The sequence below is a fragment of the Petromyzon marinus genome, chromosome 61 (assembly GCF_048934315.1).
Source record: "Petromyzon marinus isolate PM22_M1 ecotype Great Lakes invasive population chromosome 61, UKy_Petmar_22M1.pri1.0, whole genome shotgun sequence".
In the NCBI taxonomy this organism is placed as follows: Eukaryota; Metazoa; Chordata; class Hyperoartia; order Petromyzontiformes; family Petromyzontidae; genus Petromyzon; species Petromyzon marinus.
Genome location: NC_133727.1, coordinates 8,438,814 through 8,510,902, shown reverse-complemented (window position 1 = coordinate 8,510,902; position 72,089 = coordinate 8,438,814). Strand labels below are relative to the sequence as shown.

Here is a 72,089-nt window from a genome sequence, read left to right as displayed (position 1 = left end):
CATGCGCATATGAAGGCACGCATGCACACATACGTGCACACAAACACACATGCACGCACATGTTTAAACACATACAATTCCATGGCGTTGGATTTGAGACTCCCAGAAGTGGAATCATGACTCCTGAGTGTGCGATATAGCTCAGTGGGCCTTTCTTGGTAAAATTGAAATAATTAATTTAGTTTCAGGATGTAGGGTTCTGAAGATATTTCATCTTTCAGTCCTTTCTGACCGTTTGAGTGTGGGTGAGTGAGTGACAACTACTTATGCATTTTTTGTTATTACAAATACAAGTATTTCCAGCTTTTGACATGAAATGTATTAACTCTGGAAGATGATGGTGATACAGGTGGTGGATAGCGGTAGTGTAGCGTTTGGCACGCTGCGCTACGAACCCGGCGACCCGAGTCAAATTCTCGCTCATGCCCAACGCTGGTAACGACTCTCTGAACCGGTCATGGGCCTCCCCTAGGTCGACTCAGCCTCAAATGAGTACTTAGTGTGGTGTAAACATCACTACTGGGGAGACAAAGGCGGCCGGGCGTGGTATTGGCCACCCACCCCTCGTGTGCCATGCTGGCCTTCACAGGTACTCGCTAACAGCACTTGCCCCAACAGTCTATTCGGGCTATACGGGGAGTCTTTGCTTTGGTGGTGATGATACAGATGGTGATTGATTATACAGATGGTTAGGATGATGATAATGATACATTTGGTGATGATGGTGGTGATGATGGGACTGTAAGAGTGGTCCTTGAGGATAATTACTGTGTAATATTAAGACACTAATATAAAATGTAATCATTAAAGCACAATATATAACATTTGTAATTTCTGTTGAAAGCATGTGCTTATATTGTCACGTGTATTTGTATGTGGTTGTGCATGAATGCACGTGTTTTTTATTTTCTGTGTTAGGTGCTTGACGACAGCATTTGGCCCAACAGTCTGTATTGGTTGTACAGGAAATCTTTGTGTTTTGATTTATGAATGTTCCATTCACGAAATTTAGTGAAAACGAAATTGACAAATTAAGGATACTTTTCGACTTACGAAATAGGATTTCAGCGGAAACAATATATCACATGGCACGCACCATGAGATCATCAAGCAAGAAGCTGTCATCCATCCATGACAGTGTCACGGTATCCCCATAGTGCAAAAGTAACGCCTCGTCACCTCTCCAGTCATTCCAACATGCAGATCTTTTGGTGAGTTCCTTGAAGATGTTAATTATTTTTGTTTTAAATTGATTATTATTCAACCGTTGTAATATTTGTTCTTTATTAATTTTTTGCATTGTGAAATATTGGTGTTTATTTTGGGTTTATAGTAGAAATGACTGTCTGAAACACATCGCTAGTTTTTCGTATTCAATTAATGGGAAAAGCCATTCCGATTTACGATATTTTGTTTTACGTGCGTTTTTCGAAGAACGCATCCCTTTCGTAAGTAGAGGCATACATGTACAGGAATCCATTGCCAACCGCGAATTTACCAATCACGAGATTTTAGTAAACACGGATAGACTACTGGACACCTGTTTACTAACCGCGAGCATCTCGCTTTGAGTATTCGCGAGTCGCGCCGAGTCGTGAAATCAAAACAACACGATGTACCTTATGGGGGGGGGGGGGTTCTTGTATTTTTTCTTGTATTTGTACGAGCTGTTGTTTGTTTATGTTACCGATGTTTACGGGGAGCGTTAGTGCAGCGGGTTAGCGAGCTGTACTATAAAGCCATAAATCCTGGTATAATTTCTGCTCATGGCCAACACCAGTGGCAATTATCTAAACCATTCCTGGACCTACCCTCGGCCTCAAATGAGTACTTGGTGCATTGTGAAAACATCAGCACTGGCAGAGACAAACCCCATATGCTGTGCTGGCCTGCATAAGTGCTCATAACGGCACTTACCCAACAGTCTGTTACATGGGGGGATCTTAGTCTTGGGGTGTAAGTGAGAGTTTGTGAACTTTGCATGTTCTTCCCCTGTTGTGCACGCGTTTTCTCAGGGTTCTCAGCTTTCAAAAAAGAACAACCAATTCTAACTGTAAGATATTACCTGCAAATTACTTAAACAAGGATTACACACCGTGGCAACATCGCCCCCTTCTGTGAAAGCTGGACAGGACCCTCCTGCAAAAGAGTGAGACTTCTCTGAATAAACAAATGTAGCACGGCAATCTTTGAGATAATAAAAAAAAAACTATTCACCCCTAGAGTGGACAAGGTAGCGAGGGCGATCCTAGCAAGCGAGGGAGCTGTACTCAGACGGAACGGACGACGGCTCCCAGCCGACCTCTTCGCCTTTGTCGATCTTGTCATCGTTGGAGGCCGGTCTCAGCTCTGCGAGACCGGCCTCCAACGAGGATCGCCTCAAACTTGGGGCGCTCTAACGGCGCGTGGCTCCAGCAGCGGTGCATCACCTTGCGGCTGTGGGGCGAGGGGAGGGTGCAGTGAGGGTGCGAGGAAGGCGAATCGCGCACAAGCTCGGACTGCGCTTTCACCTCTTCCAGTGTGCGTTCGTTCTCAGAATGGTTGAATGAGTGCCGATGATGTTAATGACGTCACAGAGGGGGATGAAGGGGGTCAGGTGGCGAGGGGGGTGAGGGGGGGGTGAGTAGGTAGAGGGTCATGAAGGCATAAAATATCTACAGAATGGATTCACACAGCGGCGTCTAAATGCCACTGCATCTCCATACGTAGTGCAGAAACACTGATCATGTTTATCTTGTAGAGAGAGAAGCAGTCTCTGGGTCTCTACAGTGAGGGAAAAAAGTATTTCATCCCCTGCTGATTTTGTACGTTTGCCCACTGACAAAGAAATGATCAGTCTGTCATTTTAATTGTAGGTTTATTTGAACAGTGAGAGACAGAATAACAACAAAAAAATCCAGAAAAACGCATGTCAAAAATGTTATGAATTTATTTGCATTTTAATGAGGGAAATAAGTATTTGACCCCTCTGCAAAACATGACTTAGTACTTGGTGGCTAAACCCTTGTTGGAAATCACAGAGGTCAGACGTTTCTTGTAGTTGGCCACCAGGTTTGCACACATCTCAGGAGGGATTTTGTCCCACTCCTCTTTGCAGATCTTCTCCAAGTCATTAAGGTTTCAGGGCTGACGTTTGGCAACGCGAACCTTCAGCTCCCTCGACAGATTTTCTATGGGATTAAGGTCTGGAGACTGGCTAGGCCACTCCAGGACCTTAATGTGTTTCTTCTTGAGCCACTCCTTTGTTGCCTTGGCCGTGTGTTTTTGGTTATTGTCATGCTGGAATACCCATCCACGACCCATTTTCAATGCCCTGGCTGAGGGAAGGAGGTTCTCACCCAAGATTTGATGGTACATGGCCCCGTCCATCGTCCCTTTGATGTGGTGAAGTTGTCCTGTCCCCTTAGCAGAAAAACACCCCCAAAGCATAATGTTTCCACCTCCATGCTTGACGGTGGGGATTGTGTTCTTGGGGTCATAGGCAGCATTCCTCCTCCTCCAAACACGGCGAGTTGAGTTGATGCCAAAGAGCTCCATTTTGGTCTCATCTGACCACAACACTTTCACCCAGTTGTCCTCTGAATCATTCAGATGTTCATTGGCAGGGAAAAAAGTATTTGATCCCCTGCTGATTTTGTACGTTTGCCCACTGACAAAGAAATGATGAGTCTACATTTTTAATGGTAGGTTTATTTGAACAGTGAGAGACAGAATAACAACAAAAAAATCCAGAAAAATGCATGTCAAAAATGTTATAAATTAATTTGCATTTTAATGAGGGAAATAAGTATTTGACCCCCTCTCAATCAGAAAGATTTCTGACTCCCAGGTGTCTTTTATACAGGTAACGAGCCGAGGTTAGGAGCACACTCTTAAAGGGAGTGCTCCTAATCTCAGCTTGTTACCTGTATAAAAGACACCTGTTCACAGAAGCAATCAATCAATCAGATTCCAAACTCTCCACCATGGCCAAGACCAAAGAGCTCTTCAAGGATGTCGGACAAGATTGTAGACCTACACAAGGCTGGAATGGGCTACAAGACCATTGCCAAGCAGCTTGGTGAGAGGTGAGAAGAGTTAAAGCGATTATTCGCAAATGGAAGAAACACAAAAGAACGGTCAATCTCCCTTGGTCTGGGGCTCCATGCAAGATCTCACCTCGTGGAGTTGCAATGATCATGAGAACGGTGAGGTCGTGGATGGGTATTCCAGCATGACAATGACCCAAAACACACGGCCAAGGCAACAAAGGAGGGGCTCAAGAAGAAGCACATTAAGGTCCTGGAGTAGCCTAGCCAGTCTCCAGACCTTAATCCCATGGAAAATCTGTGGAGGGAGCTGAAGGTTCGAGTTGCCAAACGTCAGCCTCGAAACCTTAATGACTTGGAGAAGATCTGCAAAGAGGAGTGGGACAAAATCCCTCCTGAGATGTGTGCAAACCTGGTGGCCAACTACAAGAAACGTCTGACCTCTGTGATTGCCAACAAGGGTTTTGCCAACAAGTGCAGAGGGGTCAAATACTTATTTCCCTCATTATAATGCAAATCAATTCATAACATTTTTGACATGCATTTTTCTGGATTTTGTTGTTATTCTGTCTCTCACTGTTCAAATAAACCTACCATTAAAAATATAGACTGATCATTTCTTTGTCAGTGAGCAAACGTACAAAATCAGCAGGGGATCAAATACTTTTTTCCCTCAATGTATATGTGCTTTCTTGAGCAGGGGGACCTTGCGTGCGCTGCAGGATTTCAGTCCTTCACGGCGTAGTGTGTTACCAATTGTTTTCTTGGTGACTATGGTCCCAGCTGCCTTGAGATCATTGACAAGATCCTCCCGTGTAGTTCTGGGCTGATTCCTCACCGTTCTCATGATCATTGCAATTCCACGAGGTGAGATCTTGCATGGAGCCCCAGGCCGAGGGAGATTGACAGTTCTTTTGTGTTTCTTCCATGATGCGCACCAACTGTTGTCACCTTCTCACCAAGCTGCTTGGCAATGGTCTTGTAGCCCATTCCAGCCTTGTGTAGGTCTATAATCTTGTCCCTGACATCCTTGGAGAGCTCTTTGGTCTTGGCCATGGTGGAGAGTTTGGAATCTGATTGATTGATTGCTTCTGTGGACAGGTGTCTTTTGTACAGGTAATAAGCTGAGATTAGGAGCACTCCCTTTAAGAGTGTGCTCCTAATCTCAGCTCGTTACCTGTATAAAAGACACCTGGGAGCCGCTTTCTGATTGAGAGGGGGTCAAATACTTATTTCCCTCATTAAAATGCAAATCAATTTATAACATTTTTGACATGCGTTTTTCCGGATTTTTTTGTTGTTTTTCTGTCTCTCACTGTTCAAATAAACCTACCATTAAAATTATAGACTGATAATTTCTTTGTCAGTGGGCAAACGTACAAAATCAGCAGGGGATCGAATACTTTTTTTCCCTCATTGTATGTGAGGAGTCTGTGGGTCGCAACAGCACGTACGTCTGGAAGTAGGACATTCCAGACTAAGAGGGTTCATAATGGCCGTATCAACGAGACTGAACCAGCCAGCACAACTCACTGCTAATAACACATCACATAATTCACCCTTAAGCAATTGTTCAATCAATTAATTAAATCACTACAATTAAAATCAAAGAATATCCCAGAACAAACACTTCGCACTCTCCTCCGTCAGCCACCTGCATCGACAATAGAAACGCATCAGTCCAGCAGTGGATAAAACCTGGTGTGGGAGGTATGGGGGGGCGGCTTACACTTGCGGTGGACAGCAGGGGGTGGCTGCATGCAGTAGCCATCGCAGATCAAGCGGTAGAACTTGTCATCGACTGCCATGCACCAGGGTAAGGGGCCTCTCCTACACCCACACATATCACACACCGAGCGGCACGCACGTCACACCGAGGAGCACGCACGTCACACACCGAGCAGGTTGCACAGGTCTCCTTTATCAAGACAAACGTGGAGCAGATTACTACTACAACTCTTCTACGCCTGTCACAATGCCCCCCTCTCCCCCCCCCCCCAGTTTATGGGGGGGCGCGGGCCTCACTCCCCCCTTCGCGTCAGCCCCCCCTAATAAATGGTCCGGTTGTATTGTGAATGCACCACTCGAATGACGTGCAGTCCCGTGGCGCACTGTAACGGGCTCGTGATTTACTCAATAAAATTCAACGTAAAAAAATAAAAACGATCGCAAGACATTATTTAAAATAAAGTATGGCCATCATGTGTCAGCATCACAGGCGAAAATTGGCATGTAAAAAAAAACTTCACTGCGACTCACTCAATTGGGATTGCTCGCAGCAAACAGCACTTGACCTGCTTACAGGTTAGGTGCTGAATAACCGTGTGTCACACAGAGAACAGTTGCCACTGAGGGTGCCCTTTTCAAATGCTTGAGATGAGATGTGATTATCGCGTGTAAATGTACACACTAAAATAACGAAAAAATTATAAGCGAACTATTATCGTTTCAGGTGGCAGGGTGGTGCAGCGGTGATCTTCGACCCTCGCAACAAGAAGGGCCTTGGTTAATGATCCGACTGGCACTTTGCGGAGTTTTCTACGTTCTCACCTTTGTTCTGTATGGGTTATCCAGTTTGCTCACATAGCTAGAAAACACACAATCACAATGTAACTGGGTATTGGCCAAGCATCCCAATGCTAAAGTTACCTGCAAATTACTTCATTGGGATGACACTCGGCAGCAGAGCCGGATGATGGCATTGCTGGGGCCCTATGCCATTGTCAAGTTTAAGAGGCCCCTTCTATGAATGCCTGTATATTTTTGTCAGCAGAATGAAAATAACTGCTTTGGAGAGTCTTTTTTTCTCACCGATCTTTATTTATTAAGCAATTATGTTAAAACTCGAAACCTCATGTCCATTTCTTGTTTCGTATTTAGAGATCCCCCCCCTCTCTTAATGCGAGGCCCTAAGCTGCAAGTGTGGCCGGTCTGAGCTCGCCTGTGATGAATCACACGTATAATTGTGCACTCTAATTTTCTATGGGTGGCCAGGAGAATTTATTATTATTTAAGTGAATGCAATGGTGATCAGGGGATTGGATCCAGAGCCCCACGTACACAGTAGAGTACAAGGGAACGCCCACAATACAGATTTGAGCTGACCTGCGGATTGAGAAATTGATCTGTTTTGTGACGTGGAGGGTGTTTCTGACCGCTATTATGACCGACCCGTCCCGACGGGAGGAGAGAGGACAGGGTGGACCGGCTGCATGAGCTTACTCTCCGGCACTGCACAGCACAACATCGCCTCCCTACTGCAAAAATACTCGGCAGGACCCTCCTGAAAATGAAAGTCTTCGGAATCAGTGAGGCCTGTCCTTGGGAGGACAGGCGTAGTCTTGGTCGTCACAAGCGAACATTTGTTTCTCCACATTAATTTGCATCCCCGGGTTACCATCAGGGCTGGGCGCTGCAAGCTTAGCTTCTGAGATCTGATGAGACTGGTAGCCGTTTTTTAAAAGGTAATTTCGGCATCTGGAGCCCAAGCATGCAACAACTTTAAGCAACTTCTTGGTTATTTTGATAAAGTCACGTAGAATGGAAATAAAATAATAAAAATAAAACATAATAAAAAATAAAATTCTCACGACGTTTCTGCCAAAACACAAGTAGCCTTCTTCAGGTGAAGGAACAGAACTGTCGGGACGACAGCGCTTCAATAACTGCTGCTAAGATTTGCAGCGTCTTTTAAGCTAGGTGGGAGAGGTAAAGCGCCTTGACAAAGGAGTTTACATATCAAACAGGATAATTTAGCATTGAAATCGCTGTGTTAAAGTGTTGGATCAGCAGGGTGTTAAAGTCAGAAATTAGCATGTAACTGGGAGATTAGCATGATGTTAATGTGAGGGATTAGCATGCGACTGGTCACGGAAATAGCTATGTTAAAGTCAAAGTTTCCATCTCAACAGAGGCATTTAGTATATGGATGCTAAAGGACTGCAACTACCCAACTATTATACAATTAACTGATGTGAAAAAAAATAAGTATTAACTACATCAATATAATAAATGTACTCAATATGTTCTTCAATATGTTGAGCTATAAACATAAAGTAACTGTGTATACACTACACTATATAATGAATACCATATAGTAAACGAATTAATAAAACTAAAATATAAACTACATCAATGTTATTAATAAACTCTATATACTCTCCAATCAGCTGAGCTACTAACAATATGTCATTATACATTACAATGCCATATGGCGAAAAAATGGGTGGCGGTTTTTTCCTTCTTTCCAACGTTAGCACCACGGAGAGCGACGAGCCTCGTTCAGACGGACGAGTCCATCCATGCTCGGAACGGAGGAGGGGGGAGAAACAGCCACGATGTGCTGCTCTGTCCTGTGTTGCGTTACAACCATGCCATAAACTAGACTACTATACATTATAACGTTATACTTTCCAATCTAAACTACATTGTATAATATCGTATACACAGCCCAATGTAAGCTCGAACATTATGCAGTATATTTATATGTCTTCAACTAAACTTTTTCCTACATTACACGACTATACACCGTAATATACACTACCATAGACAAACCCACCCTTGAATTACACAATGCGTTACTTTACACTACCCTATACTTTAGACTGTAAAATGTTAGACTTGTAATATTACACTATGTATTATTCTACCAACCCTACTGTATACCACACTGCTGTATATTCACAATACAATTACGATACTATATATTGCCTTATGAATTATGTTAAACATAACAATGTTATACTATTTATTATTATATAACATGCTATAAACCATACCATTGACCATCGTGTGAAGAGGCAGTGCCAGCGAATGGACTGCAGTCTGAATGTCACCATAAAATACAATCAGTTAAGAACTGAAATTGTTTATAACGTCTTTCCAATGAAATTTTGATTTAAAGCTTTCGTGATTGCAGTAATTCATATTCTTAGTTCTTTCGGTAAAGTCACGTTGAAGGGAAACAACAAAATAATAAAATATATATAAAACAATAAAAATTCTCACGACGTTTCGACCATAACACAAACCAATTCCTCGACCACATCAATTCCATACACCCAGCCATCAGATTCACCATGGAGGTCGAAAAAGATGGCAAGCTACCCTTTTTGGATGTCCTAATTAAAAGGAGACCTGATGGTTCAATGAGCCACTCTGTCGACAGGAAAGCTACGCATACGAATGCTTACTTAAAACCGGATTCCCACCACCATCCATTCCAGAAGAACTCCCTCATCAAGACTCTATACCATAGAGCCCAATGCATTTCCGACCAGGAACACATTGCCAGTGAACTTAAGCACGTACACCAAGCTCTCAAGGCTAATGGTTACTCCGACTACACAATCCGCAAAGCCATCACTCCAGCCATGAAGAAGGATCCTCTTGAGGAGCCTTTCTAAACCATCACCTTACCCTACATTGCGGGGGTCACAAAAAAGATCTCCAAAATCCTGAATAAACACAAGATCCAGGTCCGATTCAACACAGTACATAAAATCCTTAATCTGGTTCCGTCTGTAAAAGATGTGGTTCCAGACATACAGTACCCGGGCGTCCACAAACTAAGTTGCCTCTGTGGTAGCAGTTACATTGGAGAAACCAAACGACATATCTGGGACCGCATCCGTGAACATAAAGCAGACTTGAAACACGGTAGGACGAGCACCTCAGCCGTGGCAGATCACTGTTCTAATTCAGTGGGCTCACATGACATTGACTTTTCCAAGACGGACGTTCTCTGCAAGCCATCCGGCTACCATGAGAGATTCGTTCATGAGGCCATCCACATATACAAACACAGAAACAATTTCAACCGAGAAGATGGATTCTGGCTTAGTAACCATTGGAAAGACGTTATAAACCATTTTGGTACTTAATTGATTGTATTTTATGGTGACTTTCAGATCGCAGTCCATTCGCTGCCACTGCCTCTTAATACCTTTCACACGACGGTCAATGGTATGGTTTATAGTAGGGGTGTCCAAACTTTTTTTCCCGAGGGCCACATACAGAAAAATATACGAAGGATTGGGCCACTCACTAGACGTGAGGTATCCTGCCTCACTTCCCATGCACTAATATTGTCAAAATCAATCAAATGCAGGTAAATTACGTTTGATTATTGAACATGTTTGAAGAAAAAAAGCCTCCATCATAGCTCTTCATTAGTAGATTTTAATTTTACTTTTTACAAAAAGGTTGGCAGGTAATTCTCTCAGTGACAGCCTCAGATTGGTTCTTAGGGTGCTGATCCCCCTTCATTATCCATATGAAGGGAGAGACAAGAAGACAAATAGGGGATGTGGATATTTCAAGCTTATTACACAAATAAATTATTGGGCTTGTTAACACATCAACTAACGTTTGTTAAAAAAATTGTCATCAACTTTAATTGACTGAATTTATGAAGTAATTGGGCTTATTAACAAATGAAAACGGTGTGTATATTTTTCACTCACCTGTAATGGGAATAATGTTACGCTCAGTGGGAGCAGTGATGCTGCGCTTTGGTCTGAAGGATAGCTGGCAGGTCAGGAGTAAGTTTGGTGGTTGAGATGCGAAGGACGTCACGGAGATGGCTGTCGGTCGTTCTGGTTCTCAGCCTGCTTTTGTTCAGCGTTAACAGAGAGAATGTCTGCTCACATATGTATGTTGAGCCGAACAGACTCATCATTCGTTTTGCATGGCGTCTCGTCAGAGGAAACTTGGCCTTTTCCAAACTCCGGTAGAAGTCAGGTAGGGAGAGAAGCTGATGCTGATTCTTCAGAGAATCATCACACTGAATTTCGATCAGTTCTAATTGCAGACTCTCCTCCACTTCTTTTGCATCCATTGAAAACGGAGCCGCAAACAGTGTGATTTCCTTCTCAATGACAGAAAAATCTTGGAAGCGCTGACTGAATTCTGTCATGAGAGATGTGATCACAGACACATATTCTCCCATTTTTGCAGAGAGCTTGGCATTTGGAAATGCGCATTGATTTCGGTCAGCGTGGGGAAGTGCGCTACATTGAAGTTGCGCAGTTGTGACTCGAAGAGACGGAGCTTCGCACGGAATGCTTTCATGTGCACATACAGCTGTGGTACCAGCTACTCTTTGCCTTGTAGTCTCTTGTTCGGGGTGTTGAGATGATCAGTGAGATCAACTAAAAAAGCCAGGCCTGCCAACCATAAAGGGTCACTGATCTCATGGAGAGGTCTGCCCTTCTCTTTCAAAAACTTGTCGATATTTTATCTCAGGGAATAAAACCACTGCAGCACGGAGCCGCGACTGAGCCAGCGCACTTGAGAATGGTAGAGTAGGTCCCTGTATTCAGCATCGACATCAGAGAGGAACGCTTGCAATTCTCTGTGGTAAAGCCCTCGGGCAATAATTTTTTTTGACATTTTTCACAACTGTGTTCATCACATCGCCAAGCTGGATTATCTTGGCACAGAGGGCTTCTTGGTAGATGATACAGTGCATTTTAACAGTCTCACCTCCGCTCTCCTGCACCTTGGCACTCACCATAGAAGCCATTCCTTTGCGCTCGCCTGTCATTGCTGGAGCCCCATCCGTTGTAATTCCACACAGCTTGTCCCATTTAAGTCCAGCCTGGTTAATTGAATCTGACACAGCTTCAAAACATATCCTTCCCAGTTGTTGTCCCCTTTAGACTCCGAAGATCAAGCAGTTCCTCCGTAATGCAAAAATTCTCATCAACTCCCCGCAAAAAAATTAACAGCCGTGCAGCGTCCGTGGCATCTGTGCTCTCATCACATGCAATCGAGTAAAAATCGAAAGCACAAGCTTTATCTGACACTTGCTGTTTTAAGTTAGCCGACAAGTCTTCAATTTGCCGCACAACCTTATTTCTGGACATACTAACATCGTTAAAATCCTGCATTTTGTCCAGGCACATTCCCACGACTTTAGTGAGGCACTGTTTGATGAAGTCACCGTCTGAGAAAGGTTTCCCGTGTAGGGCAATGAGTTGAGCTACTTCATTGCTGGCTATTGTTGCATTTTCTTGAGCTTTGTTAGCACAGAAAAAAACCCTGCTGCTGCGTTAGCAGGCTAGCTTGCCATTTGCTTTACCTTCTCTCTCCGCTCGGCGCCAGTGTAGGACGTGAAGGTCTGATGTTTCGTTTCATAATGCCGTCGTACATTGTACTCTTTCATCACGGCAACACTCTCATTACAAATCAAACAAACACACTTCCCCTTGGTGTCTATGAAAAAAAAATCATTTTTCCACCGAGTCTGAAATTTTCTGCACTCGCTTGCAATCTTGCGTCTCTTCGGTTCCGGCATTTCTGGTGACCCTGAGCAAATGTTTTCTTCGATTGCTTGCTTTGTGGAGACGCTGCCTTGTTCAAGACAATAGCGCCATCTAGTGTTTAAATTAAGAAATGCAATACAATGGGCCATAGTCCATTATATTTTAAAATTTTGATAGGGCCAATTAAAAATGGATGGCGGGCCGCAGTTGGCCCGCGGGCCGTAGTTTGGACACCCCTGGTTTATAGCATGTTATATAATAATACATAGTATAGCATTGTAATGTTTAACATAATTCATAAGGCAATATATAGTATTGTAATTTTATAGTGAATATACAGCTGTGTGGTATACAGTAGGGTTGGTAGAATAATACATAGTGTAATATTACAAGTATAATATTTTACAGTCTAAAGTATAGGGTAGAGTAAAGTAACGCATTGTATAATTCAAGGGTGGGTTTGTCTATGGTAGTGTATATTACGGTGTATAGTTGTGTAATGTAGGAAAAAGTTTATTTGGAGACATATCAATATAATGCATAATGTTAGAGCTTACATCAGGCTGTTTATACGATATTATACAATGTAGTTTAGATTGGAAGGTATAACATTACAATGTATAGTAGTCTAGTTTATGGCATGGTTGTAATGCAACACAGGACAGAGCAGCACATCGTGGCAGTTTCTCCCCCCTCCTCCGTTCCGAGCATGGATGGACTCGTCCGTCTGAACGAGGCTCGTCGCTCTCCGTGGTGCTAACGTTGGAAAGAAGGAAAAAACCGCCACCCATTTTTTTTCGCCATATGGCATTGTAATGTATAACGACTTATTGTTAGTAGCTCAGCTGATGGAGAGTATATAGAGTTTATTGTTAACATTGATGTAGTTTGTATTTTAGTTTTTTATTAGTTTACTATATGGTATTCATTAGATAGTGTAGTGTATACCCAGTTACTTTATGTTTATAGCTCAATTTATTGAAGAATATATTGAGTACATTTATTATATTGATGAAGTTTCTACTTAGTTTTTTTCCACATCGGTTTATTGTATGATAGTTGGGTAGTTGCAGTCCTTTAGCGTCCATATACTAAATGCCTCTGTTGAGATGGAAACTTTGACTTTAACATAGCTATTTCCGTGACCAGTCACATGCTAATCCCTCACATTAACATCATGCTAATCTCCCAGTTACATGCTAATTTCTGACTTTAACACCCTGCTGATCCAACACTTTAATGCAGCTATTTCAATGCTAAATTATCCTGTTTGATATGTAAACTCCTTTGTCAAGGCACTTTACCTCTCCCACCTAGTTTAAACGACACTGCGAATCTTAGCAGCAGTCATTGAAGTGCTGTCGTCCCGACAGTTTTGTTCCTTCACCTGAAGAAGGCTACTTGTGTTGTGGCCGAAACGTCGTGAAAATTTTATTTTTTATTACGTTTTATTTTTTTTTATTTTATTTCCATTCTACGTTACTTTACCGAAAGAACCAAGAAGATGAATCCCTGCAGTCACGAAAGCTTTAAATCTGAACTTTACGCAATTAAAAATCATAGTGTAAGATAAGACTACAATCGTTGTCTGCTGTGAGGATCTTCTGTACTCAGGGCCCCGAATGTTTGTGGCAAGTGAAAGTTTGTCTCAGCAAAATATAAGATTTCTCACAGTAGCATACCGTATGACCACACGTCGCTCTGCAACTTGTAGAGCCCATGGAACATGCTTTCTGAAAACATCCACTTTACAGGCAGAGGCACCTAATGGACATGACCGCATGGCCACAAGCACAACAACAATACGTTCAGTAAATTCAGTTCAGGCCGATGCATCGCGATTCGTCATACGTTTTTTGCGTCAGGCCACATTCATCTGGCCAAATTAGCGTCATCTAGCCCTCCGCTACCCTGAAGGGTTAAATGTGTAGTGACATCACGGGATGTCACTGTGTAGTGCCGGCCCTAGAGAGGCACGGCGTGCGGTGTATTGACATCGCGGATACCACTCTGGTGTGGGTGTAGTACCGGCCCTAGAGGGGCACGGTCAGCGCTGATTGATCCCGCTGGATGGCATCACGCTTGGCGTGCAGTGCCAGCCCGACAGGATAGGGTGTGGGAGTGCCGACCGTAGGAAACGGGTTACTAAATGCCATGGCACTCTGGTTGACCCGAGAGGACACGTGACCGGTTAAGTCTACAAAGGGGCCCCAAGTGGGGGCTAGGATTGGTCACGTGTCAGGGCAGATCCTGCTGGAGGATTCTAGAAGGTGGTCGTAGCTAAGGGCGGGGCCAGCCACGCCGCAGAGGATATAAGCCGGGTCCCCCAGAGGGACCGGCGTGGTTATTCATCTTGAAGAAACCTTTGTCTACGTCTACGTTCTACCGAGTCTCCAACACGTGGACTGGGACCCGAGCTGTGGTCCCGGTCTGTCGTAGCTAGTCATGTTGTAATTAGTGTAGTTAGCCTGGTGGTCACCACCACAGGTTGTTATTCTGGGCCAGTTACCTCGTGTACCACATGGTGGACTGGGGGGGGAGAAAGGCGATTTGTGAAATTGCTCCATATTTTAAACTGTCGGCAGAGCAGAGAGATTGAATCCAATTACCGACCTCTGGATTGCAAGTCCAGGGTGGGGGAGCCATTGCACCACCGTGTGTGGCAGCACCCCTCACTCTTTTTTCTTAGAGGCTGTGCAAAATAAAATAAAAACATTGAGTACAATTAAAGTGATGGGCCTTCTATCCCGATGATGGTGATGACATTGGCGATACGGATAATGATGCTGATGATGCTAAGTAAGGTTAAGGACTCACATTGCCCTTCACCATGTAGTTAGGGTCAGTCTGGACGTCCCGTGCCAGCCCAAAGTCGCAAATCTTGGCGATGTGTCCATGCGTTTCCAGCAAATTCCTCGCAGCCAGGTCGCGGTGGATGCACTAAAAAAAGAAAAAAATCCCTGTGTGGCCTTCAACAAACTTGGGGCAACTTCTGTGAAGGTCGGCCACGGTACACGACGGGGTGGGTGCCCAGCACCACGCTCGGCCGCCTTTGTCTCCCCAGTGTAGATGTTTACACACCGCACCAGGTACTCATTTGAGACTGAGTCCACCTGGGGAGGCCCAAGACCGGTTCAGATAATTGTCACTGGTGTTGGCCGTGAGCGGGAATCAAACTCTGGCCGTTGGGTTCGTAGCACAGTGAACTAACCACTGAGCGACCACTCGCCACCCAGACAGCCATATTAAGGGCAACAAAGATGTGCACCACAGACACAGTCACATACAAAGACACAGTTAAACACGCACAGTCACAGAAACACAGTTAAACATACTCTTTGGTTCTTTCGGTAAAGTAACATAGGTATAAAATAAAACAAATCACGACGTTTCGGGCGCTAAACCCTGTTTGTTTGGTATGCTTCTCTCGCTGTGTCCCCTGTTGTATCTGTGTTAGTTCCCCCCTACTTGTGTGTCTGTATATACATCTGGGGTTATGTGTTTCCTCTCTCTCGTAAATTTAGCTCTTCTGTACCTAATGATGGCTGCTTGTGTTGCAACCGAAACGTCGTACGCTATTATGTTATTTTATTATTTCTTATTTATACGTGACTTTACCAAAAAAACCAAAGAGTAATTCCTGCAGTCACGAAAGCTTCTAATCAAGTCTGAACCACTCTAGGGGGAGGTATGAGGCTTGTGTCTTTGTGTTGTCTCTGCTTGTGTATCTGCCTTTGTGTCTTGGCTTGGATTTGTGTCTCTGTGCTGTCTCTGCCTGTGTGTGGGCCTTGGTGTTTCCGAGTGTGTGCTGCTGCGCCCCCTTTGCTCCATGCATACATCATGTTAAATTGTCCCATTGTCTCTCAGCCTTACCTTCTCTGCCTATTTAAGGCGACTTCACTGTGTGCGTGTCTGTGCTGGTTCGCTCTACTTGGATGTCTATGTGTGTGTGCGCGGTCTGTATTTTAAATTTCATACTTAACTTGCAATTTGGCAATCTTTGAAATAGCGTAATCAACCAGACTATGCGTTAATTGTGTTTTGACCGACCGTCTGTGTTGCTTTATATGGTTTCCAAATTTTGGTAAACCCTGTTTGTTTGGTATGCTTCTCTCTCTGTGTCCCCTGTTGTATCTGTGTTAGTTCCCCCCTACTTGTGTGTATGTATATACATTTGGGGTTATGTGTTTCCTCTCTCTCGGAAATTTAGCTCTTCTGTACCTGATGATGGCTGCTTGTGTTGCAACCGAAACGTCGTACGCTATTATGTTATTTGATTATTTCTTATTTATACGTGACTTTACCGAAAAAAAACAGAATAATTCCTGCAGTCACGAAAGCTTTGAATCAAGTCTGTAGTGCCTCTTGTTAAACAGTGCTTCAGTTAAACAGGAACATTAATAAATCCAGCAGGCATGACTTGAAAAGTAACACATTTACATTTTGGGTGGCACTCTAAATCGTCCGGTAAATCGTGTCGCCAATTATAATTTCTGCGTTTATCTGCGCGTGTCTGTGTACCCCCAGTGGAGGAATACGTGCGCAGCTTGCTGGACAACCCTGAGTTGATTGACCGTCTGGCACTGGCCTCGGAGCAGGTGAGACTCCGTATGCGTGCATCAGCTCTGCCCCCCCCTCATATTTATGGTGCGGGCCTGTACCCTTGTCCGACCCCTCACTTCCGCGTTGCATCCAGCTGCCTCACTGAAGAAAGGGACACTTGCCTTGCGCTGAGTACGACGTTTCACTGGTTGTAATCGCCAGGGAAAAGATATACTCGATTTGTAAGTGTTGTGGGTTTACTCTCCAATACACTGGTGTGCTGCAGTAGTAACTAATTGACACGTTTTGTTTTACGTAGCAAACCTTATTAATTGGCTGTACCGGGTTAACTACACACATTTACGCGCTCTTACCCAAAAAACCTTTATTACGGATAATATTGGTTGCGAAAGAATACGTGTTAAACAGCTCCCTTTTAGAACGTCTCATCCTCACCAGCAATGGTCAATCAATCAAATAAATCCTAGATTTATAACGTGGCATATTTAGCAAAAAGCAGAGACGGAAGGGTGAAACTCTAGAGGTAGCTCTATGATATCCGCTTTTGTGGAACGTTCTCTAACACGGATGGCCGTACTGCTCTGAGATAAATCAGACTGGATCCTTCGTCTCGTTACGTGATGGCGGTTGCAAAATTGTTGTTGACGCGTGCATGTGCCGTGCGTGTGCTGTGTACGTGTGCAGGATGTGGTGGAGTCCCGGGTAATCTTCCCCGAACATCTCCCGCTGTCCCAGCTGCAGCAAGGTGTGTGCTCCGGCCGGTTTGTCCAGGGAACCTTCCTTGCGAGTCGTGAGAATTACCTGGAGGGGATTCTGAGGGTGCGAGGGGACGGTGACAGTGATAAAGAGGTACACGTTTCACAAGCCTGCGTCTGGAAGGAACAATGCTGTTCGATCATATCTGTGTGAGTTTTAAAAACAAATTTATAATGAAGCAGTGGCATAGCGTTCTTGGCATGAGCAGTAGCTCTTAACCTTTACTGCAAGGCTGCAGTAAAGGTTAAGAGCTACTGGGCTAAAATATTTGTATTTTGAACGTCTTTTGCACCCTACGTAGGTGTCGTAGCCTGGCTCCTGCCCCCCCGGCCTGTGGGTCCTGGTGCAGTTGCACTGCCTGCACACTCGATAGCTACGCCACCACAACCACAGTATATACGTTAATTGTGACTACTTTAATAATAGGGTTTTTCCCTTTTTTTCTGGCAACAAAACTGAAACCTTTTACAGGGAATCATGTGTGCATTAACCACAATACTTGTGGTCAAAATGCAAACACAAAACACACTATGATAATATATGCATTGTCCTTGAGACTGATTGGTCCACACCAGGGACGGCTTTCTTTTGAGCCTCGACCCAATTGGTGCGAGACCAGAGGACACCAAAAGGCGTACGCATATATTGCAAATATTATCAGTGTTTTTGTTTGCATTTTGACCACAAGTATTGTGGTTAATGCACACATGATTCCTTGTAAAAGGTTTCAGTTTTGTTGCCAGAAAAAAGGGGAAAAACCCTATTGTATTTTGGTACTGGCAAAGGAGGTCTAATGATGGTTGTGACTACTTTGTTAACAAAATGAATGGTCTATTTCCACCTCCAAAATGTAACGTTAAATAACAATTAGGTACATTGGCCCTTTGTTGGAAAAAAAACCCAGTCCAGAAATTGCCCTGCTTGAACATATGTTACTGAAAAACATCGGTTTCAGAAGATTAATGGGCTAATAGTCCTACATTTTAAATTGTTTATTCGTGGTATTAAAACTCTTGTACAGTAAAACCTTGGATTGCGAGCATAATTCGTTCCGGAAACGTGTTTGTAATTCAAAGCACTCGTATATCAGTTGTGATCACGTGACGCTCGGCAGTACAAAGCTGCTCGTATTGCAAGACCCTCGCTCGTTTATAAAATTAATATTTATTACAAATTTTGCTCGTCATGTAAAACACTCGCAGACCAAGCTACTCGCAATCCAAGGTTTTACTGTATATGCTGCTCTCTAACAGCACTTGGCCCAGCGGTCTGTTAAGGCTATACGGGGGATCTTTTTTGTCTGCGTGCAGGTGTTGATCCAGGGGCTGCAGCATTTAAACCGCGCGATGCACGACGACATCGTGTGCGTGGAGATGTTCCCCGAGGATCGCTGGGTTGCCCCCTCCTCGCTGGTCCTGCACGATGAGGGCGTCGCAGGGGACGTTGCAGAAGAGAATGAGGAGGATGTGGTGAGTGGAGCGTCAACACTGCCGAACCAAAATCAAACCCAGACACCTGCAGTGTGCGTGTCTCTCTCCCCGTGGTCGCATGGATTTTTCTCCAGGTCCTCCGGCTTTTCCCTCCACAGTTACAATCTGACATGCACTTAGAGTATTTGGCTGCCATCAATTTCAAATGTGATAAGATACTTCATTGAACGATCATTTGTGGCCAGGTCACTTAAAAAGAGCTATATGGCTCTCAGGGTCCTTACCTGGTAAAGTTATTTAGTTTATAGTTTTTAAATAGTTTTAATATAGTTTAAACAAAGAATAACAACAAAGACTCAACCACTTCAAGAGAGACCTTAAACATAATCAACACCGTGTGACCAGACAACAATCCACATTAGAGATGCTGTTAGCTTGATTTTGCGTTTATTAAATGACTTTACATTACATTACTTCAAAATCAAGTCAGGAGTGCTAATCATTTCGTACTATTTTTGTATGTACGTAGGGGTTATTTGACCATACTTCGGTGCGGGTTGGTGAGGGGGGGGGCATAGATCAGGAGCATAGAAGGACAGGACAACAGTTCATTTTGCTGTACTGCGCTCTGCTGCCAGCCATTTTGGTGCAGAGCCTATACCACCTGTTATGCATATCCAGGCTCAACAAGGCGTCGCTTCCACGGTCTGAGCTGGGTCACAGGGTGGCCTCTATATTGAAAACTAATTTCTTTAGAACTGCTTTTTGTATTTAGATTGTTGTCCTTTCCGCGCACCTCCAATTAGCATGGTTGGCTGTGTACGGTGCGAAATAAGTTCTACATGCATACATACCACAGTGACAAAATGCAAAACATAATAAAGTGCAGCAATGAAGTTAATTGAAATTGGCACGAAAACAGCCGTGGTTTATGAAAAGTCGACAATATTGCACAAACATAAACAAGTGTTAGATATTAAATCGCATGTAGTGCAAGTTGGCTTGGGCAGATTATTTATAGACTGATCATTGCACAGTTATACTTATAAAAACGTTACATAAACATTAAACACATATAGGGTGACTGATGTGCTAAGCAGGTAAGAGAAAATGTCAATCAGTGAAATCATAAAGAATCGAGAGATTAAGCATCAAATTGTGAATTAGATGGGAGGGTAACCTTTGTTGTAGATAATATTGGTCGCAAAAGCCTACGCGTTTTTTTTTTACGTGTGGTATCTGATGGGCGTGTTCCGGTTGATTCTATCAATCGCCAGAACTGTTTTAACTTATCAATATTTACGGAGGACTCCTCACTGTGATCTTTTGTCATTTTAACAAAGCGTCAGTCTCATTATTGACATTGATGAGACAGCATGAAACCACATCCGCAGGTTAAGCGCTATTGTTTTGGATTGCTCCTTCCCCTTCAAGCCAAATTGTATTGTGTTACGCAGTGAGCTGGTAAAAAATATAGTTATTTCATTATTTTAGTGTGTGAGAGAGACGCTACTGTGGTGAGTGCTCATTTGAGTTTGCGTTGTCATCTCCCGGTGCTATCCCAGCTGCTGCTGCTGCTGTCATCGCTCTTGCTTAGATTACGCAACACGATGTTTGTCATTATGAGACCTCCTTTGCCAGAGACAAGATATAACAATAGGTTTTACCCTTTTAACTGGCACAAAAACTGACACCTTTATTTGATTCTATCAATCGCCAGAACTGTTTTAACTTATCAATATTTACGGAGGACTCCTCACTGTGATCTTTTGTCATTTTAACAAAGCGTCAGTCTCATTATTGACATTGATGAGACAGCATGAAACCACATCCGCAGGTTAAGCGCTATTGTTTTGGATTGCTCCTTCCCCTTCAAGCCAAATTGTATTGTGTTACGCAGTGAGCTGGTAAAAAATATAGTTATTTCATTATTTTAGTGTGTGAGAGAGACGCTACTGTGGTGAGTGCTCATTTGAGTTTGCGTTGTCATCTCCCGGTGCTATCCCAGCTGCTGCTGCTGCTGCTGTCATCGCTCTTGCTTAGATTACGCAACACGATGTTTGTCATTATGAGACCTCCTTTGCCAGAAACAAGATATAAGAATAGGTTTTACCCTTTTAACTGGCACAAAAACTGACACCTTTATTCAAGGCATCATGTTTGCAATAACCACAACACAAGCAGTCAAAATGCAAACAAAAAAGACAACTCTGATAATATTATGCACTGTCCTTGAATTTGATTGGTCCACACCCGAGACAGCTTTTCTTAGAGCCTAGTCTCCATTGGTGTTGGACCAGAAGACGGCAAAAGGCATACAACTCAAAAACAGCGCACTATCAGAGTATTGAGGGCTCGGGGTGAGCATTAACATTATGAGACCTCCTTTGCCAGAAACAAGATATAAGAATAGGTTTTACCCTTTTAACTGGCACAAAAACTGACACCTTTATTCAAGGCATCATGTTTGCAATAACCACAACACAAGCAGTCAAAATGCAAACAAAAAAGACAACTCTGATAATATTATGCACTGTCCTTGAATTTGATTGGTCCACACCCGAGACAGCTTTTCTTAGAGCCTAGTCTCCATTGGTGTTGGACCAGAAGACGCCAAAAGGCGTACAACTCAAAAACAGCGCACTATCAGAGTATTGAGGGCTCGGGGTGAGCATTAACATTAGGAGACCTCCTTTGCCAGAAACAAGATATAAGAATAGGTTTTACCCTTTTAACTGGCACAAAAACTGACACCTTTATTCAAGGCATCATGTTTGCAATAACCACAACACAAGCAGTCAAAATGCAAACAAAAAAGACAACTCTGATAATATTATGCACTGTCCTTGAATTTGATTGGTCCACACCCGAGACAGCTTTTCTTAGAGCCTAGTCTCCATTGGTGTTGGACCAGAAGACGCCAAAAGGCGTACAACTCAAAAACAGCGCACTATCAGAGTATTGAGGGCTCGGGGTGAGCATTAACATTATGAGACCTCCTTTGCCAGAAACAAGATATAAGAATAGGTTTTACCCTTTTAACTGGCACAAAAACTGACACCTTTATTCAAGGCATCATGTTTGCAATAACCACAACACAAGCAGTCAAAATGCAAACAAAAAAGACAACTCTGATAATATTATGCACTGTCCTTGAATTTGATTGGTCCACACCCGAGACAGCTTTTCTTAGAGCCTAGTCTCCATTGGTGTTGGACCAGAAGACGCCAAAAGGCGTACAACTCAAAAACAACGCACTATCAGAGTATTGAGGGCTCGGGGTGAGCAAAGGAGGTCTCATAATGTTAATGCTCACCCCGAGCCCTCAATACTCTGATAGTGCGCTGTTTTTGAGTTGTACGCCTTTTGGCGTCTTCTGGTCCAACACCAATGGAGACTAGGCTCTAAGAAAATCTGTCTCGGGTGTGGACCAATCAAATTCAAGGACAGTGCATAATATTATCAGAGTTGTCTTTTTTGTTTGCATTTTGACTGCTTGTGTTGTGGTTATTGCAAACATGATGCCTTGAATAAAGGTGTCAGTTTTTGTGCCAGTTAAAAGGGTAAAACCTATTCTTATATCTTGTTTCTGGCAAAGGAGGTCTCATAATGTTAATGCTCACCCCGAGCCCTAAATACTCTTATAGTGCGCTGTTTTTGAGTTGTACGCCTTTTGGCGTCTTCTGGTCCAACACCAATGGAGACTAGGCTCTAAGAAAAGCTGTCTCGGGTGTGGACCAATCAAATTCAAGGACAGTGCATAATATTATCAGAGTTGTCTTTTTTGTTTGCATTTTGACTGCTTGTGTTGTGGTTATTGCAAACATGATGCCTTGAATAAAGGTGTCAGTTTTTGTGCCAGTTAAAAGGGTAAAACCTATTCTTATATCTTGTTTCTGGCAAAGGAGGTCTCATAATGTTAATGCTCACCCCGAGCCCTCAATACTCTGATACTGCGCTGTTTTTGAGTTGTACGCCTTTTGGCGTCTTCTGGTCCAACACCAATGGAGACTAGGCTCTAAGAAAAGCTGTCTCGGGTGTGGACCAATCAAATTCAAGGACAGTGCATAATATTATCAGAGTTGTCTTTTTTGTTTGCATTTTGACTGCTTGTGTTGTGGTTATTGCAAACATGATGCCTTGAATAAAGGTGTCAGTTTTTGTGCCAGTTAAAAGGGTAAAACCTATTCTTATATCTTGTTTCTGGCAAAGGAGGTCTCATAATGTTAATGCTCACCCCGAGCCCTCAATACTCTGATAGTGCGCTGTTTTTGAGTTGTACGCCTTTTGGCGTCTTCTGGTCCAACACCAATGGAGACTAGGCTCTAAGAAAAGCTGTCTCGGGTGTGGACCAATCAAATTCAAGGACAGTTCATAATATTATCAGAGTTGTCTTTTTTGTTTGCATTTTGACTGCTTGTGTTGTGGTTATTGCAAACATGATGCCTTGAATAAAGGTGTCAGTTTTTGTGCCAGTTAAAAGGGTAAAACCTATTCTTATATCTTGTTTCTGACAAAGGAGGCCTCATAATGTTAATGCTCACCCCGAGCCCTCAATACTCTGATAGTGCGCTGTTTTTGAGTTGTACGCCTTTTGGCGTCTTCTGGTCCAACACCAATGGAGACTAGGCTCTAAGAAAAGCTGTCTCGGGTGTGGACCAATCAAATTCAAGGACAGTGCATAATATTATCAGAGTTGTCTTTTTTGTTTGCATTTTGACTGCTTGTGTTGTGGTTATTGCAAACATGATGCCTTGAATAAAGGTGTCAGTTTTTGTGCCAGTTAAAAGGGTAAAACCTATTCTTATACGATGTTTGTCCTTTGTTTTGGTCTCCAGCTGAAAGCCGAAAGTGGGAAGATGCGTCGGCCCACTGGCAAAGTGGTCGGCATCATCAAGCGGAACTCGAGGCCGCTGTGCGGCATGCTCATGCCCAGCCGAATCAAGGAGGTGGGCTGATCTGCATGTGTGTGTGTACGTGTGGGGAGCGGTGATGTAGCGGTTAGCGCGCTGCGCTACGAATCGTGGGACCCGAGTTGGATTATATTTATCGCTCATAACCAATAAACAGCGGCAAATGTCTGAACCTGTCTTGGGCCCTTCCCTAGGTCGACTCGGCCATAAATGAGTATCTGATGTGGCATGTAAACATCAGCGCTGTGGAGACAAAGGCGGTCGGGCATGGTGCTGGCCGTACCCACCCCGTCATTTGCCATACCAGCTTGAATAGGTGTGTGCTGACGGCACTCGCCCAAACAGTTTGTTGAATGCCTTACTGGGGGCTCGTTGTGCGTGTTGCAGGCCACCCGCCACCTGTTCACGCCCGCGGACCGCCGCATGCCACGAGTGCGGGTGGAGACAAGACAAGCAGCGTCCCTGCAGGCCCACCGCATCGTGGTGGCCATCGATGGCTGGCTGCGACACTCCCGCTACCCGAACGTACGACTGCACCGTGACGCCCCGCACGCCGTGACACCTCACCCGTCCGTCCCGTGGTCGGCATCATCGGGCTCATCCTTCTGTCACTTGACGCGCGGCCACGCGGCTCTGTATGCAATACAGCCGTCGAACCCAAAGCACGAACGGTGACACGGTGAATTGGAAGTCAGGGTGGATGAAGTGGCACCACTGTGATTCTTTTGTTTGAATGCATGGCAAACTCACCTGTGATTCAACCTAGGTTATTAAGGTGTTGTAAGTTGATAGTCTCAGCCCAGTCACCAATAACTGCACCAAAAACGATATTAAATTTGGTCTTGCACTTCGATTGTTTAATTTCCATCTCTGAGAAAACTACTGCCTTTGACTACCATGTGATGAACATTACTTTGATTGGCAGAGTGGTTGGAAAAGCACTGCCCCCCTACAATTTGGACTGCATTTCACTTCAATGGATCTTAGAAGTAGCTCTGTTATGTCTGCTCCTGTGGGTCGTCCTTGACCACGAAGGGTGGTATAGATTGGTTGTCTTGTGTGATACCATTAACACAATGAGAAAAAAAATTGGTGAAAAGCTAATTATATTGTTAAGATGTATTATTTGGGTTGTATCTTTGTTTAAACAGATGCCGGTTAATATTCTACATCATGAACGTTAGGTACAAGGTTGGCATTGTGGTTGTCCTTTTCATACCTATTTGCCACTGCACAACCGAGCGGCACCATGGCTGGCACGGTTTAGTAGGCTGCAGGTTGTTTATCCACAGCAAAAGCCGATCCATGCCATGTCAAATGCTTTGAAAAAGTCTAGGCACGTGCAGATGACGCTGTGTTGCCACGTCCCCGTGGTGTACCGACTGCCGTCACACAAATAACGTGTCGCTAGCCCCGCCCCTGGCCCTGCTCGGCCCCCGGATAGATTTGGATGCCTTGTGGGGCCAGCATATCACGGTTTGGTTCCGGTTCGACACGTCAAAAAGCCAGTGGGTGACCACAGACACCTCGAGAGATCTGCGCTGTCTGGGTTCCAATGTACCAGTGGAAAAGGGATACCGGTGACGATTGGCCACGTATGTGCATATGCATGTTGAACTTCTTCCGTACCATACGTAGACAACCGTGCACATCGTCGGTGTGCTTGTGCAGGGCCATTTTGTGCGCTCTCTGGGCGAATGTGGGGATAAGGAGACGGAGACAGAGGTGCTGCTGCTGGAGCACGACGTGCCACACCAGCCCTTCAGCCAGGCCGTACTTGCATGCCTGCCCCCTCCCACGTTCAGCATCACAGCAGAGGTACGCATGAGACGTGTGACGATATGTCAATTCATCGATTGAGTTCAATTCTTACGCCTGCGGTGTGTTGGTGTGTTTGGTCTTGCATGTGAGAATCCTTTACTTCAATGTTCTTATTCTTAGTTTTTTCGGTAAAGTCACGTTGAAGAGAAACAACAAAATAATAAAATATATATTAAACAATAAAAAATTCTCACGACGTTTCGACCATAACTCAAACGGTCGTCTTCAGGTGTGTTGGTTCGCATAAATTTATTTTTTAACGGTGCATTTATTTATTTATAAAAAAGCGCAACGATTTGGCAGTTTACCCAGGACTAGTCCATCTATATTCTGAAAAAAGGAGGGGGGAGAAAAAAAAATGTTCGTCTCCCCCCTCCTCTTTTCAGAATATAGATGGACTAGTCCTGGGTAAACTGCCAAATCGTTGCGCGTGGCGCTAACGTTTTTTATAAATAAATAAATGCGCCGTTTAAAAATAAATTTATGCGAACCAACACACCTGAAGACGACCGTTTGAGTTATGGTCGAAACGTCGTGAGAATTTTTTATTGTTTTATATATATTTTATTATTTTGTTGTTTCTCTTCAACGTGACTTTACCGAAAAAACTAAGAATATGAATTACTGCAGTCACGAAAGCTTTAAATCAAAATTCAATGTTCTTTATTACAAGACCCACGGGCCACTGGTGGCCCCTGGGTGGCCTTTGGTGTGGCCCATGACGCGTGGCCCCCGACGTATATGCCCCCGACAATAGACAAATGCGAAAACACCCCCCATCATCATCATCATCGTGCTGTCAAACCTCAATAGTTTCAAGATGTTTGGCCTGCGTAGAATACCTTCTAGAGGGCCTCTCTGGAGCTCTCCCTCCAGTCGAGGTCCTTCCGCTGCACTGGCATGAACGAGAAGCCACGGGGCTCTACACCTTTACCGCAGACCGTATATAGAAAAGCCGTCGACCTGAAAGAAAGTCGATGGCTCGGACACATCATCGTAAGAAGAGAGGAAATTCACATCGGAGGAAGGAAGGCGACGGACTTATGGAAGCACCAGGGCGGAGACCCGAGAGGCAGGCCTCGAGAGATGCGGATCAAAGTGGTGAGCCAGGATGTGGAGGACTCTGCAGTGGCCGTGGAGATGGTCCAGTACAGAAATGAATGGAGCAAGGGGACTACAGACTTTTCTCCTATAACGCTGTACTTGCGTTCCTGAAGAACACCGAATTGTGGAAAAATCGCATAATTAATAATATAGGGTAAAGCACAGTCCGCAAGGACACGTGAGATGCGTACACAGGCTTAACAAAGACTTTGGGTACGTGAGTAGCATCTAGAAGCATCCAGCAGCATCCCGCCTTGTGTGATGCTACACCGAGGCAACCGTACAACCGCTTATTCTGCCTCGCACAACGCAGTTCTGTTCACTCGATCGCCTTTTATCCAATTCACATCCATGTTATGAAAAAAATGTGTTCCCTAATGCATTCATCGCATTATATCTAATTCACGATATGAAAACACGCAGAGTTATAGGAGAAGGGGCTGTACTTTCAAAATATTCAGTCGCCTATTGAGAAGATAGGACGCCATTAGAATGAAGTTGGTTTACCCATGTATGGCTCACCCTGTGTTTTGTTTGTTGTAAGGCAGCGTTTTGTTGAACCTGGTACTGTGTGTGTCCCGTACAAGGACCAGGCTGGCAGGGAGGACCTCCGTGCGTTGTCCATCTGCAGTGTGGATCCTCCAGGCTGCACAGACATCGACGATGCCCTACACTGCAAACCGCTCGACAATGGGAACACCGAGGTATTCATTTGGTGGTGGTAATCGTGGTCACGGTCGCGGTAATTCGTGCCTATTCCTTTCATGGTTTTGTCAATGCTAGCGGAGGTGACAAGGGGAGTTTAGTGGCACAATGATAAGTGCACTGCACATTCATCCTGTCAAGCTGGTTTATCCAGTCATGGCTAACACCGGTACAGAGTGATATCTAAAAAAACTGCCCAAGTTCTCCCCTTCACCACCTGCATTGACCATCGTAATAAATCAAGGTCAAATGACAATCGCGACCCATTACGGCATGGAGAAGCCCTCATCCTGCAGTGGATTGACAAAGGGGTGGACAATATTCCTGTTATTAAGTTTCCAAACATTGTTGCCTTAGTGCCCGTATTCTTGGTCTCTGCTCGGCTCAGGACTGACTTCAACATGGCTCGGTTCTGGCTTGATCTGCTCCGTTGCCTCCAAAGATGTATGAGTGGCTCAGCTGTGCCTTGGCTCAGGCTCAGCTCACGGAAATTCTGAGCGTGGCTGGGAGCATGCAGAGATATACGAGGAGGCACAAGGGACACAGAGGCTCAGGGCTGGAACCATGCTTAGAGGCAGCTCGGGTTTTAAGCGTTGCTTTGATGTGGCTTATTGAAAATTAGAATCAGAATATTTTTACTGGAGGAATCCGATGAGCTATAAAGCTATTTTTCACATGTCCAGTAGAGGCGGGTAAGAACATTACAACAACAAACAGTACAAAAACATCATAGTAGTGCAAAGTACAAGAAAGATAAACAAATAACCCAAACACAAACAAATACAACGAAACCATCCCCATCCTACCAGGTAAAGCCCACTGAATTATTGATTTATTTTGTATTAGTGACCTGGCCACAAATGAATAGCTCAACAAAGTGGCCCATCATTTGGACATTTATAGCAGCCAAAATAATAGAAATAATCTCAATGCATGTTGCGTGAGAGCCAAGCCTGAGCCAAGCCATGGCTAAGACCCCACTGGCCTAAGTGTCCACGTCACTGGCCGAATGCCTGGTTCACAATGAATGCACCAGGTAGTAATGGGTGTGCATTTCATTTCACATTATTGTGCTTTGGTTGGAGTGGCTATGGTGGAGGTTATGCATGCATGTGGAGTGAGCGACTTCCGACAGACGTCTAGTAGAAGGCGTCTTATTTATTCAAAGCACACAGGGCGATACACTTCGTAACGCGGCTACACCTAGGCTGTACAAACACGCAGCCCATCTCCGTCCTGCGTAGGTACGTTGGCTGGTTGACGAGCGTAGCGGCGGAGACAGAGCTGCTCTTGCAGAAGAACCAGCCACGTGGTCGAAGACGAAGAGATGACGACGGTAGCGACGCAACCAGGACCCAGACCCCACGCTAACAGCCCCGAAGCTCTGATTCGGTGCTTTTTATATCTGCCTGGAGTGGCCAAGCTCCACCTCTGGCCACGCCCCCTTTCTAGAACCTTCTAGGCCCTTCGGGATGGTTCCCGGGGCTTCTCGACTGACTCCGCCGTTCACCTTTACCCCAGATATGCCCCTTCATAATAAGGCATTATGTAATGCAGCTATAACCTTAATTACCCTTACAGGCCGGCAGGTATCACCCTGTCTTTACACATCCATGCATGTGAGGGTGGTGACGGTGTATTAATGTGTTCTAGGTTGGGGTACACATCGCCGATGTGAGCTACTTTATCCGGCCGGGGAATGCCTTGGATGAGGAGGCATCTCTGCGTGGTACCACAGTTTACCTGTGTGAGAAGGTGAGATGTGGATTTCTTCTTGCCACAATATGAAGTGTTTTACGACCCGCCGATTTCATCCTTTCATTCTTAACTTTACGACATGATGTAAAATATTATGATGTAACGATCATCGCGGTACCAGTTTCCCCACAACTTTGTAATTGTATTTGACATTTTCACCACATTTTTTGTGTGCTTTTCAGTACTTCCCGTATGAATAACGATAACTTAAAAATTAATTAGAATAAAAAAATGTGCAACAACAATGCTAAATATCTCTCATGATGTTTTAAACGAGGTGATTTTTGTGGATTTCTTATCATAGATGTACCGTGACATCATGAGCGGCAGGCTATCGGCGCAGTGGTAACACTTGTGCCTTGCAGCAAGGAGACGCTGGGTTTGATTACTCAACTCTTGTGCCTTTTTGCTTGCAGTTTTGTTTGTTCTCCCCCCTGTTAGTGAATGGGTTTCCTCTGGATTCATCAGATTTCCTCTAAATAAAACCCATACAATCTTAACTGGCATTCGCGAAAACATCTCCTTGCTGAACAGTTACCTGCAGGTGACTTAATCATGTGTGGGTTTGCTTGCAAAACACTCGTTGAGTTGGTGCATATGTATTTGCCAGATTGTGTTTATTGACAGAGAAGTGGTTGCGTTTATGTGTTTGTGCGCCTGCAGAGGATTGATATGGTGCCAGAGTTATTGAGCTCAAACCTGTGTTCCTTGAGATCCAACGTCGACCGGTGAGATGCACCAACAACTGTTAACTCGCGAGTGCGCACATTGCAACCCATACTCAGCAGCTAACGTGCGTTGTTGCCAGGTGCACATGTAATCCCATGATGCGTGGCACTGTTAAAGTGTCATTGTACAGATCCACACAAGCATGTGTACATACATAAGCAGCCAAACCAGGATGGCACAATGGTAACACGTGTCTCACAGCAAGAATGGCCTAGGATTGATGCCCGACTTGGTTGCCTTTCCATGTATATTTTGTATGTTCTCCCCCTATTTAGCATGGGTTGACTCCAGGTTATCAGGTTTCCTCTCATCGCTAACATAAACGTGTTATTACTACTATGATCCTTAACCAAGGAAAGCCTCACTGAATCTCATAACTTCGGTAGGGTACTGCAAAGCTTTTGCAGTCGAACAATGGTTGCTACATATATATTCCAGTTGAGTAATTTGTAACAACCCAAACCAGTATTTGGGCAAACATCCCGCTGCTGAAAGAATGACTCGACTACCAAAAACTTGGCAAGACCCTCCTGAAAAAGAGTCTCGACACTTTGCGAGGCTTTCCTGAGTGAACACCCTGCACCACTCCAATGTCGACGACTCCGCCACTCGACGGTGAATGGCGACGGTGCATGTGCTGTGCGCGTGCAGGCTGGCGTTTTCGTGCATATGGGAGATGACTCCAAAGGCTGAGATCGTGAGCACACGTTTTACCAAGAGCATCATCAATTCCAAGGTGATTTCCCCCCCCCCCCCCACAGACGTTCAGTTTTTGTAAAACTCTCGTTTGCTTTCACGTGTATTGTATCGGTGCCTTGCTATGTTAGTGCAGTTGAGGTTTCCGGATGGCTGAGAGGTCAGAGCGTTGAGCTTGCACCTCTGGGTTCACAAGTGTAGCGAGATGAACCGGGTTCACAAGTGGTAGTCTGTATGTTGAACTTCTTTTGCACCGTACGTACCCAACTGTGCTAATCGGAGGTGCGAGGTAGGACATGAAAGTAGTGAGTTGATGGTCTCTGCCATTCAACAATCACTGCACAAAACCCAGGTTTTTTTTTAGGTTAGATCGTGTAAATATGTAAATGTGTCATTAAACCCACCCCCACCCGACACAGCCAACTAATAAGGGTTGTCACGTAAACAGAACATGCCAATTCGTCACGAGTACAGCACACCGGTGTGTTGTACCAGTGACGAATTGGCCACGTTCTGTTTATGTGACAACCCTTACTAGTCGGCTGTGTCGGGTGGTGGCGGGTTTAACGACACATTTATGTATTTACACAATCTAACCCAAAAAACCTGTATTATGGATGATATTGGTCACGAAAGCCTACGTGTTAAACTCACTGCACAAAAGACCACCAAATTACATTGCACTAAATTTGGTTAAATTCTAGCTTTGAGAATTCAAAAAATATAAATGTTGCTGTCTTTGGGTGAGCGTAACCCTCAGTGGTCATCGGGAGCCACGTAGACATCTGTTGAGTTCTGGCTTGGGCTTGGATCAGGCGTGGGAATTGTGTAATTGCGAGGACCCCATGGTTCACCCGTGGTGTGTTCATCGTATCCCCGCAGGCGTCTCTGACGTACACAGAGGCTCAGCTAATGATGGACGACGCCGGGCGGAAGGACCCGGTCACCAGCAGCTTGCGTGGCCTCAACTCCCTGGCCAAGATCCTCAAGCAGAGGCGCATTCAAAACGGGTAACTCATTGTCAAGATCCTCATCCCCTCCACCGCCTCTGGAGCGCTGAGCAGTATTAATGGGTGCACCACATTTAGTCGATTGGCAGGTCGCCTGTGGCGCGGTAAAGTGTGGTTACTCCCGTGTCTTCTAAGACATCCGGCCAGCGTGGAAGAGTAGGCTAAAATACATTGAGAGGGACTGTAAAAGGGTGTATCTCTAGAGGGGCCCCCTCTTATGGGAGCCCCCTTCTTCCAGCAGTGGCTTGAGCAAGCAATTGCAAGGCTGCACCTGTAGCTTTTTTTGACCCCATGATGCATGAGGCTTGGGTGAATATCATGCACAAACAAGTGTTACAGGATTCATACTCTTTGTTTTGTTTTCAATAAAGTCACGTAGGTAAAACTATAAAATAAAATAGCAACTAAATTAAATCACGACGTTTCGGGCGCAACACAAGCGTCCTTCTTCAGGTGGGACAACCACAGCCAGAAACAATTGCTGAAGTGGGCAAAAAAGGGCTGTTGTAACAAGCGGCTATATAGGTAAGAGAGTGGGGGGGAGCAAGGGGGGAGAGATAGAGAGGGGGGGTGTGGGATAGGGGAAGTGGGGTGCTGCTAGAGGGATTAAAGGGGCGATGCCGGGGGGGGGGAAGTGAGCAGGGCTAGGAGTGGGAGGCTGAAGAAGCTGGAGATGCGGAAATGAAGGCAACAATAAAGAAGTTAAGGTTTTACCTGGTTAATAACATCCTTCTAGAATGGAGTGTTACAGGCTGCTGCGGGGCTACATTGTGGGCAATAGAGGACAATGCAGTGACATAAATTGTTTTACTCTACTTAATGCTCCCATGTCTGTGCTCCCCCACCTTTGCCAACGCGTACTGACCACCATGGTTAAGTACGGTAAAACCACCCCACGACCCGCATGACATGGGGCGGCCCTCATCCAGCAGTGGATTGACTTAACAAGCTGTGCATGTTCAACTCAAATATCTGAGTTTGTGAAGTGTCTTATATTAAGATTCTGTGTTGTTTTGGCTGGACATGATAATCGCTCATGTCCCTTCTCCACCCGTAGGGCATTGACTCTGGCATCCCCTGAGGTCCGATTCCACATGGACAGCGAAACCCACGACCCGATCGACCTGCAGACCAAGGAACTCAAGTGAGTCTCGTCAACAAGACACCTCCCATGACTGCAATCCGACTGTTGTGCAGATCCCTCTATCAGAATCAAAATACATATTTCTACTGGAAGAATCCGATGAGCTATAAAGCTCTTTTTTCACAGATGTCCAGTTGGGGCAGGTCACAACGTTACAACAACAAACAATACAAGCACACGTTAGGATTGCAAAGTATTGGAAAGGTAAACAAATAACTTAAACAAATATACAAATAAAACTAAACTATTTTTATCTTACCAAGTAAAACCCTGACCACAAATGATAGCTGAACAAAGTGGCTTATCACGTGGGAAATTTATTATCAGCAAAATAATCTAAGATAAAGATTCTTGACCCTTGTGGTTGATGTGTTGTGGTGGCGGAAACTGGTGCGTGTACACAGGGAGACCAACTCGATGGTGGAGGAGTTCATGTTGCTCGCCAACATCTCCGTGGCGGAGCGCATCGTAGGCGAATTCCCCGAGTGTGCACTGCTCCGACGCCATCCGGCGCCTCCGCCTTCCAACTACGACATCTTGGTGAAGGCGGCGAAATCAAAGGTAGAGTTAGAACCCCTTTTAACGACCACCCTTGTTAACTAATCGCTTAACAACGGGCCTCCATAGAGCTCAATGTGTAGGCTTAACTGACCATTTCCCTGTTAACGACGGGCTGTTGTAGGTACAGTAAATATGAATTAATGCCATGTAGAAGGGAAACAATAAAATAATAAAAATATAAAACAATAAAATTCTCACGACGTTTCAACTGCAACACAAGCAATCATCATCAGGTGTGAAAACCACAAGAAAATTTGAAAAAAGTGGCAGTTATTTTTAACGTTAGCACCACGGAGAGAGATTTGACAGTTTGTTCAGATGGACGAGTCCATCTATGTACGGAAAAGAGGAGGGGGGAGACGAAAAATAATGGATGCGGTCTGAAAGCCACCTTAAGCGTGATCAATCAATTAAGACCCGAAATGGTTTATCAAATCTCTCTCCGTGGTGCTAACGTTAAAATAACCTCCGCTTTCTTCAAATTTACTTGTCGTGGTTTTCACACCTGATGATGATTGCTTGTGTTGCAGTCGAAACGTCGTGAGAATTTTATTGTTTTATATTTTTATTATTTTATTGTTTCCCTTATACGTGAATTTACCGAAAGAACCAAGAATATGAATCCCTGCAGTCACGAAAGCTTTAAATCAAAATGAATTGATGCATTTATTAACAGTGTTTATTTTAATATGATGTGTTTATAATGTTAGTATCTTTATGTATTAATATCCATTGTTTAAATATTATAAAGTACGTTTTTTGGGTGAACAAGGGAAACTTTCGATGCTATCGGAACGAATTAAGCTTTTAAAACGTATTTTCTATACTCGCTTAATGACCAAATCCTTTAATAATCGTGTTCGTGGAACCAATTACCGTCTTTAAGAGGGGTTCTACTCTCTCTAGATTGCTGTTAACCTTCCTTCAATATCATCCTCCTCGCAAGGAATTCAGAGGTCGCCGGGTGGCTCAAATTTTTGTTTGAGGTCTTTTGGTTTAACTGGGTGAGAACTCAAGAGACCATAATAATCTCATTTTCAAGGGTCACCTGGGTCACCCTATGACCCAGAGATTACAGCTGGGACCATGGCTTCAAAATCCAGCAGCCGCATTGAACATACTGTGTAATGAACATTATGCTCAAAATGGGTGGGAATGTGCTACCCCCTACTGTGAAGCAGAGGTGTCTTGAAACGATGTCAGTATTGGCCTGAGCGAGCAATTGCAGGGCTGCACCTTTTACCTTTATCTTGAGATGTAGCCGTATAGTTTCCACTCGCCCTTAGAGGCAGAACAACTCAAAAGGTGTGACGAACCACAGACAACGCTGGAAGGCAGCCAGGCACTGTGCCAGATGTAGATTAATCCACTTGCTGTACTGCCTTCTCCTGGCAAGCCAGGTTATGGAAACCTGAATGCCCACAGGAAGTGCGCTGAATGACGTTTTCTTTCCAATACACCACAACCCTTGCTGCTTCCCCAGCACTGAACTACAAGCCACGTGCGGGAGAGTCACCTCACAAACGCCGGTGTGCCCGATTTTTTTGCGCAGAACATCGAGATCCAGGTGGACTCGGCTAAGGCGTTGGCCGAGTCCCTGGACCGGGTGGCGGTGCCGGGAGCGCCACCATACCTCAACACTCTGCTGCGCATCCTGGCCACGCGCTGCATGATGCAGGCCATCTACTTCTGCTCCGGCATGGAGCCCGACACCCACCACTACGGGCTCTCCACCGCCATCTACACCCACTTCACGTTGCCCATTCGACGGTGAAGTGCTCTGGCGTCAGGCACACGCGTGAAATCGACCTTCGCAATTACTGAGGGGACTATGTTGTTGTCTTGGTGTGGTCTGGGACTGTGCTGCCTTTCCCAAGTTTTGGTGTGGTCTGGGACTGTGCTGCCTTTCCCAAATTTAGGAATTTATTTATTAATTGATGTACTTATGCAATGTTAACATGTCATTATGGCACACCTCCGATTAGCACGATTGGCTACGTACGGTGCAAATGAAGTTCAACATACAACTTGTATATTTTTTTTCCATTATTTACTTTTAGTTATTTGTTTACCTTTCCTATTCTTAGCACTCCTATCATCTACCTACTGGACGTCTGTCAAAAAGAGCTTTTATCGCGAATCGGATTTCTCCAGGATAAAGATTCAGATTTTGACTTATTTTTCTAAAAGGTCCTATAAACGGGAAGTTTGGCCAATTCCTTAAATGGTTGTTTGGCTTGTGTTGGAGAAAAACTAGAGGATCCGGAGAACACCAACGCCTACAAGGAGGGTGACAGTGTTCCACGTGCAGAATCAAGAATCCATTGCCGTGTTGCAGCGGCGGCCAAAAGTGAATTGCAATTCTGCCATGGATCGCTAACGATTTTGTTGTGGATCTTAAATAAGAACACAGATATGAGCAGGCAGCAATTTGCGTTAAATCTGATGACAAATAAAACATCCTCAACAAAGAATTAAATTCATACATTAACAAAGATAATTTCCACCAGCAGATGGTGCTAGAACGTGGTTTGTCCAGAGTACAGTATTCTATCAGCGTTAAATCCATCTGAGTCATTGTTTGCGTAGCTTTCTGGTGGATCGTGAAACCCGCTGAGATCCACCAGAATGAATCGAGGTGCTTGGTGGATTAATATCGCTGCTCCGTTGGCATCTCGTGGCCATACCGCAGCCTGTATCTACTGTAAATTTAATCTTCATATTAAATAGAGGCTACAACAAATGTGAATATTGTTGTTGTTGTCTCCCTGTACCGTTACAGATACTCGGATGTGATTGTGCACCGGCTGCTGGCCGTGTGCGTGGGCGCCGACCCCACGTACCCGGCGCTCACCGACAAGCAGAAGCAGCAGCAGCTCTGCAACAACCTCAACTACCGCCACAAGATGGCGCAGTACGCCCAACGCTCGTCTGTAGCTTTCCACACGCAGGTGGGAGGCGGAAGTCTGGGCCACGTGGAGCTTGCACGGCGTGTGCTTAGGCACCTGATAATGCGTCCATTCGTCTCTTGAAAACCATTTTTAAGGTCATGAAAGCAGGCATCGTATTGTGCGTGTAGTAAGAATCAATTGTTTTCTATTCACATGCTTACGTGTGGTGGTGCTGTGGCTGTACTGGTTGGCTACACTTGACATTGCTTTTCAGCATTCTTCTGTGTTTGCTGAAAAACCTAGTCACTTGGCACATTTGCCCATGATGTGACAACTTTATTTGATTGGCTCTGTCATGTGATGGAGGATTATAGTCAATACAATTGACATTGTACCTTCACGATTGAACTCAAAATAATCCCCATGACATGATGCCAATAGCACAACTGGAATAAATTAGCGGGGGGATGCGGAAAAATACCTTAAGTTTTGTTAAATAATTATGGGCTTGGTAAGTGATGCGCGTGTGTCTGCTCTTTGCCACGTAGCGGTGATTAACGACTGTTGTTGTTGTGGTCTCAGTTGTTCTTCAAGAGCAAGGGAGTGGTGAGCGAAGAGGGCTTCGTGCTGTTTGCGCGCAAGAACGCCGTGGTGGTGCTCATTCCCAAGTACGGCTTGGAGGGGACGGTTTTCTTTGACTCCAAAGATCTCAAGCTCAACGTTACCTTCGACGAGGAGGTAGGGCATGTGTTCACTTAACCGGGAGGCATTGGCATTTCCCGAACGGCTGAATTCTGCATTTAAACCCAGGACTGGCTTAATGCACTGGGACCCAAGCCCCCTGACCATCTCTCTACGATTAGGTTTCTATCAGACACACAGACACTTGGTTTAAGGTGGAAGAACGCAGTGAGATACGAAGCTCTGTTTTTTTTGCCATTTGGCAGTGTGGACTATTACAGAGGAAGTTACACCGGTGGATACATTAGAGTCGGATGGCTCACAGGGCTATACCAAAATAAACTGAAACTGAATTAAATTATGTAAATGCGTTTCAAATATAAAACGGTCACAATTAAATATGCTTTGGAAATGACTGCCATGACGGAGCCCGTATTGTCACGGAGAGGACATCACATTAAAAATACAGTAAAATCCCTCAGATCCGGAAGAATTATAGAGAAACTCTAATGCTTTCTGTAAACAATGAGAAACTCGAAGGGCAGAAAAGTACTTGTAGAATAAAAACAAATGAGGGAAATAGTAGTTGATGTAAAAAGTGATCTCTAGATGGCAAAAAGCACATTTGTGACCAGTGGATCTGGTCCTTTCCAGCATGCCTTGTATGCCGCATTACATTGTCACTCTGCGTGGATAATGCACACAGCCTAATTTGGACCAGAAGCTCAAAAGGGTCAACATTTGCAGCCATATTTTAGGTATGTTCTTAACTGCAATTGTGCACTCCATATAACCTAAGGGGGGTTGCATCTACTCCTTAATGATGGCCAAATAAGGCTTTAAAATTCCTTGGCTGGCCCGCACATCACGATCCCTCGGTTGGTTTGGTCATTGCAGCCATCGGCTTCTCATGCCTGGTTTTCAGCTCGCGGTGAGGTGGCCCAAGCGGTATTGCATTCGCTGTGTGTTGTGGAGGTTTGCGTTTCAAACTCGGTGGCCACTCCGGTTAATACTGTGGTGTGTATTAAGCGTAAAATATTTACAGGCCATCCGCTTTAACAGTGGACGTTAAAAGATCCTGTAACGTTATTCGTGTGCCAGCATCATGGTCCAAGGTTGGCAAATTACATGCAAATTACTTATTTGGGGAGCACATATCAATCGTTCCCCTCCTTTTACAAAAACGTAGCAGTGACCTTGAATGCAAACGTTTTGAGAATCAGTGAGGCTTTTCTGAGTGACCCATGTAATTGTATGAATAATAACGTTGGGTTTACGTCAATCCGTGCTTGTATGCAGGGCACTTGGCAGAGAGCAGTCAGCGGTAGTGTAGCGGTTAGCGTTCTGTGCTACGATCCTGGCGACTTGGGTTCGATTCCTTCGCACGGTCAACACCAGTGATGATTATCTGAACTGGTCCTGGGCCTCCCCTAGGTTGACTCGGAACTCAATTGAATGCCTGGTGCGGTGTGTAAACATCGCCACTGGGGAGACAAAGGCGGCCGGGCATGGCGCTGGCAACCCACCACCTTGTGTGCCATGCCGGCCTTCATCTGTGCTCCTCGCCAACAGCACTTGCCCCAGCAGTCTGTTAAGGCTACATTGGAGATATGTCTTTGTGTTTTGTGTAGGGCCCCACGCTGTGCGTGGAGGGCATCGCGCTGAACATGTTCGACCGCGTGTGCGTGCGCGTGTCGCTGGATTCGTCCAACCTGCAGCACCAGCGGATCCGCATGCACCTCGTCCGCCCGGAGGTACTCACCGTGCGGCGCGACGCGCAACCTCGAAATACCACCGATTTGTATTGTGACCATGCTGCTGTTGCTGCTTGCTGCGCCAGCAGTAGTGCACAAAAAACAAACGCTCGCCGCATCGGAACGTCAGCGGGCCGAAAATTAATGACACAAGCCACAGCATAGCGCTTGTTGCCATGCAACCCAAACTGTGGGACCGTATCGTAAACCCATAGAGACACAGAGATACATAGGAGATACAGAGATACCCATTATGATTCCTAGAGATTCATAGAGACTCATACAGATACATAGCAGTGCATTAAAACAAGCTACTGTACGATTGTGGCCATGCAACCCAAACTATCGACCACATTTTACACCACTGTAGTCTGCGCTCCTTCAATGGAGGGGGCGGCAAGATGACACAAACTCTCTCCTGAGGCTCTCCCGTGGCTATCAGACCCATCCATTGGCATTTAGCCCCTGAACGTAATACCCTTATAACACAGGAATAAAATATAAACTCCGGTCTTGGATGGAAAAAAAGATATGTATAGCTAGCATTTTGAGCAGCAGTCTGTTGTCCTATACCTCCTGTAACTGGCAAATTGGATATAACGCGATGATGAATGTATGAAGGAACGCATTTTTTGTGTTACGCAGATCCGAACTGGATATAACTCGGTTGAATGAATGGAACTACGTCGCGCGAGTAGGAATAAGCGGTCGTAACGGCTGCCTCGGCGTAGCATCACGCAAGGCGGGATGCTGCTGGATGCTTCTAGATGCTACCCACGTTCCTTAGTCTTTGTTCAGCCTGTGTTACGCATCTCACGCGTTATTGCGGACTGCGCTTTACCCCATATAATATATATTATTTATTATATCACGATTTTTCCAAAACGCGGTGTTCTTGAGGTACGCAACTACCGTATTATAGAACAGACTGTATATCCAAAGACTATGGGACACTATCCCTACCTATATCAGTTGTGACTGTCCGTGTGTTTAAATCCAGCTTGAAAACGTCGTTATTAATTGGCTTTTCCTGGATTCTGATTGGTTATTACTGTGAGGGGAATCATTATGATTAGCTTTTATTGCATTTTGCATGCTGTGTAAAGTGTCAGTATCACTGTCATTATTGTTATTATTGGCTTTTACTTTATTTCTATTGGCTTGTATCTATACTTGAGTAGTTTTGAGATATTTCGATATGCAAGGTGCTGTATAAAATAGATTTTTATTATGGCCCTAGTTCATTGCACAAGAAGGGCCATTATCTGAAACGTGGCCTATTTAAATGATCGTTTGGGGCTGTTGTTGATGAATGCGAGTTCTCAAGATACCAAGCTAAGTCAGGGTGTGGGAGCCTTGGTAGATATCAGATTTCTTAACAAAACTCCATGAGTCTGTTCTGCATGGGTTTCCTCCGGGTTCTCTGATTTCCTCCCATATCTAAAAATAAGCATGCGTTGAAACTGGTATTAAGGTAGTTTACGTATCGCCATGGGCGGCAGGGTGGCACATTGGTAAACGCTTGCGTCTTGCAGCAAGAAAACTGGGTTTGATTCCCAACTAGAGTGTTACTGTGTGGAGTTGTCAACTTCTCTCCCCCTGTTCCTCAAAAGTCTTCAGACTTGGCGAAGTTTTTCAGTGTTAATAAGTGTAATAATAACGTATCACTTGTGTTGCAAATACTCGCATGTGTGTGTGTGAGAGCATTGGTGTAGTGGTTAGCACGCTGCGCTATGAACCCGGCAACCCAATTCCCACTCACCGCCAACACCAGTGAGGATTATCTGAACTGCTGTTTGGCCTACCCAAGGTCAACTCTTACTTAAATGAGTACCAGGTGGAGTGTGTAAACATCAGCACTGGGGAGAGGTGTTGGCCACTTACCCCCTCGTGGGCCAGGCCGCCTGACAGCAGCACAGTCTGTTAAAGGCTTATTTGGGTGACTATCTTCGTTGTACGTTTGTGCCATTTGTGTGTCCGCCGTCACAGATTCCAGGCTACAACCCTGCGGAGTCCACCCCATGGGGCTCGCCTTCTCCCCGGCCTAAGAAACCCAGACAGCACTAGTGTATCGTGGATGCGGTGTCAACAAGATGTCAGAGGAGGTGCATGAGTGGGCACACACTCTGGGTTTTACATCTGCAGAGTTAATTAAGTGTACATTGTGCTCGCAAGCAGAGGTGAACAATTGAAAAAAAAGCAGTGGCGGTTATGAGAAATGCTACCCTGAAGTAACAGACGGTTTGCACTCTGAACTTGCAATCCAGAGGTCACCGGTTCTTCGTTCTGCTGTCGCAGCGGTTCAAATGGTAGCGCAATTTTTTTTTTAATTTAGAATTTTTACCTTGCCAACCAGTACAATCAGCCAATTAAGGTGTATACGCGTCAAGATGTATGAAAGGTTTAGGATATCTTATGCCCCACTTCTTTGCCAGCCAAGACACTGACCCCCTTGTGATGAAGGTGATTTCACAAAAATATTGGTTACTGAATCGGTGGTGTTTATTGACTAACGCAGCAGCGTCCAACCCACAAAGCACTGTGATCCATTCTGGTATATCTCAACATGTTCCGTGATCTACCAGCAATATATGACCAACAGTTACCCGGATGGAATTAACCGACTAATAGAACACTGTAGACATGCCAAGTGCTAGTGCAATCTATTGGTTTAAAATATATATTATTAATCCATTAATTCTTAGTAGGGGATTTTGTTTTGCCATCTGCTATAACAAGAATTGCTTTATATTAGAGGTGTTTATTCCTATTTGTCCCGAGATCCACAATCAAAATCTTTTGCGATCACCCATGGATCGCGATTCACATATCGGCTACCACTGATCTAACAGTTGAAAACCAGTATCCAATATCCATAACACAGGTTTTTTGGGTTAGATCGCGTAATAAATATTTAAATGTGTCGGTAAACCCGCCACCACCCGACACAGCCAATTCGAAAGGTTTGTCACATTAACAGAACGTGCCAATTCGTTACTAGTAACATCACACCGGTGTCTTGGAGAGAAAAGCCACAACATTTACAATCTGAGTACAATGTTTCACCAGTAATTACAACCAGCTTCATCAGGCGACTGCCAGATTCGTGGAGAATCCTCGTTCCTTAATGCGCGTGCATAATGTGTGTTGATTAACATATAAATAACCCAATCGGCAATGAATACCCATAGTCATATGCATTCATTGATTCCCCTCCCAATTCGCGAAAGAAGTGCTCACAAGTGATGGCTGTCGCCTGATGAAGCTAGTTAGTGCTGGCGAAATGTTGTACTTAGATTGTAAATGGTGTGGCTTTGCTCTCCAACACACTGGTGGACTGTACTAGTAACGAATTGACATGTTCTGTTTACGTGACAAACCTTACTAATTGGCTGTCGGGTGGTGGTGGGTTTAACAACACATTTATATATTTAAACGATCTAACCCATAAAACGTGTATTATAGTTGAAAACCTACAATTGTGCCAGGTTTGGCCTGTCGGAGTGGGCCATTAGGGTGGCCACTCGGAGGGCAAAGCTCTGGGGAATCCGAGCAAGAGCTTCAAAGTATGATTGTGCACGGTGACACCCGCAGGGGTCTCGTTATGGATGGCAAATGGAAGATTTTTTATCGCGAGAGGATTCCCTGCAAGGGATGTTAGGTTACTTATTCTTGTGAGGATGCCATTTACTGTATGAAGGGGCAGCGGTCAGCTGCATAGAACAGAGTATAAAATTCCCCGAGCTGTTGCTGTTTAAATCGTCGGTTTAACGGAGAATTTCACCTCAGGTTTTTTTACACAGCTGCCCCACCCCTCATCGGACTCTGTGCAATCACACAAGGAATGTTTTTGGAAAAAATGTCGGTGTCAGAAAATTTTAAGGTTTAATCGTTTACAAATGCGCATTTCGTTACAGCTTCTCTTGTCCTTTAGACGTGCAAAGATAATTTCTGACAATATTGACACGTTTTCAAATTTTTTCGTAAATGGTCGTAACTTTGCTCACGTATATACAGTCCTTGGGCAATAATTCTGAGCTCCTGGAGTAGTGGTAAAGATTTAAGCGAGTTGATGTCTTTGCGACTTTGTGTAAATGTGTTTAACATTTTTTAGCTGAATCGTATATTTACAAGCATGTACACATGAGTTATACGCGTTTATATACAAAATTAAACCGATTTATTTTCCATGCATCTTGTTATTTTGGTTACTTTAAGTTACGTTTTCCACTGCTGGATGAACATCTCGCCACGTGATGTTGGATGTCAGGTTTAGTTTGACAATACTTCACCATGCTGGTCACTGTTGGATGATAATAATGTCCACTTGCAATGCACCACCGCGCAGTATTCACTCGCCTTCGAATCGAGTCCTGCACCGCCGTTTCACATGCAAATTTGATTCTCAATCCCTGGGCCAACTTGCTCCTGATTAGCATGCGATTTGCCACATTTCGATCTCGGAGGTGATTAAATGCGCCGGCTTCCAGGCTTGTTGAGCCGCTCGGAGCCCAATTAACGAAAATTGTTGCCAAAGCAAAAGCGTGAGCTCGAATGTTTGTCCGTGTTCTTTTCAAACCACCAGTCGAACGCCGGCCTCTGCCCACTCTGACCGTGCGGAGGCCCTGGCCGTCGGGGAGGCCCTCATGGTGCCTCACGGCAAACGTGGGGCCCGGGTGCGCGCGTCGACGGTTGATCGCGTACAGGCGGTGCAACTCCCACAAATGAAACATCACACCTTGCTGATCTCGTGTCCAGGAGCATAAACGATCATCACGCAAACTCCGGTCATCCTCGCAGCAGCAGCTCTTGGCCATCGAACAAAGACGATCACCGCTTCCTTCCGATATTAGAAGCCACGAGCTATGAACGACTCGGAGGTTCGAGCAACCACAGCCGAGTGGGAAGGCAGCAGCAGCCCAGGCGGTGAGCCAGCTCCAAAATCCCCCAAGCACTGAAGTTCTCGATTTAGTACATTGAAAAACACGACGGTAAGTGAAACAACGTAAATCGAAACCAATTTTGCCATTCACTTGAGGGGCCGTCCATAAATGACGTCACGCAATTTTTGACCTCTCGTCACTTGGCGTCACAAAAAGTCAGACCCCCCCCCCTCAAATATGACGTCACAAAGCTCTGCCACCCCCCCCCCAACCATATTTCCATTTTGAAAATAAAACATGCTTCAACTATTGTCATTGTAGTGCGTGGCGCTGCACTGATGTAGGCGTGTTATAACAGTTAGTGTTATAACAATTCTATACTTTAAAAAGTTGCGCATTTTGATGTGACGTCACATTTCTCAAACCCCCCCTCCCCCTCGTCACACATCGTCACAAATGTCTGACCCCCCCCCCCCGAGGTGCATGACTGCGTTACCGTGTTCATTCTGTGGTGAAGGTATGAGGAAAAGGAAGAGGGAAAAGCATCCAGCGTCGCCGCACGCAGGCAACGTGTTTATCACACTGGTCAAAATATAAAAATACATATATAGTGGGTTCCACGGAGACTGGAGACGTCTTTAGAGGCAACACGGTTTATTTGTAACTATGAACAGAACTCCCCTTAACTCCCACTATCTAGGGAGGTACAGCCTCCGGGCTAGCGTGCCCTCACACTGATCAAACCTGGCTCTCAGCCCTCTGGATATCTGTGCCCTAGGGGAGGCTAACTGACCCGACCCAGCCAAGGTACGGGTCCTGACCACTGGTCCGAGCTCGGCCCCGACCCTTAAAGGATGTCGGGTCCCAGGGTCCTAGCTAGGCTGGTCTTCTGTTCTTCGTCTTCGGAGCACTGCCCCGAGCTGTCCCAGAGGTGCCCCTTTAATACACCTCTCGGGGGCTCTCCGCCCCCCGTACCGCCCCCTCTCTAGAACCTTCCAGGGGGCTCTGGAAGAACCCCCCAACCCCTCACCTGGGGCCTGGCTCTCTGTCCTTCCCCAGCTTAGGGTGGCACCCCCTATGGGCTTGTGCCCGCAACTGCAGGTAAGTATACCGATGGTATAGGATGTGCATTTATTACGCTACATCTATGCGAGAGAGGTTGTGGACAAGAGTCTGCTCTGCGGAAAGCAAGCATTGCCATACGAATGAGATGAGCTCGCGTTCGATGCGGGCAGTCTTGAGGACGACCGTCGACAGGCACGCGTGGAGGCACGCCGTGGTCACAGCGCAGCGCTGACTCGTGTAGGTGGTGATGGCCCAGTTGTAGAGAGGAATGCCAGAGCTTCGAGCAGATGTAGCCGAATGTAGGATAGAGCATCTTGAGGATCAAAGGGACGATGGACGGGGCCATGTATAGTCAAATCTTGGGTGATAACCTCCTTCCCTCAGCCAGGGCATTGAAAATGGGTCATGGATGGGTATTCCAGCATGACAATGACCCAAAACACACGGCCAAGGCAACAAAGTAGTGGCTCAAGAAGAAGCACATTAAGGTCCTGGAGTGCCCTAGCCAGTCTCCAGACCTTAATCCCATAGAAAATCTGTGGAGGGAGCTGAAGTTTCGAGTTGCCAAACGTCAGCCTCGAAACCTTAATGACTTGGAGATGATCTGCAAAGAGCAGTGGGACAAAATCCCTCCTGAGATGTGTACAAACCTGGTGGTCCAACTACAAGAAACGTCGAACCTCTGTGATTGCCAACAAGGCTTTTGCCACCAAGTACTAAGTCATGTTTTGCACACGGGTCAAATGCTTATTTCCCTTATTAAAATGCAAATCAATTTATAAAAAAATTTACATGCGTTTTTCTGGATTTTGTTGTTGTTATTCTGTCTCTCACTGTTCAAATAAACCTACCATTAAAATTATAGACTGATCATTTCTTCGTCAGTGGGCAAACGTACAAAATCAGCAGGGGATCAAATACTTTTTCACCTCAATGTATGTGAGGAGTCTGTGGGTCGCAACATCACGTACGGCTGGAAGTAGGACATTCCAGACTAAGAGGGTTAATGATGGCAATGTCAACGATACTGAACCAGCCAGCACAACTCACTGCCAATAACACATATCACATAATTCACCCTTAAGCAATTGTTCAATCAATTAATTGAATCACTACAATTAAAACCAAAGAATCTCCCAGAACAAACACTTCGCACTCTCCTCCGTCAGCCACCTGCATCGACAATAGAAACGCATCAGTCCAGCAGTGGATAAAACCTGGCGTCGGAGGTATGGGGGGGGCGGCGGCTTACACTTGCGGTGGACAGCAGGGGGGTGGCTGGATGCAGTAGCCATCGCAGATCAAGCGGTAGAACTTGTCATCGACTGCCATGCGCCAGGGTAATGGGCCTCTCCTACACGCACACATATCACACACCGAGCGGTACACACGTCACACCGAGGAGCACGCACGTCACACACCGAGGAGCACGCACATCACACACCGAGCAGGTTGCACAGGTCTCCTTTATCAAGACAAACGTGGAGCAGATTACAACTACAACTCTTCTACGCCTGTCACAATGCCCCCCTCTCCCCCCCCCCCAGTTTATGGGGGGCCGCGGGCCTCACTCCCCCCTTCGCGTCAGCCCCCCCTAATAAATGGTCCGGTTGCATTGTGAATGCACCACTCGAATGACGTGCAGTCCCGTGGCGCACTGTAACGGGCTCGTGATTTACTCACTAAAATTCAATGTAAAAAAATAAAAACGATCCCAAGACATTATTTAAAATAAAGTATGGCCATCGTGTGTCAGCGTCACAGGCGAAAATTGGCATGTAAAAAAAAACTTCACTCCGAATCACTCAATTGGGAATGCTCGCAGCAAAGAGCACTTGACCTGCTTGCAGGTTAGGTGCTGAATAACCGTGTGTCACACAGAGAACAGTTGCCACTGAGGGTGCCCTTTTAAAATGCTTGAGATGAGATGTGATTATCGCGTGTAAATGTGCACACTAAAATAAAAAAAATCATAATTATAAGCGAACTATTATCGTTTCAGGTGGCAGGGTGTTGCAGCGGTGATCTTTGACCCTCGCAACAAGAAGGGCCTTGGTTAATCATCCGACTGGCACTTTGCGGATGCATGGGTTATCCACTTTGCTCACGTAGCTAGAAAACACACAATCACAATGTAACTGGGTATTGGCCAAGCATCCCAATGCTAAAGTTACCTGCAAATTACTTCACTGGGATGACACTCGGCAGCAGAGCCGGATGATGACATTGCTGGGGCCCTATGCCATTGTCAAGCTTAAGAGGCCCCTTCTATGAATGCCTGTATATTTTTGTCAACAGAATGAAAATAACTGCTTTGGAGAGTCTTTTTTTCTCACCGATCTTAATTTTTTTAAACAATTATGTTAAAACTCGAAACCTCGTGTCCATTTCTTGTTTCGTATTTAGAGCCCCCCACCCCCCTCTCTTAATGCGAGGCCCTAAGCTGTAAGTGTAGCCGGTGTGAGCTCGCCTGTGATGAATAACACGTATAATTGCGCACTCTTATTTTCTATGGGTGGCCAGGAGAATGTATTATTATTTAAGTGAATGCAATGGTGATCAGGGGATTGGACCCAGAGCCCCACGTACACAGTAGAATACAAGGGAACGCCCACAGTACAGATTTGAGCTGACCTCCGGATTGAGAAATTGAACTGTGTTGTGACGTGGAGGGTGTTTCTGAACGCTATTGTGACCGACCCGTCCCGACGGGAGGAGAGAGGACAGGGTGGACCGGCTGCATGAGCTTACTCTCCGGCACTGCACAGCACAACATCGCCTCCCTACTGCAAAAAAACTCGGCAGGACCCTCCTGAAAATAAAAGTCTTCGGAATCAGTGAGGCCTGTCCTTGGGAGGACAGGCGTAGTCTTGGTCGTCACAAGCGAACATTTGTTTCTCCATATTAATTTGTATCTCCGGGTTACCATCGGGGCAGGGCGCTGCAAGCTTAGCTTCTGATATCTGATGAGACTGGTAGCCGTTTTTTAAAAGGTAATTTCGGCACGTGGAGCCCAAGCATGCAACAACTTTATGCAACTTCTTGGTTCTTTCGGTAAAGTCACGTAGAATGGAAATAAAATAATAAAAAATAAAACATAAAAAAATTCTCACGACGTTTCGGCCACAACACAAGTAGCCTTCTTCAGGTGAAGGAACAGAACTGTCGGGACGACAGCGCTTCAATAACTGCTGCTAAGATTCGCAGCGTCTTTTAGGCTAGGTGTGAGAGGTAAAGCGCCTTGACAAAGGAGTTTACATATCAAACAGGAGAATTTAGCATTGAAATAGCTGTGTTAAAGTGTTGGATCAGCAGGGTGTTAAATTCAGAAATTAGCATGTAACTGGGAGATTAGCATGATGTTAATGTGAGGGTTTAGCATGTGACTGGTCACGGAAATAGCTATGTTAAAGTCAAAGTTTACATCTCAACAGAGGCATTTTGTATATGGACGCTAAAGGACTGCAACTACCCAACTATCATACAATAAACCGATGTGGAAAAAAAACTAAGTATAAACTACATCAATGTCATCAATAAACTCTATATACTCTCCAATCAGCAGAGCGCTTCATTGAACGCTGCTAAGATTCGCAGCGCCTTTTAGGCTAGGTGTGAGAGGTAAAGCGCCTTGACAAAGGAGTTTACATATCAAACAGGATAATTTAGCATTGAAATAGCTGTGTTAAAGTGTTGGATCAGCAGGGTGTTAAAGTCAGAAATTAGCATGTAACTGGGAGATTAGCATGATGTTAATGTGAGAGATTAGCATGCGACTGGTCACGGAAATAGCTATATTAAAGTCAAAGTTTACATATCAAGCGAGGCATTTAGTATATGGACGCTAAAGGACTGCAACTACCCAACTATTATACAATAAACCGATGTGAAAAAAAACTAAGTATAAACTACATCAATATAATAAATGTACTCAATATATTTTTCAAAAAGTTGAGCTATAAACATAAAGTAACTAGGTATACACTACACTATATAATGAATACCATATAGTAAACGAATTAATACAACTAAAATATAACTACATCAATGTTATCAATAAACTCTATATACTCTCCAATCAGCTGAGCTACTAACAATAAGTCATTATACATTACAATGCCCTATGGCGAAAAAATGGGTGGCGGTTTTTTCCTTCTTTCAAACGTTAGCACCATGGAGAGCGACGAGCCTCGTTCAGACGGACGAGTCCATCCATGCTCGGAACGGAGGAGGGGGGAGAAACAGCCACGATGCGCTGCTCTGTCCTGTGTTGCGTTACAACCATGCCATAAACTAGACTACTATACATTGTAATGTTATACCTTCCAATCTAAACTACATTGTATAATATCGTATACACAGCCCAATGTAAGCTCGAACATTATGCATGATATTGATATGTCTCCAACTAAAATTTTCCAACATTACACGACTATTCACCATAATATACACTACCATAGACAAACCCACCCTTGAATTATACAATGCGTTACTTTACACTACCCTATACTTTAGACTGTAAAATGTTAGACTTGTAATATTACACTATGTATTATTCTACCAACCCTACTGTATACCACACTGCTGTATATTCACTATACAATTACGATACTATATATTGCCTTATGAATTATGTTAAACATTACAATGTTATGCTATTTATTATTATATAACATGCTATAAACCATACCATTGACCGTCGTGTGAAAGCTATTAAGAGGCAGTGCCAGCGAATGGACTGCGGTCTGAAAGTCACCATAAAATACAATCAATTAAGAACCGAAATGGTTTATAACATCTTTCCAATGGTTACTAAGCCAGAATCCATCTTCTCGGTTGAAATTGTCTCTGTTTTGTATATGTGGATGGCCTCATGAACGAATCTCTCATGGTAGCCGGATGGCTTGCAGAGAACGTCCGTCTTGGAGAAGTGAATGTCATGTGAGCCCACTGAATTATAACAGTGATCTGCCATGGCTGAGGTGTTCGTCCTACCATGTTTCAAGTCTGCTTTATGTTCACGGATGCGGTCCGAGATATGTCGTTTGTTTTCTCCAATGTAGCTGCTACCACAGAGGCAACTTAGTTTGTAGACGCCCGGGTACTGTATGTCTGGAACCACATCTTTTACAGACGGAACCAGATCACGGATTTTATGTACTGTGTTGAATCGGACCTGGATCTAGTGTTTATTCAGGATTTTGGAGATCTTTTTTGTGACCCCCGCAATGTAGGGTAAGGTGATGGTTTTGAATGGCTCCTCAAGAGGATTCTTCTTCATTGCTGGAGTGATGGCTTTGCGGATTGTGTAGTCGGAGTAACCATTAGCCTTGAGAGCTTGGTGTACGTGCTTGAGTTCACTGGCAATGTGTTCCTGGTCGGAAATGCATTGGGCACTATGGTATAGAGTCTTGATGAGGGAGTTCTTCTGGGATGGATGGTGGTGGGAATCCGGTTTTAAGTAAGCATCCGTATGGGTAGCTTTCCTGTAGACAGAGTGGCTCATTGAACCATCAGGTCTCCTTTTAATAAGGACATACACAAAGGGTAGCTTGCCATCTTTTTCGACTTCCATGGTAAATCTGATGGCTGGGTGTATGGAATTGATGTGGTCGAGGAATTGGTCTAGAGCAGGCCGGCCATGTGGCCGATGATAAAAGTGTCATCCACGTACCTCTTCCATAACGTCGGGCGTAGAGTGGCAGTCTGGATGGCATCAGTTTCAAATTTCTCCATGAAAACGTTGGCCCCCGTGGTGCCTCACCACAAACGTGGGGCCCGGTCAGCCGCGTCGACTGTCGTGATCGCGTACAGGTGGTGAAACTGCCACACATGAACCATGATACCTTGCTGATCTCGTGTCAAGGAGAATAAACCAGCAGCCCGTCGCTAGCAATGGGAATGATCGGTAAGGGAACACATTGGGCTCTACAGAGACACTCCACTATTATACACCACTACTATACAGTAAACATTGGGCTCTATGGAGGCCTGTCGTTAAGGGATTACTCGTTAACATGGGGTGGTCGTTAAGAGGGGTTCTATTGTATATAACAAGTTTAAATATTTAATAAGTTAATAGAGAGTACTCAACTGAGATGGCGGAGGAGTTTGCTAAACTCACAACACAAAGACCACTGTCCCAGCCTCTGTGGTTGGACCATCTCTAGCTCCACCAACCTACCTTGATGCACCTATCTCAGGCCTATATAAGACCTTGTCTCAGCAACTTTCTCTCTCACCTGAAGACGATTGCTTGTGTTGCGATCGAAACGTCGTGATATTTTTATTATTTTTTATCTACGTGGCTTTACCAAAGGACCCATAGAATATAATCATAAACAGGTTACGTCCTATACATGGACCCCCCCCCCCCCTCATTATTAATCATGAGCAGGTGACGTCCTCCAAATGGACACCCCCCTCCATTGATAATAATTAGCGGGTGACATCACTCCACATGGGGGGGGGGGGGGGGCGAGGTGCCGCCTCTCCCCTCCTAAGCGTCAACTTATAAACTCACTACAAAGGCAGAACCCTCACGTAACGCGATCTCCATAACGCTATTGAGACATCTAAGTAAAAAGAACGTCATGATGAACAAGGGATTATAACCTTTAAATGAAATAGGTCTGTCACCGCGGCCTTACAAATTGCACACAAATGGATGTAATGAATATCACTTTGCGGTCTGCTTTGCGCTTGCAAGTTTCAGATTTACTGCAATACACCCATGCTTGGACGGGCAAAAGGCTAGTAAACAAATAATCCCCTCGCCCGCTCCCCACCACGATATCACACAATGATATAGTACTTCCTTGTACAGTATACTCAATAAAGACCAAATCTAATCCCCATGATAGGTAAATTGATATACATAGAGCTTGCCGGTGATAGGTCTAAACCACGAACTATGAACTCGTGATATTCAAGGGTCTCCCGTATTTGGAGTTTGCATGTTCTCCCCATGGTCACGTTGAGATAATGACTGCTATGAATTTTCACATAAGCCACCTCGTTGAGCAATCATATGTGGCCAGGCTGCTTCTGGAAAAAGAGCTATATATCTCAGTGGGCCTTACCTGGTCAAATAAAAATAGGTTGCTTACAGGAGTTGAATGGATTGCCACATCACAGGGATGTGAGGAATCGCAGCATGGAGAGGGCTTCATCCAGCAGTGGATTTAGTGTTCTTGTTGAAACGTGTGTATTTAATATTTCTCTGATGTTCTTTTAGTCTCGTGCTGATCATTCGTCCTGTTTGCCCAACATAACATTTGCCACAAGTGCAGTTAATCCTGTACAAACCTTCTTTTGATAGCTTAGGTAATACATATTTTATACCAGAAGTCGAGTTCAAGAAACATAAGTACGTTTTTATTTCAAATGAAATGTATATATACATATATAAATATACATGTCCATACAACCACGTCTCAATGTCTATGTCTGGGAGAACACGCTAGTTTCTCCCTCTGTGGAGTCTCCACCACTTTTCTTTCTTCTTGTTTCCCAGCTCCTCGTCTTGGTGCTCCTTCCCTCTGTCTCCTCCTCGTTCATTCTCCTCTTCATCTTTCTCCAGCTGCCGTGTGCAGCACATGAAGCTCCAAATTGCCCAACGCCAGAAACTGTTCTTTCTCTCTCCCTTAGAAGATGGGATGTGCTTAATCTCTTTCTTCTCTTCCTGAACACTCTCTGCCCTCCAAGGTTGCTCACATCTTCCTTCCTCATTCACCACTTCCTGCTTTGTATCGTCTTCAATCGTGTCGACCTCCTTCAGCTCTACCTCATTTGCCTCTAACTCAATAGCTCCTACTTCTTTTGCATCTACCTCTATTGCCTCTACATCATTCGCTTCTACCAAAATCGCCTCACTCTCCTCCACCTCAATATCCCCTACCTCCACTTTTACCTCAATCACCTCTACGTCATTCGCCTCTAACTCATTCGGCTCTACCTCCATAACCACCTCCTGCTTGGCCTCTCCCTCAATCTCCTCTACCTCTTTTGCCACTTCCTGGATGGCATCTACTTCATATGCCTCGACCTCATTTGCCCCTTCCTGCTTTATTTCCTCCACCACGTTCTCAACTTTTTTTGCCATTTCCTGTTTGGCCTTTAGCTCATTCGTGTCTACCTCATTGATCAAGACCTGCATGGCCTTTTCTTCGATCGTGTCGACCTGAATTGCCTCGACCTGTTTCACCAATTCCTGCTTTGTATCTCTCTCAATCCCTTCTACGACATTGGCCACAACCTCTTTCACCACTTCCTGCTTGGCCACTGCATCTACCTCAATCACCGCTACCTCTACCTCACTCGCCACTTCCTTCTTGGGCTCTACATCATTCCCCTCTCCCTCAATCTCGTTTTCCTTCATCTCTTCTACTTCCCGAAATTTAATCTCAGTCCTTCGTAGCTTCCTATTCCTACGTTTCCTCTGAACACCATCCTCTCCTTCTTTCTTTGTCTCCACAACATTATCAACTTTCTTAGCCACTTCCTGTTTGGCTATTCCCTCATTCCCATCTACCTCACTTGCCTCTACCTCTTTCCCTAAGTCCTCCTTGGCATCTCTCTCAATCACTTCTAAGAGATTGGCCACTACCTCTTTTACAAATTCCTGTGTGGCCACTGCATCTAACTCAAGCACCGCTACCTCTATCTCATTTGCCTCTACCTCACTCGCCACTTCCTTCTTGGGTTCTCCATCATTCCCCTCTCTCTCAATCTCGTTTTCCTTCATCTCTTCTACTTCCCGAACTTTAATCTCAATCCTTCGTAGCTTCCTATTCCTACGTTTCCTATGAACACAATCCTCTCCCTCTTTCTTTGTCTCCACAATATTCTCAACTTTCTCCGCCACTTCCTGTTTGGCCATTCCCTCATTCCGATCGACCTCATTTGGCTCTACCTCTTCTGCTAATACCTGTTTTGCATCTCTCTCAATCCCCTCTATGACATTGGCTGCTATATCTTTCACCACTTCCTGCTTGGCCACTGCTTCTACCTCAATCCCCGCTACCTCTGCCTCATTCGCTAATTCCCGCTTGTCATCTCCTTCTAATATCTCTACCTTATTCAACTCTACCTCATTCATCACATCCTCCAAAGCCACTGCCTCAATCATCTCTATCTCAATCGTCCCAACCTCCACCACTTCCTGCATGGGCTCTCCCTCACTCCCCTCTCTCTCAGCCACCTCTTCTTTCACTGTCTCCAGAACTTTCTTCTTGTTCTTGTGTTTATTCCTATTCCTATGTTTCCTCTGAACACCATCCTCTCCCACTTTCTTTGTCTCCACAACATTATCAACTTTCTTAGCCACTTCCTGTTTGGCTATTCCCTTATTCCCATTTACCTCACTTGCCTCTACCTCTTTCCCTAAGTTCTCCTTGGCATCTCTCTCAATCACTTCTACGACATTGGCCACTACCTCTTTCACAAATTCCTGTGTGGCCACTGCATCTACCTCAATCACCGCTACCTCTACCTCATTTGCCTCTACCTCACTCGCCACTTCCTTCTTGGGTTCTCCATCATTCCCCTCTCTCTCAATCTCGTTTTCCTTCATCTCTTCTACTTCCCGAACTTTCATCTCAATCCTTCGTAGCTTCCTATTCCTACGTTTCCTCTGAACACAATCCTCTCCCTCTTTCTTTGTCTCCACAATATTCTCAACTTTCTCCGCCACTTCCTGTTTGGCCATTCCCTCATTCCGATCGACCTCATTTGGCTCTACCTCTTCTGCTAATACCTGTTTTGCATCTCTCTCAATCCCCTCTATGACATTGGCTGCTATATCTTTCACCACTTCCTGCTTGGCCACTGCTTCTACCTCAATCCCCGCTACCTCTGCCTCATTCGCTAATTCCCGCTTGTCATCTCCTTCTAATACCTCTACCTTATTCAACTCTACCTCATTCATCACATCCTCCAAAGCCACTGCCTCAATCATCTCTACCTCAATCGTCCCAACCTCCACCACTTCCTGCATGGGCTCTCCCTCACTCCCCTCTCTCTCAGCCACCTCTTCTTTCACTGTCTCCAGAACTTTCTTCTTGTTCTTGTGTTTCTTCCTATTCCTACGTTTCCTCTGAACACCATCCTCTCCCTCTTTCTTTGTCTCCACAACATTATCAACTTTCTTAGCCACTTCCTGTTTGGCTATTCCCTCATTCCCATTTACCTCACTTGCCTCTACCTCTTTCCCTAAGTTCTCCTTGGAATCTCTCTCAATCACTTCTACGACATTGGCCACTACCTCTTTCACAAATTCCTGTGTGGCCACTGCATCTACCTCAATCACCGCTACCTCTACCTCACTCGCCACTTCCTTCTTGGGCTCTCCATCATTCTCCTCTCCCTCAATCTCGTTTTCCTTCATCTCTTCTACTTCCCGCACTTTCATCTCAGTCCTTCGTAGCTTCCTATTCCTACGTTTCCTCTGAACACCATCCTCTCCCTCTTTCTTTGTCTCCACAACATTCTCAACTTTCTTAGCCACTTCCTGTTTGGATATTCCCTCATTCCCATCTACCTCACTTGCCTCTACCTCTTTCCCTAAGTCCTCCTTGGCATCTCTCTCAATCCCTTCTATGACATTGGCCACTACCTCTTTCACAAATTCCTGTGTGGCCACTGCATCTACCTCAATCACCGCTACCTCTACCTCATTTGCCTCTACCTCACTCGCCACTTCCTTCTTGGGTTCTCCATCATTCCCCTCTCTCTCAATCTCGTTTTCCTTCATCTCTTCTACTTCCCGAACTTTCATCTCAATCCTTCGTAGCTTCCTATTCCTACGTTTCCTCTGAACACAATCCTCTCCCTCTTTCTTTGTCTCCACAATATTCTCAACTTTCTCCGCCACTTCCTGTTTGGCCATTCCCTCATTCCGATCGACCTCATTTGGCTCTACCTCTTCTGCTAATACCTGTTTTGCATCTCTCTCAATCCCCTCTATGACATTGTCTGCTATATCTTTTACCACTTCCTGCTTGGCCACTGCTTCTACCTCAATCCCCGCTACCTCTGCCTCATTCGCTAATTCCCGCTTGCCATCTCCTTCTAATACCTCTACCTTATTCAACTCTACCTCATTCATCACATCCTCCAAAGCCACTGCCTCAATCATCTCTACCTCAATCGTCTCAACCTCCACCACTTCCTGCATGGGCTCTCCCTCACTCCCCTCTCTCTCAGCCACCTCTTCTTTCACTGTCTCCAGAACTTTCTTCTTGTTCTTGTGTTTCTTCCTATTCCTACGTTTCCTCTGAACACCATCCTCTCCCTCTTTCTTTGTCTCGACAACATTATCAACTTTCTTAGCCACATCCTGTTTGGCTATTCCCTCATTCCCATTTACCTCACTTGCCTCTACCTCTTTCCCTAAGTTCTCCTTGGCATCTCTCTCAATCCCTTCTACGACATTGGCCACTACCTCTTTCACAAATTCCTGTGTGGCCACTGCATCTACCTCAATCACCGCTACCTCTACCTCATTTGCCTCTACCTCACTCGCCACTTCCTTCTTGGGTTCTCCATCATTCCCCTCTCTCTCAATCTCGTTTTCCTTCATCTCTTCTGCTTCCCGAACTTTCATCTCAATCCTTCGTAGCTTCCTATTCCTACGTTTCCTCTGAACACAATCCTCTCCCTCTTTCTTTGTCTCCACAATATTCTCAACTTTCTCCGCCACTTCCTGTTTGGCCATTCCCTCATTCCGATCGACCTCATTTGGCTCTACCTCTTGTGCTAATACCTGTTTTGCATCTCTCTCAATCCCCTCTATGACATTGGCTGCTATATCTTTCACCACTTCCTGCTTGGCCACTGCTTCTACCTCAATCACCACTACCTCTGCCTCATTCGCTAATTCCCGCTTGTCATCTCCTTCTAATACCTCTACCTTATTCAACTCTACCTCATTCATCACATCCTCCAAAGCCACTGCCTCAATCATCTCTACCTCAATCGTCCCAACCTCCACCACTTCCTGCATGGGCTCTCCCTCACTCCCCTCTCTCTCAGCCACCTCTTCTTTCACTGTCTCCAGAACTTTCTTCTTGTTCTTATGTTTCTTCCTATTTCCACGTTTTCTCTTCATACCATTTCTCTCCCCCACTTTCTCCATCTCTTCAATCTCGTTCTCAACCTTGTTGCTATTCTGACATGTCTGCTTCACATCCTCATTATTGGTGCTGACTCCTGCCTGCTGCTGCTCTTCTGCCTTTTGCTGCTGCTGCTGGTGGTGGATGATGAAGCTCTTCAGCTCGGGGCTGTTCTGGAATTGCAGCAGCTCCCGCTGATATTTGGCCTGCTGCTGTGCACAATGATCCAGCAGGATCATCTCAAGCTCCAGAATCTGGCGCTTAGCTTCTAGTCTTGTGTCAACGAGGAACCTCTTTCGCTGCCCCTTCGAGCGACGGTCTGGGGAGTCACCTGGGGAGGAGAGAGCAGCACCACAATTGATTCGTTAATGGGTATTTGAGTATTTCCTGTATGATAATAGGTTTTTCCCGTTTTTACTGGCAACAAAACAGGTGTTAAGATGTTAAAACACCAAACTGAAACCTTTTACAAGGAATCATGTCTGCATTAACCATGATGCTTGTGGTCAGAATGCAAACAAAAAACATACTCTGATAATATATGCATTGTCCTTGAAACTGATTGGTCCACACCAGGGACAGCTTTCTTTTGAGCCTCGTCTCAAACGGTGTTAGACCAGAGGACGCCAAAAGGCGTATTTCCTGTATGTTATTTTGGTAAAGAAACTTGGCACCATTGACAGGAATCTAACTTAACTTGAGACCGATGTAACAATGATAACACTGTAGGGAGGTCTGGAGGTTGACTCATGTGCCGGAGACACCTCCTCCTCCAAATAACTTCATTAGGATTATGGGCTGGTTGGGGAGGCCATATTAAGTTTGCGAGGTCTGGAAACTCCAGGCCAAACATAGATAAACTTCCGTTATCTCAGAAAAAGTAAGATGGATTGATGGGCAAGCTGTGGAGGTCTGGCTAAATTTATAAGATGTCCATTGTTTCACAAGAGAGAACATGAATTGGATAAGAAATACACTATTAATTCTTATACACTGGTCCATTCATACAATTAGTATATTAGTGGGCTACGTTAGAGAAGCTAAAGGGAGGAGAGGAGAAGAGGAGGGTGCCCAAAGGGGCCGGAGAGCCAGGGGCAACCCTAATGTTTATGTTGGCTGGATAGCATGTGCTCCCGTGCATGTGAGGTTGCTCTCAACAGAAGTCATTCCTTGCACGAGAATGGCTGAAACGCTGAGTAACCACTCAGAGGTATAGTGGTTAAGCAGTGGAGACGGTATAGTGGTAAAACAGTGGAGATTTTAAAAGCAAAGTTTAAGATTTGCATTTGTCAATTTATATTGAGCCGATACATATGGCAAGTGAAATTAAGAAGACTTAAAGTGAGTTTTGCAGAAACAGAGGATACATGTGTGTCTCTTGGAGAAGGAAAGGCATTGCTCAAAACTGTGCTGCAAGGTCACGTGCCATGAATCACATGAGTTTAGAAAAAACGTGACTGTAAACCAACAAGCCTGTGAATAATTATCATGGTGAAGACACCTCTATACGTTGGATACTGAAGGAAATCCATCGTGCTACACATCGTCAAAGCCCGACAACACCTGACATTCGAGAAAGAAGTACAATTGCATCGTTCTACACATCGTCAATACCCCACCACATCTGGAAAGTCACCAGCTGCATCAAGCACCTGACTGTTGTATTGTTCGAAAGACACTGTGTGTAACGACTTTACATCCGCCGGCACTGCGGGTTTCTAAACGCCTGCCATGTCACCTTCTCAACACTAGCGTCTGAGACCGTCTGATATAGACTGAAAGCTTATTTCCTTTGTTGCACTGTTTGTCTTTTCATGAATGTCATATTGTGCACTGGGTTATGCCTTATTAACCTAAATTCTGAATTTAGCTATTCATGTATTTCTATTACAGTATCACATATTCTTTGGACCAAGTGTCAATTGCCTATTTGATGACTGGTACTCTGATTCTTTTTTTTACAAATCAGGGACTTGTTTTAATTAAAATGTGTCTGTGTGTGTGGTTGAACGGTGTAACAAATCCATGCGTTACATGTGTAGTGTTGCAGCGCCGACCTGGTCAAGGCCTATGATACAATCAGTAGGCCAGGGCTCTGGATTGTTACTCGTATTTCCGGAGTCCCTAACCCTCTGCTCACAATCATTAAGGATCTTCACGATGGTGGGCATGCCCGGATAAAGGTGCGTGCCCGGGAGTCAGAGCAATTTCCTGTTTACAGTGGGGTGCGACAGGGATCTACTCTGGCTGACACATTATTTAGCATCATCTTCGACCACATAGTTCGAGAAGTTTTTTTATGGCTGTACCGGTGGATTTTTTAATATTTGCTACAGATACAATGGGAGGCTGATTGATGCCTGGGTGAGGTCAAGGGATGGCTCCCTACTGGTCAACTATGTTAAGTACACTGATCATCTGGAAGTTGATGCTCACACTGAAAAATAGTTGGAGGTTCTGCTGCTAAGCCTGGAGCGTGTGACAAAGAGGTGGGGCCTTACCATCAGCCCCACCAAAACTAAGCACCCGCCTGAGTATTTTGTGTAATTTAATACTCTGCCCCCTCAACTACTCTTGAGTGATGGGGTAATTGTAGAGAGAAGTTTACGTACCTGGATAGTGTGCTTATGCAAAAATTCTGGTTTGGCAGCAGAGGTCTCACTCCGAATTGGTCAAGTGGCTTATTTTCATCAGCTTCGTAACACTTTGGGGTATCTACCTGGTCTGTCACTCGACACAAAACGCTGGGTCTTCTTGGCCAATGATAGAATAAATAAAAAATCTGAAGCAGCTTTACACTTTCAGACTGGCCTGCCTACGATCCACCCTGGGTTTAACTAGGCTGGAATGTGTGAAGAGCTCACAGTGAGCTCCACTGGTGGGCAGGGCTGCATTGCCTGGGTCATGTAGCCTGCTTGCTCAGCCACCGCATGCCCAAGCAGCCTCTGTTTTTGCAGATAGAGGGGGCTAAATGGGCGTGGCACGGCCTGGAGAAGAGATGGACTGATGCAGTACAGGAGGATACGGAACTAAGTGAACTTGCCAAAGACTGGTACCACTGGTGTCAAGATCTGCCTCTATGGAGGAAGCTCGTGAAGGATGCTTATGGGAAGTTGGTGGCAGTTGCCCTCAAGCAAAAAATGAGGGTGAGAGGAGCGACGCTCACAACAACAGACGGTGCACTGGATGACTAAAACGCAGCAAGTTGGCACAGTAGGATGCAAAGGTGGTGCGTCTGCCAGTCATCTCAGTCAGTCAACCCATCGCACTGGGGTCTGTCCCCTGATCTCCTGTCGGCAAGCCTTCGACACTTCAAGTGGCCTCGGAGTGCACCAGGCCTGGCACAAGCGCCATGGTGACGTCTCCGTCACTTAGTGGCGAATGAGGGCTGTTGTTGTTATCTGAGTCGGTTAGGGGCCTCCCCTAGGTCCACTCAGCCTCAAATAAGTATCTGATACGGTGTGTAAACATCGCCACTTGGGAGACAAATACGGACAAGTGTGGTGCTGGCAACCCACCCCTCGTGTGCGGTGCCGGCCGTCATAGGTGCTCACTAACAGCACTTGTTCCTACAGTGTTTCAAGGCTATACACAAGATTTCTGTCTTTGTTTGTGTCTATGTGCAGTGTCTGTATGAGTGGTTGGGAGCAGTTGTGTCTGTGGGGATCGACCTGAGTTCGATTCCCATTCACAACCATCAGTGACTAATAAATAAAACCGGTCGTGTGCCTCCCCTACATATACTCAAACTTAAAATAGTACCTCGTGCAACGTATAAACGTCAACACTGGGGAGACAAAGGCATCCGGATGCGGTGCTGACCACCCACCCCATCATAGGTGCTAACTCGCTAACAGCACTTGACTCAATGGTCTGTTAAGGCTATACGGGGATCTGTCTTTGTATACAGGTGCATGTGTCTGTGTGTATGTCTGTGTGTGGAATTACAGTACTCACTTCCCGTCGGCTTGCTCATCTCTCCACCCTGCAACAAAATCACAGCAGCGCACGTGAGACTCTAATCATATCACAGCTTACAACCACCACCACCATCATCATTACCGTCCTCATCATTAAACATTTCGAACAGACACACATTCACATATGGATGTTCTCTCAGATTAATGTTATCCTGATACAGCGCGCGTGTGGATGTACTCACGGAAGACATCGCCTTGAAGGCAGAACGAGAAGTCACGGATGGTCACGTTTTGTCAATAGATTTCGTTAACTGTGTTAATGAAGTGTTCAACCTCACGGATGTTTGTCAATGAGGTTTACCAAGTAATTTAACCGCGTTATCGATGTTCACTGACGACGTTGTCGAAGTGTGCTCCCGAATGCGATCTTTAAGCACACAGAGCGCGCGTCCACCTCCGTCTGTAACGATCGACCGTTGCTAGGGAAGTGACGTCACGTATTAAGGTAACGAACCCCGGAAACCACGTGGTCCACTGTATCCTCCAGGCCTGATTAGTTACACGACTGTCAAATTTTTACTTTAAACTTTCGTAACTTGCAGGAATTCATAATTTTTGGTTCTTTCGGTAAAGTCACGTAGATAGAAAATAACATTTTAAGTGAAGGCAAAAAACCCACGAGGTTTCGGTGGCAACACAAGCGGTCTTCATCACGTGTTGCGATCGAAACGTCGTGGGTTTTTTGCTTTTATTTTAATTTATTTTTATTTATTGTTATTATTTTCTATCTACGTGACTTTACCTGAAAGAACCAAGAATATAGTAACGATTGTACCCTGGTCGCCACGGATGAAGAGGCCGAGCGGGCTCGGTTCAACTGTTGCCAGGTACCTCCACCACTCAGCTCGCAGCACACACACACACACAGTGTCCACTATGTAAAAATCAGGCTAAACTAAACCTTCTAGAAGTTACTAAAATAATGCTATAAAAACAATGCAACAGTGATCATAAGAAATGTGATTGAAAGTTAACAATAGCGACATATATAACATATATTACTAAACCTAGCATCCTTCGCTAGCTGTTTGAGTCAATCCAAAATAGCAGGAGTAACAATTATGTATGTTGATTAACTGCGAATAACCCAATCAATAACAGATATCCATTGTAATTTACATCAATACATTACCCCCCCCCGTCTTCGTATCGGATCTGCTTACAAGCGACGACGTCACATTTATCCCCCGTCTACGTCTATTAAAGACCGAAACAGGGGAAGGATTTCACCACAACTCTGGCTGTCACCTGACGAGGCGGGTTGTTGTTGTAGTTACAGGCGAAACGTCACGGTACTTGAATTGTAAATGTTGTGGGTTTACACTCCAACACACCGATGTGCTGAAATAGTCACTAATTGGCATGTTTTGTTTACGTGACAAACTTGACTAAGATTTACACGATCTAACCCAAACAAACAAAAACACCCTCTAATAAGTAAATATTTGTATTAATTCCACGAATGGACCTTGGCCTGGGACTGTGGGGATTGAGAAGTTATGGATGCAGCTTCTGTTTGTGCTGCCATCAGAATGACCAACAAATAAATAAATAATACACACGGATTGGTGACTACAGTACTAGACCCCCAGTGCTTTTATATTTAAAAGTGTATGTGCTTTGTGGTTGCTTTATTGCGCATGTTGTTCATACTGTGTAACACTTGTTTGAACGCAGGTGATGGGGTTGTCCATGTTGGGTGTCATTACAGCCAAAAACAAACAGCAGTACGAAGACCAGGACGCCGTGGCCGACCATGAGGACGGAAATTGGCCTCGCCCGGTCACAACGTACGACAGCAGTACAGGTTTCCCTCCACACATGCACACACCTACGAGTTTCACTACAGAGACGAAGATCCCCCATATAGCCTTAACAGACTGTTGTGGCAAGTGCTGTTCGCAAGCACCAATGAAGGTCGGCATGGTATACCAGGGGGTAGGTGGCCAACACCACACCCGGCCGCCTTTGTCTCCCAAGTGGTGACGTATACACACACCGCTCCAGGTATTCATTTGAGGTTGAGTCGACCCAGGACCGGTTGAGATAAATAATCGTTATTGGTGTTGGCCATGAGCGGGACTCCAATTCGGATGTTTGTGGGGTTCGGAGCGTAGCGTACTATCCACTGCGCCACTGCTACCCTCACATAACGCACACAGAAACAACACACAGGGACCCACACGCACGGACACACAGGGACCTGCTCAACATTGAAATGTGCAGCCCTTGTGTGGTGGCCTGCGTTGAATTTGGGCGTTCATCTCGTCACCCATACAAAAGGTCTCGACACAATCAATGGCAGTCCCCCTTGCCCTGCCTGGCACGCACATCGGGCCAGTCACCCCACGCACAGCGCACACAACGTGCGCGTCGCGTATGCCAAATCAAGAGTCGTCCCCGAGTGTCCGGCAAATTGGACGGACTATCCCGGGCCCCGCGCTTCGAGGGAGACCCACGTGTAGACATCAGTGTCACATGTAATGCTTCCGGTTTAGTTTGAAGGCATCGGGGGGGGCCCCACGCACCCCCTATGGACGGCCCTGGTCAAAGCACACGGCAGCGCGGAGCACCCGCGTCACGCGCACGGGCCACGTGCGTCACGGGTACGTGACATCTACAAGGCAAGCACCTGCATCGCGTGGTCATCACTTGTAAGGCATGCCCTTTGTGCATGGGACGTGCGTAGTGTGTGCAACACGTGGCACATGTATGTCACACATGCGCATCGCAATGTGATGTCATGTGTACGTGGACATTTGAATCGCATGTAGCTGTCTGGTGGGCAGGACGGATCTACGCGTGGGCAAGTAAGGGGGTGGCTGAGTAAGACTGATACGGAGACACGTCAAGCCACACACTCACCACACACTCACCGGCACACTCACACACACCACATTCACCGCACACTCACTTACCGGCACACTCGCACACTGGCACTCACCGCACACTCACCACGCACTCGCTTACCGGCACACTGACTGCACATTCACACACACTCACCGCACACTCACTTACCAACACTCTGACTGCACATTCACACACACCGCACTCACACCGCATTCACACACACACTCACACCGCACTCATTCACTCACACACACTCACACACACTCACACAAATTTACACACACTCACCGCACACTCACACACACTCACACTCACCGGCACACTCGTGTGCAAGCACACTAGTGAGCTTCCACAAAATGTGCTGCACATTAGTGAGGCCACACACCAGCAGGTTTACACATCAGTGAGCTTACACACTAGTGTGCACACACACAGTCGTAAGCTTACAGATTAGATAGCGTACACACCAGCTCACCGGTGAGGTGACCTACACACTGGTGAGTTAACACACCCACCTGTTTACGTGCGCAAAGCTCTTAACCCTAAACCTAACATATCCCAAATGTCATGGCTAAAGTTATTTTACACACGCACGTGCATACAGACGCACGTGCATACACGCATGCACACATACGTGCACACAAACACACATGCGCGCACATGTTTAAACATATACAATTCCATGGCGTTGGACTTGAGACTCCCAGAAGTGGAATCAGGACTCCTGAGTGTGCGATATAGCTCAGTGGGCCTTACTTGGTAAAATTGAAATAATTAATTTAGTTTCAGGATGTAGGGTTCTGAAGATATTTCATCTTTCAGTCCTTTCTGACCGTTTGAGTGTGGGTGAGTGAGTGACAACTACTTATGCATTTTTTTATTACAAATACAAGCATTTCCAGCTATTGATATGAAATGTATTAACTCTGGAAGATGATGGTGATACAGGTGGTGGGTAGCGGTAGTGTAGCGTTTAGCACGCTGCGCTACGAACCCGGCGACCCGAGTTAAATTCTCGCTCATGCCCAACGCAGCTAACGACTCTCTGAACCGGTCATGGGCCTCCCCTAGGTCGACTCAGCCTCAAATGAGTACCTGGTGTGGTGTAAACATCACTACTGGGGAGACAAAGGCGGCCGGGCGTGGTGTTGGCCACCCACCCCTCGTGTGCCATGCTGGTCTTCACAGGTACTCGCTAACAGCACTTGCCCCAACAGTCTATTCGGGCTATACGGGGAGTCTTTGCTTTGGTGGTGATGATACAGATGGTGATTGATTATACAGATGGTTATGATGATGATAATGATACATTTGGTGATGATGGTGATGATGATGGCAATATTAAGACACACTAATATAAAATGTAATCATTAAAGCACAATATATAACATTTGTAATTTCTGTTGAAAGCATGTGCTTATAATGGTCACGTGTATTTGTACGTGGTTGTGCATGAATGCACGTGTTTTTTATTTTCTGTATTAGGTGCTTGACGACAGCACTTGGCCCAACAGTCTATATTGGTTGTACAGGAGATCTTTGTGTTTTGATTTACGAATGTTCCATTCACGAAATTTAGTGAAAACGAAATTGACAAATTAAGGATACTTTTCGACTTACGAAATAGAATTTCAGCAGAAACAATATATCACATGGCACGCGCCATGAGATCATCAAGCAAAAAGCTGTCATCCATCCACGACAGTGTCACGGTATCCCCATAGTGCAAAAGTAACGCCTCGTCACCTCTCCAGTCATTCCAACATGCAGATCTTTTGGTGAGTTCCTTGAAGACGTTAATTATTTTTGTTTTAAATTGATTATTATTCAATCGTTGTAATATTTGTTCTTTATTATTTTTTGTTTTGCGAAATATTGGTGTATATTTTGGGTTTAGGAGTATAGTACAAATGACTGTCTGAAACACATCGCAAGTTTTTCGTATTCAATTAATGGGAAAGGCCATTCCGATTTACGATATTTTGTTTTGCGTGCGTTTTTCGAAGAACGCATCCCTTTCATAAATAGAGGCATACATGTACAGGAATCCATTGCCAATCGCGAATTTACCAACCACGAGATTTTAGTAAACACGGATTGACAACTGTTTACCTGTTTACTAACCACGAGCATCTCGCTTCTTGTATTTGTACGAGCTGTTGTTTGTTTATGTTACCGATGTTTATGGGGAGCGTTAGTGCAGCGGGTTAGCGAGCTGTACTATGAAGCCATAAATCCTGGTATAATTCCAGCTCACGGCCAAAACCAGTGACAATTATCTGAGCCAGGCCAGGACCTACCCTCGGTCTCAATTGAGTACTTGGTGCATTGTGAAAACATCAGCACTGGCAGAGACAAACCCCGTATGTTGTGCTGGCCTGCATAAGTACTCATAGCGGCACTTACCCCAACAGTCTGTTACATGGGGGGATCTTAGTCTTGGCGTGTAAGTGAGAGTTTGCGGACTTTGCATGTTCTTCCCCTGTTGTGCACGCGTTTTCTCAGGGTTCTCAGCTTTCAAAAAAGAACAACCAATTCTAACAGTGAGATTTTACTTGCAAATTACTTAAACAGGGATTACACACCGTGGCAACATCGCCCCCTTCTGTGAAAGCTGGACAGGACCCTCCTGCAAAAGAGTGAGACTTCCCTGAATAAACAAATGTATCACAGTAATCTTTGAAATAATAAAATAAACTATTCACCCCTAGAGTGGACAGGGTAACGAGGGCGATCCTAGCAAGTGAGGGAGCTGTGCTCGGACGGAACGGACGACGGCTCCCAGCCGACCTCTTCGCCTTTGTCGATCTTGTCATCGTTGGAGGCCGGTCTCAGCTCTGCGAGGATCGCCTCAAACGTGGGGCGCTCTAACGGCGCGTAGCTCCAGCAGCGGTGCATCACCTTGCGGCTGTGGGGCGAGGGGAGGGTGCGGTGAGGGTGCGAGGAAGGCAAATCGCGCACAAGCTCGGACTGCGCTTTCACCTCTTCCAGTGCGCGTTCGTTCTCAGAATGGTTGAATGAGTGCTGATGATGTTAATGACGTCACAGAGGGGGATGAAGGGGGTCAGGTGGCGCGGGGGGTGAGGGGAGGTGAGTAGGGAGAGGGTCATGAAGGCATAAAATATCTACAGTATGGATTCACACAGCGGCGTCTAAATGCCACTGCATCTCCATACGTAGTGCAGAAACACTGGTCATGTTTATCTTGTAGAGAGAGAAGAAGTCTGTGGGTCTCTACAGTGAGGGAAAAAAGTATTTGATCCCCTGCTGATTTTGTACGTTTGCCCACTGACAAAGAAATTATCAGTCTATAATTTTAGTGGGAGGTTTATTTGAACAGTGAGAGACAGAATAACAACAAACAAGGGTTTTGCCACCAAGTGCAGAGGGGTCAAATACTTATTTCCCTCATTATAATGCAAATCAATTCATAACATTTTTGACATGCATTTTTCTGGATTTTGTTGTTGTTATTCTGTCTCTCACTGTTCAAATAAACCTACCATTAAAAATATAGACTGATCATTTCTTTGTCAGTGGGCAACAGTTAAAAAAACAGCAGGGGATCAAATACTTTTTTCCCTCACTGTATATGTGCTTTCTTGAGCAGGCGGACCTTGCGTGCGCTGCAGGATTTCAGTCCTTCACGGCGTAGTGTGTTACCAATTGTTTTCTTGGTGACTATGGTCCCAGCTGCCTTGAGATCATTGACAAGATCCTCCCGTGTAGTTCTGGGCTGATTCCTCACCGTTCTCATGATCATTGCAACTCCACGAGGTGAGATCTTGCATGGAGCCCCAGGCCGAGGGAGATTGACAGTTCTTTTGTGTTTCTTCCATGATGCGCACCAACTGTTGTCACCTCACCAAGCTGCTTGGCAATGGTCTTGTAGCCCATTCCAGCCTTGTGTAGGTCTACAATCTTGTCCCTGACATCCTTGGAAAGCTCTTTGGTCTTGGCCATGGTGGAGAGTTTGGAATCTGATTGATTGCTTCTGTGGACAGGTGTCTTTTATACAGGTAGCAAGCTGAGATTAGGAGCACTCCCTTTAAGAGTGTGCTCCTAATCTCAGCTCGTTACCTGTATAAAAGACACCTGGGAGCCAGAAATCTTTCTGATTGAGAGGGGGTCAAATACTTATTTCCCTGATTAAAATGCAAATCAATTTATAACATTTTTGACATGCGTTTTTCTGGATTTTTTTGTTGTTATTCTGTCTCTCACTGTTCAAATAAACCTACCATTAAAATTATAGACTGATCATTTCTTTGTCAGTGGGCAAACGTACAAAATCAGCAGGGGATCGAATACTTTTTTCCCCTCATTGTATGTGAGAAGTCTGTGGGTCGCAACAGCACGTACGTCTGGAAGTAGGACATTCCAGAGTAAGAGGGTTCATAATGACCGTGTCAACGAGACTGAACCAGCCAGCACAACTCACTGCCAATAACACATCACGTAATTCACCCTTAAGCAATTGTTCAATCAATTAATTGAATCACTACAATTAAAATCAAAGAATATCCCAGAACAAACACTTCGCACTCTCCTCCGTCAGCCACCTGCATCCACAATAGAAACGCATCAGTCCAGCAGTGGATAAAACCTGGTGTGGGAGGTATGGGGGGGCGGCTTACACTTGCGGTGGACAGCAGGGGGTGGCTGCATGCAGTAGCCATCGCAGATCAAGCGGTAGAACTTGTCATCGACTGCCATGCGCCAGAGTAAGGGGCCTCTCCTACACCCACACACATCACACACCGAGCGGTACACACGTCACACCGAGGAGCACGCACGTCACACACCGAGCAGGTTGCACAGGTCTCCTTTATCAAGACAAACGTGGATCAGATTACACCTACTACAATACGCCTGTCACAATGCCCCCCCCCCCGAGTTTATGGGGGGGCGCGGGCCTCACTCCCCCCTTCGCGTCAGACCCTACTAATAAATGGTCCGGCTGCATTGTGAATGCACCACTCGAATGACGTGCAGTCCCGTGGCGCACTGTAACGGGCTCGTGATTTACTCAATAAAATTCAACGTAAAAATAAAAACGATCCCAAGACATTATTTAAAATAAAGTATGGCCATCGTGTGTCAGCATCACAGGCGAAAATTGGCATGTAAAAAAAACTTCACTGCGAAACACTCAATTGGGATTGCTCGCAGCAAACAGCACTTGACCTGCTTGCAGGTTAGGTGCTGAATAACCGTGTGTCACACAGAGAACAGTTGCCACTGAGGGTGCCCTTTTCAAATGCTTGAGATGAGATGTGATTATCGCGTGTAAATGTACACACTAAAATAACGAAAAAATTCTAAGCGAACTATTATCGTTTCAGGTGGCAGGGTGGTGCAGCGGTGATCTTTGACCCTCGCAACAAGAAGGGCGTTGGTTAATTTTCCGACTGGCACTTTGCGGAGTTTTCTACGTTCTCACCTTTGTTCTGTATGGGTTATCCAGTTTGCTCACATAGCTAGAAAACACACAATCACAATGTAACTGGGTATTGGCCAAGCATCCCAATGCTAAAGTTACCTGCAAATTACTTCATTGGGATGACACTCGGCAGCAGAGGCGGATGATGACATTGCTGGGGCCCTATGCCATTGTCAAGTTTAAGAGGCCCCTTCTATGAATGCCTGTACATTTTTGTCAGCAGAATGAAAATAACTGCTTTGGAGAGTCTTTTTTTCTCACCGATCTTTATTTATTAAACAATTATGTTAAAACTCGAAACCTCGTGTCCATTTCTTCTTTCGTATTTAGAGACCCCCTCCTCTCTTAATGTGAGGCCCTAAGCTGTAAGTGTAGCCGGTGTGAGCTCGCCTGTGATGAATCACACATATAATTGTGCACTCGTATTTTCTATGGGTGGCCAGGATAATTTATTATTATTTAAGTGAATGCAATGGTGATCAGGGGATTGGATCCAGAGCCCCACGTACACAGTAGAGTACAAGGGAACGCCCACAATACAGATTTGAGCTGACCTCCGGATTGAGAAATTGACTGGCGGTGTTGTGACGTACAGGGTGTTTCTGATCGCTATTGTGACCGACCCGTCCCGACGGGAGGAGAGAGGACAGGGTGGACCGGCTGTATGAGCTTACTCTCCGGCACTGCACAGCACAACATCGCCTCCCTACTGCAATAATACTCGGCAGGACCTTCCTGAAAATAAAAGTCTTTGGAATCAGTGAGGCCTGTCCTTGGGAGGACAGGCGTAGTCTTGGTCGTCACAAGCTAACATTTGTTTCTCCACATTAATTTGTATCCCCGGGTTACCATCAGGGCTGGGCGCTGCAAGCTTAGCTTTTGAGATCTGATGAGACTGGTAGCCGTTTTTTAAAAGGTAATTTCGGCATCTGGAGCCCAAGCATGCAACAACTCTATGCAACTTCTTGGTTCTTTTGGTAAAGTCACGTAGAATGGAAATAAAATAATAAAAATAAAACATAATAAAAAATTAAATTCTCACGACGTTTCGGCCACAACACAAGTAGCCGTCTTCAGGTGAAGGAACAGAACTGTAGGACGACAGCGCTTCAATAACTGCTGCTAAAATTCGCAGCGTATTTTAAGCTAGGTGGGAGAGGTAAAGCGCCTTGACAAAGGAGTTTACATATCAAACAGGATAATTTAGCATTGAAATAGCTGTGTTAAAGTGTTGGATCAGCAGGGTGTTAAAGTCAGAAATTAGCATGTAACTGGGAGATTAGCATGATGTTAATGTGAGCGATTAGCATGCGACTGGTCACGGAAATAGCTATGTTAAAGTCAAAGTTTCCATCTCAACAGAGGCATTTAGTATATGGACGCTAAAGGACTGCAACTACCCAACTATTATACAATTAACCGATGTGAAAAAAACTAAGTATAAACAACATCAATATAATAAATGTACTCAATATGTTCTTCAATACGTTGAGCTATAAACATAAAGTAACTGTGTATACACTACACTATATAATGAATACCATATAGTAAACGAATTAATACAACTAAAATATAAACTACATCAATGTTAAATTTTGATTTAAAGCTTTCGTGACTGCAGTAATTCATATTCTTAGTTTTTTCGGTAAAGTCACGTTGAAGAGAAACAACAAAATAACAAAATATATATAAAACAATAAAAAATTCTCACGACGTTTCGACCATAACTCAAACGGTCATCATCAGGTGTGTCGGTTTGCATAAATTTATTTTGAAAAGGCATAGTTATTTATTTATATATTTAAAAAAATAACGTTTGCGTCACGCGCAGCGATTGGCAGTTTGCCCAGGACTAGTCCATCTATTTTTTGAAAAGAGGAGGGGGGAGACGAAATTTGTTTTTATGTATGCTGTCTGAAAGCCACTGTAAGCGTGAAAAATCAATCAAGAACTGAAATGATTTATCAAATCTTTCCAATGATTGCTAAGATAGAATCCATCTTCTCGGTTGAAATTGTCTCTGTGCTTGTATATGTGGATAGCCTCATGAACGAATCTCTCATGGAAGCCAGATGGCTTACAAAGAACCTCCGTCTTGGAAAAGTCAATGGCATGTGAGCCTACTGAATTAGAACAATGATCTGCTACGGCCGAGGTGTTGGTCCTACCGTGTTTAAGGTCTGCTTTATGTTCACGAATGCGGTCCGAGATATGGCGTTTGGTTTCTCCAATGTAACTACTACCACAGAGGCAACTTAGTTTGTAGACACCAGGGTATTGTATGTCCGGAATCACATCTTTTACAGACGGAACCAGATCACGGATTTTATGTAATGTGTTGAAACGGACCTGGATCTTGTGTTTATTCAAGATTTTGGAGATCTTTTTTGTGATCCCAGCAATGTAGGGTAAAGTGATGGTTTTGAAAGGCTCCTCAAGAGGGTTCTTCTTCATGGTTTGAGTGATAGCTTTGCGGATTGTATAGTCGGAGTAACCATTAGCCCTAAGAGCTTGGTGTACGTGCTTGAGTTCACTGCTTATGTGTTCCTGGTCGGATATGCATTGGGCTCTATGATACAGAGTCTTGATGAGAGAATTCTTCTGTGATGGATGGTGGTGGGAATCCGGTTTCAGATAAGCATCCGTATGGGTAGCTTTCCTGTAGACAGAGTGGCTCATTGAACCACCAGGTCTCTTTTTAATTAGGACATCCAAAAAAGGTATCTTGCCATCTATTTCGACTTCCATGGTAAATCTGATGGCTGGGTGTATGGAATTGATGTGGTCGAAGAATTGGTCTAGAGCAGGCCGGCCATGTGGCCAGATGACAAAAGTGTCATCCACGTACCTCTTCCATAAGGTTGGGCGCAGAGTGGCAGTCTGGATGGCGTCAGTCTCAAATTTCTCCATGAAAATGTTAGCTATAACTGGAGAAAGGGGGGAG

The 72,089-nt window shown here is 45.1% G+C and overlaps 1 protein-coding gene across 1 annotated transcript; it reads left to right on the top strand.

The window, feature by feature from the left end:
• Positions 1 to 35,543: 35,543 nt before the first annotated feature.
• LOC142906074 (exosome complex exonuclease RRP44-like) lies at positions 35,544 to 43,003 on the top strand. The gene is made up of 4 exons (XM_076053514.1): positions 35,544 to 36,436; positions 36,959 to 37,114; positions 38,689 to 38,811; positions 40,801 to 43,003. The coding sequence occupies exons 1-4, from the start codon at positions 36,392 to 36,394 to the stop codon at positions 40,876 to 40,878; spliced, it is 402 nt and encodes a 133-aa protein (XP_075909629.1). The 5' UTR covers positions 35,544 to 36,391; the 3' UTR covers positions 40,879 to 43,003.
• The last annotated feature ends 29,086 nt before the right edge of the window (positions 43,004 to 72,089 follow it).

What these genes read in the sequence shown, in the direction of transcription:
- LOC142906074 (XM_076053514.1), top strand. Translation starts at nt 36,392, where the DNA reads ATGGCGCAGTACGCCCAACGCTCGTCTGTAGCTTTCCACACGCAG. An exon ending in CTGTAGCTTTCCACACGCAG is followed by an intron (nt 36,437 to 36,958) that starts GTGGGAGGCGGA and finishes TTGTGGTCTCAG; the next exon opens with TTGTTCTTCAAGAGCAAGGG. An exon ending in ACGTTACCTTCGACGAGGAG is followed by an intron (nt 37,115 to 38,688) that starts GTAGGGCATGTG and finishes TGTTTTGTGTAG; the next exon opens with GGCCCCACGCTGTGCGTGGA.